The sequence below is a fragment of the Leopardus geoffroyi genome, chromosome A2 (assembly GCF_018350155.1).
Source record: "Leopardus geoffroyi isolate Oge1 chromosome A2, O.geoffroyi_Oge1_pat1.0, whole genome shotgun sequence".
In the NCBI taxonomy this organism is placed as follows: Eukaryota; Metazoa; Chordata; class Mammalia; order Carnivora; family Felidae; genus Leopardus; species Leopardus geoffroyi.
Window position 1 is genome coordinate 90,606,801 of NC_059331.1, and position 72,089 is coordinate 90,678,889.

At 37.1% G+C, this 72,089-nt stretch overlaps 1 protein-coding gene across 1 annotated transcript; it reads right to left on the bottom strand.

Annotated features, from left to right (window-relative positions):
* Positions 1-14,906: 14,906 nt before the first annotated feature.
* On the bottom strand, positions 14,907-41,230 carry LOC123607253 (ras-related protein R-Ras2-like). The gene is made up of 2 exons (XM_045496392.1): positions 41,060-41,230; positions 14,907-16,204 (listed from the first exon to the last, which is right to left on the bottom strand). Exons 1-2 carry the CDS (start codon positions 41,228-41,230, stop codon positions 15,695-15,697), a joined length of 681 nt encoding a protein of 226 aa, XP_045352348.1. The 3' UTR covers positions 14,907-15,694.
* Between the last annotated feature and the right edge of the window lie 30,859 nt (positions 41,231-72,089).

The window sequence follows — 72,089 nt, forward strand, 5'->3', positions numbered from 1 at the left end:
CTTTAAGATCTTTTCACTGTCACTAGCACAAATATGAGAATATTTGCAACTAGAACTATAATCTATGTTAAATAACTTGAATTTAAGTTAAAAAAATAATATTGGTACCTTAATTTGTGTTTCTTTTGTAATTTTAAGAAAAAATATGCCAGTATGCATTAACTAGCTGTATTTCTTCTATCATGATTTTCTGGATGTGTCTACTAACAGGTTATCTAGAAATCTTAGTTTTCCAAGTTTGGATGTTTGTAATTAATTTTCTGTAAAAGGGAAAATGAGAGGGACTAGTTCAAGAGATGCTAGGAAACACAAGTTTTAAAATTCAATTACTTTTTTTTAATTGGAAATAAAGGTGAATATTCTTGATGTCAATATTAAGTATTATAAGGATATGTTATAATCACTTTTATGTAGTGTTTTCCAAGTTTATTTTCATTTTTAGAGAGCAAGGATGAGTAGGGGAGAGGGGCAGAGGGAGAGAGAGAATATCTTAAGCATGTAGTTCAGCATGGGGCTCAATCCCATGACTCTGTGATCAGGACATGAGCCAAAATCGAGTCCAGTGTTCAACCAACTGAGCCACTCAGGCGATTCTGTTAACTGTTGTTTAAGTAAAGGTATTCTTGGGAGCCTTTTAAATATATGTACTATTTACCTCTATAGTATATGACCTTAAACTAATGTCCACTAATTTACTTTTTATTTTCTACTTTCTTCCCGTCAGAATGTCACTATTGCCGATGGATGTATATTTACCATTTCTAATCCCACAGATCCCTATCCTCTCCCATTTTTTGTTTGTTTGTTTGTTTGTTTCTCATCACCTAATGATCATATTCTGGGAACTTGAGAATACTAAAACTATAATATGTGAATAACAGGATGTATATTAAATGTAAATTCAAAATATGCTACTTTTCTCCCTGACTTCAAATGTACCTAGTAGAGATATTTCTCAAACCTTAATTAATCGGATGGTCTTCTGGGGAAAGTGGTCATTATTCTAGAGGAAATTTAATCTCTATAACCCTGGTTTTCTTAGTGTAGGATCCTCAAATTGAATTCATGGCAAATAAATATCTCAAAGGAACTATATGTATATGGAGATAGTTTCCAATATAAGTATTTCTGAAGCATTTCTCATTTAAGCACCATAATCTGTGTTGTAAGCAGTTGTTGACCTTCTCAGATTGAGTAGCACGTTTCACCTGGTGCAATTCTTTACATAAAATTAGGAAGCCAAACTGAGCTGTATTGAGTAACATATTTCAGCAACACACAGTTTATTAAAAGGCTTTAAAGAAATAGATCTGAGACCACTTTGTTTTATTTTTTAAACTATTTCCTATATAAATTTGCGATCAGACAGGCAACATGAATGAATAACACAGTGAACGTCATAAACCATACATAGAACAAGAATAATATTTTGCTGTTTTCCTTACCTCTCCCTCTCTGCACGCGCTCACACGCGCACGCGCACACACACACACACGGATGTAATTGTAATGTCACATAAAGGGCCTCTTCTTCGTTCTGTTTGGTTGTTAATAATTGGACATGGAACTGGGATTGATTTTCTCAGTGCTATTCAATTTTAGATGTGAGAAAATTATTGCCAAATTTTTTGAATGTGTAAAATATTCTCTTAGTCTTTAAAAGTCAAAATTATGTAAGAGTATACTTAGAAAAGTTTTGCTTGTAACTCTACACTCAGGTTGACTCCCACTCAGATGTGAGAAACCCAACATTCTCCTCCATTTTTTGTACAGTTCCATGGTACTCCTTCATGTTGATGTACCATTTAAAGAAATTAAATAGGCCCTTAATTTGAACATTTGTACTGTTTTAAATTTTTGGTGTAACCAGTGCTGCAGTGGACAACACTAGTGTCTTCCCTCCTCCCCCCCCCCCACCCCCCCATTTACAGAGAGCTACATTTAGGTTGGATGCCTAGCAGTGGATTTCCTAAGCCAAAATGAAAATGTTGTCCAGCGTTTTGTGGTGGTGTCAGTTTCCCCCAATAAATTTTGTAACATTTTGCGCATATATACCAGTGAACTATGAGAATAGCTTTTTCCACCAGGCACTAGAGTGTTTTGTCAAAATTTGGCGGGATTTTTATGAACTACAAAGTGAGAAAATATTTTAAATATGGGTCTTCATTAATTTGGAATTCTTTTATTATGGGTGTGTGCGAGCATTTTTCCTAAATTTAAAGGCATTTACTCTATTTTTTCTGTCAACTGTATTTTTAAGTTATTTGTCATTTTTTTCTGCTAGAATTTACTTAAAGAAGTAGATAAAACATAAATAAAGACAAATGATAGGAAGGACAGGAAGGGAGGGAAGGGAGAGGAAGAGAAGGATTGGACACAGGTATTAAACTTCATCTATGATTAAAATCTGCACATATATTCTGATTTTAGCTTGAAGTGTGTTTGTGTTTCTATGTCTAGGTTTTTTTTAATTGTGAAATTCATTGATCTTTCATTACTTCTGAATTTTGAGACATAATATGTAGCTTTCCAACTCCAACTTATGATAGTAGATATTTTCTTTTTGTAGTTGGAGAATTTATTTTTAAGCATTTATATTTCCGACTGATTTGGAATTTATCCTAGGGAAAGTAATGATACACAGGTTCAATTTTGGTGGGTTTTTTTAGTGACTATTGGGTTACTTTTTAAACTTTTTTTTTTTTTAATGTTTATTTACTTTTGAGAGAGAGACACAGCATGAATGGGGGGAGAGCAGAGAGAGACACAATCTGAAGCAGGCTCCAGGCTCTGAGCTGTCAGCACAGAGCCCCATGCACGGCTCCAACTCATGAACCGTGAGATCATGACCTGAGCCAAAGTCAGACGCCCAACCGACTGAGCCACCCAGGCGCCCCTAGGGTTACTTTTTAAAACATTGATTGAAAACTCTATTTTTCCCCTGTGACTTAATTTATCATATACTATACTTTCATATGCACTTGGGTCCAATTTTACTCTTTGGTGCCAGGATCTTTCTGAGTATTCATGTACAAATAGCATTGTTTTTATGAGAAAGTTTTGTTTTCTTTATTTTAATATCTGGTAGGGCCAAAATCCGACTTTGCCTTGTTGATCTTTTTTATGGTTTCCTAGTCTAGTCATGTTTGTTTGTTTTCCATATGACCTTCATAATGAATCCAAGTCCTGGCTATTTTATTGGGACCATGGTAAATTTATTTTACCAAGTGTGGAAAATGTCTTCATAAAGTTTGATTGTTATAGTCAAAAACTGGTGTTTCCTTTCATCTTTTCAAGGAAAAGATTATATTATCTATTATCTATTATATTATATTATATTATATTATATTATATTATATTATAATCTATTTTTTTTGAGACAGAGACAGACACAGAATGTGAGTGGTTCAGGGGCAAGAGAGGGGGAGACACAGAATCTGAAGCAGGTTCCAGGCTCTCAGTTGTCAGCACAGAGCCCGATTAGGGGCTCGAATTCAGGAGCTGTGAGATCATGAGCTGAGCTGAAGTCCAATGTCCACTGACTGAGCCACCCAGGCACCTTGGAAAGTCACCATATTTTTTATTTTATCGGTGCTTTGTTAATAAACACTGGACTTTTAAAAAGCTTCAGGTCTATGGTATGAATTAAATTAATGGAGACCCTGTATTAAATCATCCAGTTTTTGGAATAAATCCTACTTGAACATGATGTATTTTTTTTGTTTTGTTTTTTTTGTTTTGTTTTTTAATATATGAAATTTATTGTCAAATTGGTTTCCATACAACACCCAGTGCTCATCCCAAAAGGTGCCCTCCTCAATACCCATCACCCACCCTCCCCTCCCTCCCACCCCCCATCAACCCTCAGTTTGTTCTCAGTTTTTAACAGACTCTTATGCTTTGGCTCTTTCCCACTCTAACCTCTTTTTTTTTTTTTTTTCCTTCCCCTCCCCCATTGGTTTCTGTTAAGTTTCTCAGGATCCACATAAGAGTGAAACCATATGGTATCTGTCTTTCTCTGTATGGCTTATTTCGCTTAGCATCACACTCTCCAGTTCCATCCACGTTGCTACAAAAGGCCATATTTCATTTTTTCTCATTGCCACGTAGTATTCCATTGTGTATATAAACCACAATTTCTTTATCCATTCATCAGTTGATGGACATTTAGGCTCTTTCCATAATTTGGCTATTGTTGAGAGTGCTGCTATAAACATTGGGGTACAAGTGCCCCTATGCATCAGTACTCCTGTATCCCTTGGGTAAATTCCTAGCAGTGCTATTGCTGGGTCATAGGGTAGGTCTATTTTTAATTTTCTGAGGAACCTCCACACTGCTTTCCAGAGCAGCTGCACCAATTTGCATTCCCACCAACAGTGCAAGAGGGTTCCCGTTTCTCCACATCCTCTCCAGCATCTAGAGTCTCCTGATTTGTTCATTTTGGCCACTCTGACTGGCATGAGGTGATATCTGAGTGTGGTTTTGATTTGTATTTCCCTGATAAGGAGCGACGTTGAACATCTTTTCATGTGCCTGTTGGCCATCCGGATGTCTTCTTTAGAGAAGTGTCTATTCATGTTTTCTGCCCATTTCTTCACTGGGTTATTTGTTTTTTGGGTGTGGAGTTTGGTGAGCTCTTTATAGATTTTGGATACTAGCCCTTTGTCCGAGATGTCATTTGCAAATATCTTTTCCCATTCCGTTGGTTGCCTTTTAGTTTTGTTGGTTGTTTCCTTTGCTGTGCAGAAGCTTTTTATCTTCATAAGGTCCCAGTAATTCACTTTTGCTTTTAATTCCCTTGCCTTTGGGGATGTGTCGAGTAAGAGATTGCTACGGCTGAGGTCAGAGAGGTCTTTTCCTGCTTTCTCCTCTAAGGTTTCGATGGTTTCCTGTCTCACATTCAGGTCCTTTATCCATTTTGAGTTTATTTTTGTGAATGGTGTGAGAAAGTGGTCTAGTTTCAACCTTATGCATGTTGCTGTCCAGTTCTCCCAGCACCATTTGTTAAAGAGACTGTCTTTTTTCCATTGGATGTTCTTTCCTGCTTTGTCAAAGATGAGTTGGCCATACGTTTGTGGGTCTAGTTCTGGGGTTTCTATTCTATTCCATTGGTCTATGTGTCTGTTTTTGTGCCAATACCATGCTGTCTTGATGATGACAGCTTTGTAGTAGAGGCTAAAGTCTGGGATTGTGATGCCTCCTGCTTTGGTCTTCTTCTTCAAAATAACTTTGGCTATTCGGGGCCTTTTGTGGTTCCATATGAATTTTAGGATTGCTTGTTCTAGTTTCGAGAAGAATGCTGGTGCAATTTTGATTGGGATTGCATTGAATGTGTAGATAGCTTTGGGTAGTATTGACATTTTGACAATATTTGTTCTTCCAATCCATGAGCATGGAATTTTTTTTTCCATTTCTTTATACTTTCTTCAATTTCCTTCATAAGCTTTCTATAGTTTTCAGCATACAGATCTTTTACATCTTTGGTTAGATTTATTCCTAGGTATTTTATGCTTCTTGGTGCAGTTGTGAATGGGATCAGTTTCTTTATTTGTCTTTCTGTTGCTTCATTGTTAGTGTATAAAAATGCAACAGATTTCTGTACATTGATTTTGTATCCTGCAACTTTGCCGAATTCATGTATCAGTTCTAGCAGACTTTTGGTGGAGTCTATCGGATTTTCCATGTATAATATCATGTCATCTGCAAAAAGCGAAAGCTTGACTTCATCTTTGCCAATTTTGATGCCTTTGATTTCCTTTTGTTGTCTGATTGCTGATGCTAGAACTTCCAGCACTATGATAAACAACAGCGGTGAGAGTGGGCATCCCTGTCGTGTTCCTGATCTCAGGGAAAAAGCTCTCAGTTTTTCCCCGTTGAGGATGATGTTAGCTGTGGGCTTTTCATAAATGGCTTTTATGATCTTTAAGTATGTTCCTTCTACCCGACTTTCTCAAGGGTTTTAATTAAGAAAGGGTGCTGGATTTTGTCAAAGGCCTTTTCTGCATAGATTGACAGGATCATATGGTTCTTCTCCTTTTTTTTGTTAATGTGATGTATCACGTTGATTGATTTGCGAATGTTGAACCAGCCCTGCATCCCAGGAATGAATCCCACTTGATCATGGTGAATAATTCTTTTTATATGCCGTTGAATTCGATTTGCTGGTATCTTATTCAGAATTTTTGCATCCATATTCATCAGGGATATTGGCCTGTAGTTCTCTTTTTTTACTGGGTCTCTGTCTGGTTTAGGAATCAAAGTAATACTGGCTTCATAGAATGAGTCTGGAAGTTTTCCTTCCCTTTCTATTTCTTGGAATAGCTTGAGAAGGATAGGTATTATCTCTGCTTTAAACGTCTGGTAGAACTCCCCTGGGAAGCCATCTGGTCCTGGACTCTTACTTGTTGGGAGATTTTTGATAACCGATTCAATTTCTTCCCTGGTTATGGGTCTGTTCAAGCTTTCTATTTCCTCCTGATTGAGTTTTGGAAGAGTGTGGGTGTTTAGGAATTTGTCCATTTCTTCCAGGTTGTCCAATTTGTTGGCATATAATTTTCCATAGTATTCCCTGATAATTGTTTGTATCAGGGAATTGGGGATTGGTTGTAATAATTCCATTTTCATTCATGATTTTATCTATTTGGGTCATCTCCCTTTTCTTTTTGAGAAGCCTGGCTAGAGGTTTGTAATTTTGTTTATTTTTTCAAAAAACCAACTCTTGGTTTCGTTGATCTGCTCTACAGTTTTTTTAGATTCTATATTGTTTATTTCTGCTCCGATCTTTATTATTTCTCTTCTTCTGCTGGGTTTAGGCTGCCTTTGCTGTTCTGCTTCTATTTCCTTTAGGTGTGCTGTTAGATTTTGTATTTGGGATTTTTCTTGTTTCTTGAGATAGGCCTGGATTGCAATGTATTTTCCTCTCAGGACTGCCTTCGCTACATCCCAAAGTGTTTGGATTGTTGTATTTTCATTTTCGTTTGTTTCCATATATTTTTTAATTTCTTCTCTAATTGCCTGGTTGACCCACTCATTCATTAGTAGGGTGTTCTTTAACCTCCATGCTTTTGGAGGTTTTCCAGACTTTTTCCTGTGGTTGATTTCAAGCTTCATAGCATTGTGGTCTGAAAGTATGCATGGTATAATTTCAATTCTTGTAAACTTATGAAGGGCTGTTTTGTGACCCAGTATATGATCTATCTTGGAGAATGTTCCATGTGCACTCGAGAAGAAAGTATATTCTGTTGCTTTGGGATGCAGAGTTCTAAATATATCTGTCAAGTCCATCTGATCCAATGTCTCACTCAGGGCCCTTGTTTCTCTATTGAACGTGTGTCTAGATGATCTATCCATTTCTGTAACTGGGGTGTTAAAGTCCCCTGCAATTACCACATTCTTCTCAATAAAGTTGCTTATGTTTATGAGTAGTTGTTTTATATATTTGGGGGCTCCAGTATTCGGCGCATAGACATTTATAATTGTTAGCTCTTCCTGATGGATAGACCCTGTAACTATTATATAATGTCCTTCTTCATCTCTTGTTACAGCCTTTAATTTAAAGTCTAGTTTGTCTGATATAAGTATGGCTACTCCAGCTTTCTTTTGGCTTCCAGTAGCATGATAAATAGTTCTCCATCCCCTCACTCTCAATCTAAAGGTGTCCTCAGGTCTAAAATGAGTCTCTTGTAGACAGCAAATAGATGGGTCTTGTTTTTGTATCCATTCTGATACCCTATGTCTTTTGGTTGGCGCATTTAATCCATTTACATTCAGTGTTATTATAGAAAGATACGGGTTTTGAGTCATTGTGATGTCTGTATGTTTTATGCTTGTAGTGATGTCTCTGGTGCTTTGTCTCACAGGGTCCCCCTTAGGATCTCTTGTAGGGCTGGTTTAGTGGTGACAAATTCCTTCAGTTTTTGTTTGTTTGGGAAGACCTTTATCTCTCCTTCTATTCTAAATGACAGACTTGCTGGATAAAGGATTCTCGGCTGCATATTTTTTCTGTCTAGCACACTGAAAATCTCGTGCCAATTCTTTCTGGCCTGCCAAGTTTCAAAAGAGAGATCAGTCACGAGTCTTATAGGTCTCCCTTTATATGTGAGGGCACGTTTACCCCTTGCTGCTTTCAGAATTTTCTCTTTATCCTTGTATTTTGCCAGTTTCACTATGATATGTCGTGCAGAAGATGGATTCAAGTTACGTCTGAAGGGAGTTCTCTGTGCCTCTTGGATTTCAATGCCTTTTTCCTTCCCCAGTTCAGGGAAGTTCTCAGCTATTATTTCTTCAAGTACCCCTTCAGCACTTTTCCCTCTCTCTTCCTCCTCTGGGATACCAATTATGCATATATTATTTCTTTTTAGTGTATCACTTAGTTCTCTAATTTTCCCCTCATACTCTTGGATTTTTTATCTCTCTTTCTCTCAGCTTCCTCTTTTTCCATAACTTTATCTTCTAGTTCACCTATTCTCTCCTCTGCCTCTTCAATCCGAGCTGCCGTCATTTCCATTTTGTTTTGCATTTCGTTTAAAGTGCTTTTCAGCTCCTCGTGACTGTTCCTTAGTCCCTTGATCTCTGTAGCAAGAGATTCTCTACTGTCCTCTATACTGTTTTCAAGCCCAGTGATTAATTTTATGACTATTATTCTAAATTCAATTTCTGTTATATTATTTAAATCCTTTTTGATCAGTTCATTAGCTGTTGTTATTTCCTGGAGATTCTTCTGAGGGGAATTCTTCCGCTTGGTCATTTTGGATAGTCCCTGGAGTGGTGAGGACCTGCAGGGCACTTCCCCTGTGCTGTGGTGTATAACTGGAGTTGGTGGGCGGGGTCGCAGTCCTACCTGATGTCTGCCCCCAGCCCACTGCTGGGGCCACAGTCAGACTGGTGTGTGCCTTCTCTTCCCCTCTCTAGGGGCGGGATTCACTGTGGGGTGGCGTGGCCCGTCTGGGCTACTTGCACACTGCCAGGCTTGTGATGCTGGGGATCTGGCGTATTAGCTGGGGTGGGTAGGCAAGGTGCACAGGGGCAGGAGGGGCAGGCTTAGCTCGCTTCTCCTTAGGTGATCCACTTCAGGAGGGGCCCTGTGGCAGCGGGAGGGAGTCAGATGCGCTGCTCGAGGTTTGGCTCCGCAGAAGCACAGAGCTGGGTGTTTGCGCAGAGGGAGCAAGTTCCCTGGCAGGAACTGGTTCCCTTTGGGATTTTGGCTGGGGGATGGGCGGGGGAGATGGCGCTGGCGAGCGCCTTTGTTCCCCACCAAACTGAGCTCTGTCGTCCGGGGGCTCAGCAGCTCTCCCTCCCTTTGTCCTCCAGCCTTCCCGCTTTCCGAGCAGAGCTGTTAACTTAGGACCTCCCAGACGCTAAGTCGCGCTTGCTGTCAGAACACAGTCCGTCAGGCCCCTCTGCTTTAGCCCGCCAGACTCGGGGGCTGTGCTTGGCCGGCGAGCCGCCCCTCCGCCCCGGCTCCCTCCCGCCAGTCCGTGGAGCGCGCACCGCCTCGCTGCCCTTCCTATCCTCTTCCGTGGGCCTCTCGTCTGCGCTTGGCTCCGGAGATTCCGTTCTGCTAGTCTTCTGGCGGTTTTCTGGGTTATTTAGGCAGGTGTAGGTGGAATCTAAGTGATCAGCAGGACGCATTCTGCTGGCGATCAGCAGGCGTCCTCCTACGCCGCCATCTTCCCTCCGTGTTCCGAACATGATGTATTTTTTAATGTGACTTTAGATTCTTCTGTAATTATTTTATTCATGATTAAACAGGACTAATCTGTACTTTTTTATTGTGTATCTCTTATGCCATTATATCTTTAACGTCCTTCTAAACTGAAATGGCAATCTTGATTGGGTTTAATATCAACGTCTTTTTTCGTAAAAAGAGTGCGGAATGTTTTCCAGTACTTCTTAATCTTCGTAACGATTTAACTGGCATGAGAATTAACTGCTTTGGAATGTTTGATAGAATTTTCCAGTGAAATTCAATCTGATTCTTTTTGGAAGGTAGCACTTTGAAACTGTTTTTTTATTTGCTTTTTCTGACATGCATTTTTAAAATATGAAAGGCAGTAGGTATACACATGTTTCGTTGATTCATTTTTTATTACAGAAGTTAAAAAATAACATTTTTGAAATGGACATTATTCATTCTGCCACTGCTTTTTGTTTAGAAGGCATCTCTTTAATTCTCTTACCCAGAAATCAGCTGATGATGAACGGATATATGATTTTGCTGATTGCTTATAGAACTTAAAACAGAAGAGTGAAAAAAATAAAAAGAGTGAAAAACAGGTTAACTCAGATTTGTTAAATGTCATTAATTTTCTTCTGCTTTTGATATCTGAAGGAAAAGTGATGACTAATGCCCAACTTGATAGCTATTTATTTTCTCTATTAATTCATAAGAACAAACTCAGTGACAGAATTGTCATATCTACATTCATGTATTTGAACGTTGATATTTTAATTTTGAAAGAATTTTTGTTAGGAACTTTGTCTCCCACCTAACACAATAGCAAAGTGATCTTCCCTGTGACAACCACAGATGTGATGTGCCCATGGAATTCTAAGTGTTTTTTCTGAAGTATTTTTGTACAAAGCAACCAAAAGCTTTCAGTGCATTTTCCTTTGCTCACGGCCTACTTCTGATTGTCATATACCACCTACTTAAAGCAAACATTCTTTGTAATTTCTATTTGTCAAGGTCAAAGGGTATCTCAAAATCAGAGAATGTAGTATTTCCAATTTATGAACAATGCTCAGTACCCTAACAGATTATAAAAATTGTGTGTTATTAACTATAAAGTGGATAGAGAAATTAATTTTTTTCTTTTATTGATATCAGGGTAGGAATATTCACAGGTCTGAGCAATTAAAATATCTGAGGGCTCTTTCTTTTAGAATTGCTGAATGTCTTACATATAATTCAAAAATTAAATTACAGAAAAAATGAGTGCTGTTTGAGCCCAACACTTGTGTTCTCCTCTCTTTTCTTCAAGTTTTATTTAAATTCCAGTTAGTTAACATACAGTGTAGTACAGTTTCAGGTGGGGGTACCTGGGTGGCTCAGTTGGTTAAGCATCTGACTTCAGCTAAAGTCATGATCTCATGGTTTGTGAGTTCCCGCCCCGGGTTGAGCTCTGTGCTGACAGCTGTCTCTCTGCCCGTCCTCCACTCACTCCCTCTCACTCTCAAAAAAAAAAAAAAAAAAAACCAAAGTTAAAAAAAATAGTTTCAGGTGTACAATATTGCAATTCAACATTTCCGTACAGCACCCAGTGCTCATCTCAGCAAGTGTGCTGGTTAATCCTCATCACCTATTTCACCCATCCTCCCACCTTATCTCTCCTCCGGTAACCGTCAGTTTGTTCTCTATAGGCAAGAGTCTGTTTCTTGGTTTGCCTTCATCTCTCTTGTTTAATGCCTTTGTTTGTTTTGTTTCTTAAATTCCACCTAAGAATTTAAGAGTGAAATCATATGGTCCTTGTCTTTCTCTGACTTATTTCACTTAGCATAATACTCCCTAGCTCCATCTATGTCATTGCAAATGGCAAGATTTCATTCTTTTCATGGCTGAATAATATTCCATTGTATATATATACACACCACTTCTTTATCCATTCACAACTTTCTGGGCGACCGGGCTGTTTACATAATTTGGGTGTTGTCGATGATGCTTCTGTAAACACGGAGGAACATGTATGTTTGTATTCTTTGGGTAGGTACCTAGTGCAGTTGCTGGATCCTAGGGTAGGTAGTTCTATTTTTAACATTTTTAGGAACCTCCATACTGTTTTCCAGAGTGGCTACCCAGTTTGCATTCCCACCAATAGTGCAAAAGGGTTGCTTTTTCTCCACTTGGTTGCCAACACATGTTGTTTCTTGTGTTTTTTATTTTAGCCATTCTGATAGGTGTCAGGTGATATCTCACTGTGTTTTTGATTTGCATTACCCTGAAGGTGAGAGATAGCAAGCATATTTTCATGTGTCTGTTGGCCATCTGGATGTCCTCTTTGGAAAAATGTCTATTCATGTCTTCTGCCCATTTTAATTGGATTATTATTTGGGTATTGAGTTTTGTAAGGTCTTTATATATTTTTGATATAACCCTTTATCAGGTATGTCATTTGCAAATATCTTTTCCCATTCCATAGGCTGCCTTTTAGTTTTGTTCGTTGTCTCCTTCACTGTGCAGAAGCTTTTAAAAAGCAAAAATAAACTATTGGGGCTTCATTTCCCCTTTTCGTTTTAAAAAAATATTTCCATTCATTCAGTAAATATTTCATAAGCACATGTGAAATTTTACTTGGAAATATGCATACTTACATCCATGTAATTCATGATGTTTTTAGACTGTTGTGGATTTAATAGCTGTGACACAGTGAATTCTGGCTCAATTTTGTTACCTACTAACAAAGTAGCCTACTAACCGTAATGAAACGCTCCCAGGTTCAGTGAGTTGAGTTCTTTCCACCTTTCTATTGGAAGTGTAAGTGACACAAGGAATAATTTAAAAATAATTTTTGAGATCTTCAAAATTTTATAATCTTTGACTTAGTAATTCTCATCCTAGAACTCTGAGTTAAGAAAGCAGAAACTCAGGTAATGATTTAAGTATAAAGAAGTTCAACATTATTTAATTTGAAATTGTGAGTAACAAATCTATCAAGAAATAGGTACTAAATTAATGCTCTATATCTGAATTCCTGTACCATATATTCAGTTGTGCAAAGATCAGCCCAACTGTTTCCACTTGAGAGTCAAACTTTTCAAATCAGAAGCAAAAGCTTACAAGCTCAAAGAATGTGACAACAAAATGCATTTGCCACAACCCTGATAACCAAGTTCCAACCAAACTTTTTACTACCTAAGAACCATTACATTCCAATTACTATCATATTACCCATTTTCATTATGGCCATTATTTTATCATTACCCATTTTTTCACTGTTCTTTATGACTGACATCACACTTGAAATTACCTGATATTTTGTATTATTATTTGTCTCCTTGTAATGAAATACAAACCGCGTGAGAGTTTGGCCTATTGTCTTCAGGATTCCCTATTAACAAAAACATATTTCCTGTTTATTGTAGGCACTCAAATATATTTAATAAATAGGTGAAAAAATTAGTAATAGGATATCATGGAACTGTTAAAACACTTGTAATATTTCAGGCATATATTTATAAAAATGAGTGTTCAGCAAAATTGTACTTACTTCTTACACGTATATTTATAAGCAGAAGGAAATGGAAATGTTAATATGTTAAGAGTGATAACTCACAAGAGTATTAAAAGTAGAAATTTTTATTTCCACTCTTTCCTTGCTAAATTCTCTGAAATGGGCATTACTAATTTTCTAATCAGAAAAGTAAACACAGTATCTCAAGCTAATGATACATAATAGCAAATTCTATAGACACTTTTCTCTTTTAACTCCTTAATATATATCCCCTTGAATATACTACTAGAACAATTAAAAACCTTAGGAGAAAAAAATAACATGTACCTAACATGAAAAAAAGATGTATACAGATACTAAAAGAAATCTCTCTTGATAAAATCAAAGATTATCGGGGCGCCTGGGTGGCGCAGTCGGTTGAGCGTCCGACTTCAGCCAGGTCACGATCTCGCGGTCCGTGAGTTCGAGCCCCGCGTCAGGCTCTGGGCTGATGGCTCAGAGCCTGGAGCCTGTTTCCGATTCTGTGTCTCCCTCTCTCTGCCCCTCCCCCGTTCATGCTCTGTCTCTCTCTGTCCCAAAAATAAATAAACGTTGAAAAAAAAATTAAAAAAAAAATCAAAGATTATCAAATGTTTGGTAGTTGATAAATGTTCAAATATGTTAAAACTGATGATTTTCTAAAGAATCTTGTATGAGCATAAAAAGTTGATTTTCTTTTAATATTTATAAAGGAGAAGTTTTTCATACCACTTTCTGAGTGAGAGAAAAATTACAAAAAATTACTTAATACCCTTTTGGAAAGTATCTTTATTACAAAATATCAACTATCATTATATACCTAATATGCCATTATATTTCTAATATCCTTATAAAATGAAGTAATCATTGACTGTAATTTTCTTTACATGATTGTTTATGAAATACCATTAAGGTAGTCAGGGATCTATGAATAAGTCAAAATATTTTTCTCTCCCAGAGATCTAGCCACTTAAATATTTGTTATTTTAAAAATCGTATTGAATACATAATTGTTAAAAATACTAAATGTTTTTATTTTTTTATTTTTCATTTTTAAAAATTTTTGTTGTGATAACAGATCAGTTTTAATTCTAGCACCTGAAACTATACAAGGGTATGCTTTATCAACTTCACGGGGCTGTTGTACACATTCAATAAAGTGACATGCGTGCAATACCACTTAGTATCTCACCATCAGGAACATACTTGTGAATTGTTCAAACACATCCACAAAATTAAAAACAAAAAATCAGAAGCCATCCACAGTTATACTAATCATCAAAGAGAAGTGTTACACTTACTACTTGATAGAACAGTCAATACCTAGTACAGCACATCACAAGTGACTTCAGATTCTCACCCTGTTGTTGTCTACGGAGGAGGTTTCTCAAGCAGGTGTGTGACTGGCCAAAGGTGGGAGCCACCAGGACCGGGACCGGGATGGCAAGGACACCTCTACCACAGTTTCTATAGTTTTCACTGTTTTTTTTTTCTCTGTCAGTTAAAAGTGAACAGTGAGAATTAAATTATCTTTACATATGCACAAGGTATGCTGTGAAAGCATATTTGCTTACAAACATATAAAAATACTTGTTAACTAGTTTGATAAAAAAATAATGTATAAAACTATATAGCAAAAACATTAATCATCTCTGACCCTAGAAAGATCAATTCCATATTCTATATTACAAACAAAAAAAAACAGTTTTAGTTTTTTTTCATCCCGTATCCAGAAATACTTGAAAAGGCAGACAGACAGAAATTAATTATTTTTACTCTCAACATGGCTATGAGAAGAGTTAACTTAAAAAGCCAAGAACATTGAAATGCCTAAATCCAGAATGAGTCCAAATATTTGGCCACAAAGAACATTATTATCATCTTTAGGAATGGAGGTGTAATAAAGGCTTTATACACAGTTTTTAATCTATAAACATAGCAGGCATTTTGGTATTTTGGCCACTGGAAAACAAAGGCTGTAGCATCAGTAAAGGTCTGAGATGTATCACTTTTGTGGATTCAATTCAGTGTACTTAAGGTTAACTAAAGTTGAAATCAAATTTTTTAGAGATAGGCAAAAAATTCACATTTAAAAACAACTCATGTTTCTATTTAGAGTAACAATAGGCAATATGATTCCAGAAGTTACAAGTTAATTTCACAACCTATGACTTCAGCTTGGCAAACAGCTTAGGTTCCAAAACTGATTCATCCCTATTAAAACGTAAGCCCTTAAAAAAGAATGTGTCTATGTATATAGATCATTATTTTTAAGAAATCAGATAATCTTTGAGGCAGCCTTAGTGTTTCCTTTAAACGTGTCTCAAAATGACCATAGGATTAGCTTCATGGAAAGGATTAGCCAGCTTCTTGGTCTAAGGCTACTAGCCACGGCGATCGTTTGTCCAAGGCTAGAAAGGTACCAACACGATGTGATGTAAACCATAAGGAGAAGAGGAGACGATGAGGGCTTTTCCTGGCAGTTGGTAGCTAAAATTCAAGGGATTCTTAGAAAATGACACAATGGCAGCCTTTCTTGTCTTCTTCTTTCCGTGTTGGTTCTGGTGAAGGAGGACATTCCTGCTCTTGAAATTTCCTTACAACCCGGACACGTTCATGGAAAGCTTGATCTACATTCATCCCAATCTTTGCTGACGCCTCCATGTATGTTACCTTAAGCTGTCGTGTTAACTGTTGTCCTTCTTCCTGTGTTACCTGTCTTTGATGATCCAGATCTGCTTTATTACCAGTTAAAATCATTGGAAACTCATCACGATCCTTCACTCTGAGAATCTGTCTTTGAAACTTACAGATTTCTTCGAAACTGCCTCGATCTGTGACTGAAAAGACCAACAGGAGACCCTCGCCAGCTCTCATATACTGTTCTCTCAGAGCTCCAAACTCTTCTTGTCCTGCCGTATCCAGAATATCTAGCTGGGCTGCTCTCTCATCTATCACACACTGCTTTGTGTAGGAATCCTCGATGGTTGGGTCATAATCCGTGACAAAATAGGACTGTTATAACGGGATCCCTTCCTTCTCTCGCACCGTATGCCACACCTTTTAGGTTGACCAAAGCGGAGAGACATCTGGGTTTCTCATTTTTAAAATCCCGAAAAAGATCTTTCAACCTTCTCAACCAGAGCAAATAATAAGAATGAAGAATTCCATCGCTCTTGTCTTTACCACAAGCCCTGACTTTTCCAATACTAAATGTTTTTAAAACAATTCTTGCTGAAACTTCAACAGTAGCATTTTCGAATGACCTATATATATAGTTAATAGTTTTCCTGAGTGATATAATCCACGAATTCATTCAAATTAAATTATTCAACACTTTTAATATTCCATCAGCCAAGCTATTATGAGCTTATTAAATGATTAATCCCAGTGTGATTTTCGGAAAAAATAATGAGTGCACTCTATGTCAGCTTAGAAATATAATTGCACCATTATTGTGCTAAACTATTATCAAAGAGAATACAGTATTAGGTACATTAGCAATGACATTACTTTGCCTGCTGAATTTTTGCTTATAGAATTATTTGAAATAGAGGATTTGTACAGTCAATTAAAACCTAAGTATTTAAGGAATAATACGTTTAATTATTTGCAAGTTACCAGGTTATTTGTATAGTTCTTTGACACAACAAATGTAGAAAATGTTTCATTGAAGAATGTCAAATTATTTAATACCATAAAATTCCAAGGTCTGTTTTAATAAAAATTAAAATCTCCTAAATGTTATAGGAGTAAAATAGAGGAATGATTTCTAAGGCTGTCGCTAATTACCTTAGTTTTCCTTAGTAATGAACTCTAGTTTTGTTCAAATCAGCAACATGCTCAAATAAAGTAATTGGCAATTTCCTTGGAAAGATGGATGCATTCATTCCCAATGATTCCTAACTGAGAATTAAGACACAATTGAGGTTAACTAAATAAGGAGGAAAGTTTTCTGCTGTAAATAAATGATACACAATGTAGTCAGCAGGACATGAGTATTCACTGGTGAATATTTTCCACTGCATACAGTTCATCTTTATCCTGCCCTTGCTTGAAATAACTTCTTTTAGATTTAATTACATTCCTTTTTCGTAAATTTTTTAAGTTCATTTTTCTTCAGTTTCGTTGAAATATTAACACGTAATATATGTAAAGTTTAAGGTGTATAGTCTGATGACTAGATACAAGCATATATTGTAAATAGCACAATAATCTTCATCCTCTCACCTTTAATATGGGGGAGGGATGGTAATATTTCAGATTTATTCTCTTAACAACTTATAAGTATCTAATACAGTATTGCTAATTATTGTCATGATGTTATACACTACATCCCCAGACTTAGTGATACTATAGCTGGGAGTTTGCATGCACTTTGAGCACATTCTCATTTTTGCCACCCACAGCCCCTGGCAACCACCATTTTACTCTGTGTGTATGAGGTTGGCTTTTTTAGATTCTGCACATAAATGACAACATAAGGAACCTACCCAGTATTATGTTAACTGAAATAGTCATAGACAAATGCCATATGATTTTACTCAGATGTGGAATTTAGGAAATAAAACAAATGAAGAAAGAAAGACATCAACAATGACAAAAAAAGATTCTTAAGTATAAAGAAATGGTGGCTGCCGGAGGGGAGGTGGGTATGGTCAAAGGGGAAATAGAAAAAGGGGATAAAAAGCGTACTTTTCTTGATAAGCACTGAGAAATATATAGACTTACTGAATCATTATATCATACGCCTGAAATTAAACTGTCAATTATGTTTGATGGTAAAAAAAAAAAAAAGTATCTGTCCTTCCCTGACTTTTTCCCCTTAGTATAATGTCCATCCATGTTGTCGTAAAGGGCAGAATTTCCTTCTTTCACAGGGTTAAATAATATTCCATTGTTTCTTTTTTTTTTAAATGTTTTCAACGTTTATTTATTTTTGGGACAGAGAGAGACAGAGCATGAACGGGGGAGGGGCAGAGAGAGAGGGAGACACAGAATCGGAAACAGGCTCCAGGCTCTGAGCCATCAGCCCAGAGCCCGACGCGGGGCTCGCACTCACGGACCGCGAGATCGTGACCTGACTGAAGTCGGATGCTCAACCGACAGCGCCATCCAGGCGCCCCAATATTCCATTGTTTTGTATCTACACTACCTTTTCTTTATCCAGTCATCTTTTGATACACATATAGGTAAATTCGATATCTTGGCTGTTGTGCATGATACTGCAAAGAACATGAAACTACAAATACCTCTTCAAGATTCTGTTTTCATTTTCTTTATCTATTACCTAGTAGTGCAGTTGCTAAATCATATGGTAAAATTGTTTTTTATTTTTTTGAGGAAACTCCATACTGTTTTCCATGGTGGCCATACCAATTTATATTCCCAAAGTAGTGCACAAGCGTTCCCCTTTTCCCCCATCCCCACCAACACTTGTTGTCTCTTGTCTGTTTGATAATAGCTATTCTAACAGGTGTGGAATATCTTAATATGGCTTTTATTGGCATTTCTCTGATGATTATTAGCAATGTTGAACACCTTTTCATGTACCTCTTAGCCATCTGTATGTATTACTTGGAAGAATGTCTATCATCCTCTGCCCACTTTTTAATTAAGTTGTTTGGTTGTTTGCTGTTGAGTTGTGTGTATCATTTCTATATTTTTTATATTAACTCCTTATCTGATCGATGGTTTTGAAAATATTTTCTACTATGTTGTCGATTGCCTTTTTTGTCTGATTCTTTGTTTTGCAAAAGCTTTGTAATTCAACATAGTTCTACTTGTTCATTTTTGCTTTTGTTGCTTGTGATTTTGTTGTCACATCCAAAATAATCATTGCCGAGACCCATGTTAAGAAACATTTTCCCTGTGCTTCCTTCAGTGGTTTTACAGTTTGGGATCTTGAGTATAATAATTTAAGCCATTTCAAGTTAATTTGGGGGAGTGGTATAAGATAGGAGTCAAGTTCATTCTTCTGCATGTTATAGTCTAGTTTTCCCAACACCATTTATCAAAGAAACTATCTTTCCTACATTGATTCTACTTGATTCCCTTGTCAAATATTAGTTAACCATATATTCAAGGGCTTACTTCTGTGCTCTAGATTCTGTTCTACTCTTCTATGTGTCTATATTTATGTCAGTACTGTACTGTTTTGATCACAAGAGCTTTGTAATAAAGTTTGAAATCAGGACGTATAATGACTCCAGCTTTGTTCTTACTCAAGATTCCTTTGGTGATTCAGAGTCTTTTGTTATTACAAATTTTAGGATCATTTTTCTCTTATTACGAAAAATGTCATTGGAATTTTGATAGGGCTTGCATTGAGTCTTTAGATGGCTCTGTGTAGTATGGACATTATAACAACATTAATTTTTCTGATGCAGAAACAGGATATCTTTTCATTTATTTGTGTCTTCAGTTTTTTTCATTAGTGTCTTAAATTTTGTAAATGATATATATTTGACATACTATAAATTTAAGTTTATAAAATGTTAACTTGATACATTCATATATTGTGATATAAATGCCATAGCAGCAATCATTACCTTACATTATTACCTCTATCACCTTACATTATTATACTTCTTTTTAGTGATTAGAATAATCAAGTTCTAGTCTCTTAGCAAGTTTGTTATAATACCATTGAATAATGGTTATAATATCATCATTAGTAGTTATAATACCATTGTTTTCTGTATTTACTACACTTCCCTTGAGATCTAAGAGCTTTTTTTACTACTCATATGTTTGTGACCTCAAACAATATTTGTCCTTCCCCTCCACGCTCCCATCCCTTGGTAACCATTTTACTCCTTTTCTATGAATTTGGCTTTTTTAGATTCCACATATGACTGATACCATACATTTTGTCTCTCTCAGACAAATTTCCTCAAATTCCATTCATGTCTTCACAAATGGCAGGATGTTGTACATATCTTTCACTCCTGGATTAAAGATATTCCTATATATTTTGATGCTATTGTAAATGGAATTGTGTTTCTTTTTCAGATAGTTTTTTTTTGTTAGTGTATAGACACAACTAATCTTTTTACATGAATTTCATATCCTGCAACTTTACTTACTTTGTTGATTAGTTCCAGCGGTCTTTTGGTAGAGTCTTCAGGGATTTTCTCTGTATGAGATCTTATCTTGCATAAACAGAGATAGTTTGACTTCTCTCTTTCCAATCTGGATGTCTTGTACTTAGTTTTCTTGCCTGATTGCTCTGGTAGGACTTCCAGTGCTATACTGAATAGGAGTGGAGAGTGAGTACTTTCGTCTTGTTCCTGATCTTAGGAGGAAAGTTTTCAATCTTACACCATTGAGTTCTTTATATATGGCCTTTGTTATGTTGACATGCATTCCTTTTTTACCCAATTTCTTGAGTGTTTTTAACATGCATGGATGTTGAATCTTTTGAAATGCTTCTTTCCCATCTCTTGAGATGGTCACAAGATTTTTACCATTTTATTTACTACATTTAGTATTTTGCATCAATATATTGATCTACTCTGGTATCCCACTTGATCAGGGTGTATGATCCTTTTATGTACTGTAGAATTTGGTTTGCTAGTATTTTGTTGAGAATTTTTGCGTATATATTTATCTGTAGGGATATTCACCTGTAATTTTCTTACAGTGTCCTAATGTGGCTTTGGTATGAGGGTAATGCTGGCCTCACAAAGTAAAGTTTAGTTTTGGAGTATTACCTCCTATTTTTAAGAAGAGTTTGAGAAGGACTGGTATTAATTTTTTTTTTTTTAATGTTTGGTAAATTCACCTATGAAGTCATCTGCTCCTGGTGTATTCTATGTTGGAAAGCTTTCCATTACTGTTTCAATCCTGTCATTCATCGTTGGTCTGTTCAGATTTTCTGTTTCTTGATGATTCAGTCTTGGTAGATTCTATGTTTCTAAGAATTTTAAGTTAAAATTGTTTATAGTAGTATATTGTCCTTGTATTTGTGTTACTAGGAGTAATGTCTACTTTTTGACTTCTAAATTTTTTTAATGTTTATTTTTTTAGAGACAGAGACTGCACACATGGGAGGGGCAGAGAGAGGGAGACACAGAATCTGAAGCAGGCTGCAGTCTCTGAACAAGCCATGAGCACTGAGCCTAATGTGGGGCTCCATGACCTGAGCTGAAGTAGGTCACTTAACTGACTGAGCCCCCCAGGCACCCCTTTCACTTCTGATTCTTCTTTTTCTTAGTCTAGTTAAGGATTTGTCAACCTTTTTATATATATTTTTTTAAAAATACCTTTTACTTGTAATGATCTTTTCTATTAACTTTTTAATCTCTATTTACTTTTGCTCTGATTTTTTCATGTTTTTTTCTTCTACTAACCTCGGACTTAAGTTCTTCTTTTTCTTACTCCTTGAGGTGTAAATGTAGGGTGTTTATTCAAGAGTTTTCTTTTCTTTTAAGGTAGGGATTAATTTCTCTTTTAGAACTGTTAGTCTACACCACAGTAATTTTGATATATTCCGTTCCATTTTCACTTGTTTCAAGTATTTTTTATTTCTGTTTTTATTTCTTGGATTCATTGCTCAGGAGCTTCTTGTTTAATTTCCATACATTTGTGAATTTTCCTTTTTTTTTCTATTATTGATTTCACTTTTCATAACATTGTGGTCAGAAAAGGCAACTGGTATAATTTCAGTCTTCTTACATTTGCCAAGATGTGTTTTATGATTTAACATATGGTATATCATGGAAAATGTTCTGTGCATGCTTGAAAAGGATATGTATTTTGCTACCGTTGGGTACAATTATCTGAATGTGTTTAGGTCCATTTGGTATAGTTCAAGTCCTGTGTATCCATACTGATTTTCTGTCTGGATGATATAACCTTTGTTTAAAGTGGGGTATTCAAGTCCCTTACTATTAATGTATTATGTTTCTCCCTAGAGATATATTAGTATTTGCTTAGTGTATTTACATGCTCCAGTATGGATGAATATTTATGATTATTGTAGCCTATTGATAAATTGGCCTGTTTATTGAAAAATTATTTGTTTTTTGTTACAATTTTCAACTTAATATCTATTTTTCTTATAAGTATACCTACCTCTGTTTTCTTTTCATTTCCAGTTGCATAGAATGTCTTTCTCCCCTATATTCACTTTGAGCCTAGGTGTGTCCTTAAAGCTAAGGCAAGTCACTTGTAGGCAGCATATAACTAAGTTATTTTTTAATCCATTTAGCCACAGTGTCTCTTGATTGGAGAATTTAGTCCTTTTACATTTAAAGGAATTTTTAATAGGTAAAGACTTATTAATGCCATGTTAATTTTTTTCTGGCTGGAGCCCTACCAAGGAAGCTACTTTGGACCATGGGATGGATATGCCTGGGTCCCCCAGAGCCTACAGGGAGTGACCCAGAGAGATATGTGTAAGCCTGGTATTGGGAAAGGCAGATTCTGGAGTCTTCCCTCCGATGAGTCACTTTACCATCCATTTCTCATGAGGGAATGTCTCTTTCATTCTTTTTGTCTGTGATAGGCTACTTAGACTTGTAGGATGTGTAATGGGGGATATGTGAATCTATTCTTCCTACTGTTACCAAACCCAAGTTTGGCTGTCCCTTGCTTGAGAGGCCAATACTCAAGAGATGAGTTTTGATTGGAAAGGAACTTGAGCTTTATTCAGGAGGCTGGCAACCTGGGGAGAAGGTGGATTCTTGTTCAAAAGCCCACTCCAACGTTTCTAAGCATGGCCCAAGGGTTTTTAAAGGGTTTTAGGGTAATCAGCAAAGAGAGTGCAGTGGCCTGCAACATTTCTTAATGATGTGTAGACCTGATGTTGCCAGCTACAAACATTATCTCAGTGGGAGGAGGTTGTGGAGGGGGTCTGGTTCTTGTTTTTTGGTGTGCAGGAGTACTCTGTTATTTCTGCCAAAAAGGGCAAGGTCTACCGATCCCCAAAACCATTTGTGTAACCTAAAAAATAAACACATTTTGCTAAAAAAATTGTGAAGCTAATCCAAAATCTGAGGCAGCTTCAAAGAAACTTGCTGAATTCTGTGGCCAGGAAAATTCCAGTCTTCCAGTACTCAAGGTCAGTGGTCTGCAAATCTCAAAGAAAGTAATTTCATTCTGTTACAGATCGAGGGTCTTAGGTCAGCAGGTGAGGAGTGTGTTATCTTGAAGCAACTTTACCCTTAAGACCAACTGGCGTGCTCTTCTACTACCCTCCTGAATGTATCTTTTTTTTTTTATTTCTGTACTTCCTGCATATGCTTCACCCATATAAGCCCTGATCTGGATCTTTGGTTCTGTGTGCAGAATAGTTGTTCAGATTGATGATTATGTGTGTGGTGGTATGGAGGCATATTATTATGCCACCACTTTTTCTATTGGTTCATTTTAAGTTTAACATAAGATTTACATGTTCTATAGTCAGTTAGACATCGTTTATGTGTTGCTGGACCATATTATACAGTATTCATTTAAACTTTTCTCAAATAATTGTATAAACGGCTCAGCACCTGGTATTGGCATTTAACTCACTAATCCATACATTCATTTCTTAAGTTTATTTAGGTGTTTTTTTTTTTTTTTACTTTTGTGATTTTGGTATACATTTGAAGATATTCTAAGGACTTTCTGAATTTTACAAGGACTATTTTTTATTCTAAACCATCTGATGAAATAGAATATCTGTAATTTGGCTGCAAGTATTGTGAATTGGCAGTAATATGTGATGTTCCAAGTCAGTCAAATAATTGCAAACACTCAGTTTGTTCATATATTACTATAATTTGAATCAATAATATTCCCAATTATTAACAATGATAATTAAACCAAAATGTAATTTGCTTTATATGTGTCCATGAGAGATGTTATATGAATATACTAAATACACATCCCTTCTTTAAAGATATTCCTATATACATATAGTTCATGGTTCTTCAGGATTTCCACTGAACAAAAAAATCTAACTGTATTAAAATGCAAATAAGCATAATGATAGCCAATAAGTGAGTCATAAAACTAAATTTCAAAAAAATATTTAATGGTTTCTAAACATTTTCCATTAGAAGTAACCATATTGTGGTAGTTCTTAAAAGTAAACTCACTTTTAAAGCCTGATTGTCAGTTGCTAAATTATGTTTTTGTGATTGCACCTTGTAAACCTTTGTCAGGTTTTTTGCAAGAAACCCGGTTATCCAGTAGAGTAGCTACTGGATAGTTACCATTATCAGTAATGTAATAAATACTACTGGACTTGGAATGCAATTTAGGTTGAAAACAGAAATACTATTTCCACCAGCACTTATACTCTTGCATTCCAAGGTCAGTGAATTTGCAAAGTGTAAACACATAAGAATATTGATATAGATACAGATATATATAAATAGATACCCAGAAATGGCAGGGAACTGAAAACATTGGTGAGTAGCAGTAAAATCAATGATTCAATCCACTAAACCAACTTAATGAACAGTCTAAGTTGTGTGACAAATTACCAATTTAAATTTTTTGCATTATAGTGTGAATACATGGGTAGTATTTGGCAAAAAATATATTTAGCACTTAGAAAACTGTTTTGTTTTCTTGGACAATATATGCTTATTTTCTGAACATTTTAAAAAAATATTCTAAGACTTGAGGAACCTGGGTGGCTCTTTCGGTTAAGCGTCTGACTCTTGATTTCGGCTCAGGTCATTTCACAGTTTGTGGAATCAAGCTCTGTATCAAGCTCTGTACTAACAGTACAGAACCTGCTTAGGATCTCTGTCTCTGCATCTCTATTGAAATAAATAAATAAACTTAATGATAAGACTAAATTATTAAGTCTCTCTCTCTCTCTCTCTCTCTCTCTCTCTCTATATATATATATATATATGTGATATACATATATACACACACATATATATGTACATATATATGATACACACACACATATATATATATATATATATATATATATATATATATATATAATACCAAACAGATGAACAAATCTCTCTCTGTATGGAGAGAGAGGAGAGGGGTAGAGGGAGAGAGAATGAGAGAATCTTAATCATGCCCTAGGCTCAGCATGGAGCCTGACATGGGGCTTGATCCCATGACCCTGGGACCATGACCTGAGCCAAAATCAAGAGTCTGACGCTCAACCAGCTGAACCCCCCAGCACCCCTAAGTCTGTATTTGATGAAGTTATTCTAATACTCTAAGCTCAGTAATATTTATCTATTTGAATGGTAACACACATGGTCATGGTCAAGTTTTATCTATTTCATTATTTTTATGAAAAATATGTATGAAAATATAAGGCAAATATTCTGTAAGCAATATTTCATGTAAATGCATTTGGTTATTAATCTTCAGGACTTTCAGTTGTAACTTGGCAATCATAATTGTCTCATGTCAATTTATTTCAGTGACAACAGCCTTTTCCACTCTTTTTTAAAATTATTTTTTTAATTTAAATCCAAGTTAGTTAACATATAGTATAAACATATAGTGTAATAATAATTTCAGGAACAGAATTCACTGGTTCATCACTTACATATAATACCCAGTGTTTATCACAACAAGTGTCCTCCTCCATGTCGGTCACCCCTTCAGCCCCTCCCCCCACCCAACGTCCAACAAGCAACCCTCAGTTTGTTCTCTTTCAGAGTCTCTTATGGTCTGTCTCCCTGTTTTTATATTATTTTTGCTTCCCTTCCTTTTTGGTCATCTATTTTGTATCTTAAATTCCACGTGTGAGTGAAGTCATATGATATTTGTCTTTCTCTGACTAATTTCACTTAGCATAATACACTCTAGTTCCATCCACGTTGTTGCAAATGGCAAGATTTCATTCTTTTGATAGCTGAGTAATATTCCATTGTGTGTGTGTGTGTGTGTGTGAGTATATATATGTATGTGTATGTATGTGTGTGTGTATGTATGTATATATATATATATATATATATATATATATATATATATATATATATAAAACATCTTCTTTAACCATTCATCAACCAGTGGCCATTTGGCTGTTTCCATAACTTGACTATTGTCAATAGTGCTGCTATCAACATTGGGGTGCCTGTGTCCCTTTGAATCAGCACTCCTGTATCCTTTGAATAAATACCGAGTAGTGCACTTGCTGGGTTGTAGGGTAGTTCTATTTTTAATTTTTGAGGAACCTCCATACTGTTTTGCAGAGTGGCTTCACCAGCTTGCATTCCCACCAACAATGCAAAAGAGATCTTTCTCTGCATCCTTGCCAACATCTGTTGTTGCCTGAGTTGTTCATGTTAGCTATTCTGACAGGTGTGAGGTGGTATCTCATTGTGGTTTTGATTTGTATTTCCCTGACGATGAGTGATGTTGAGCATCTTTTCGTATGTCTGTTAGCCATCTGGATGTCTTTGGAAAAGTGTCTATTCCTGTCTTTTGCCTCTTTCTTCACTGGATTACTTTTTTTGGGGGGTGGGGTTATTGAGCTTGATAAATTCTTTATAGACTTTGGATACTAACCCTTTATCAGGTTTGTCATTTGCAAGTATCTTCTCCCATTCCGTCACTTGCCTTTTAGTTTTGCTAATTGTTTCCTTCACTGTGCAGAAGCTTTTTATTTTGATGAGGTCCCAATAGTTCATTTTTCCTTTTGTTTCCCTTGCCTCTGGTGATATGTCAAGTAAGAACTTGCTATGGCCGAGGTCAAAGAGATTTTTGCCTGCTTTCTCTTCTAGGATTTTGATGGCTTCCTGTCTTATGTTTAGGGCTTTCATCCATTTTGAGTTTCTTTTTGTGTATCATGTAAGAAAGTGGTCCAGGTTCATTCTTCTGCATGTCACTGTCCAGTTATCCCAATGCCAATTTGTTGAAGACATTGTCTTTTTCCATTGAATACTCTTTCCTACTTTGTCAAAGATTAGTTGGCCATATGTTTGTGGGTCCATTTCTGGGTTCTCTAGTCTGTTCCATTGATCTCAGATGAGGTTGTGTTTCAAAACCCCATGCTTCAGCGGCACCTGAGTGGCTCAGTCAGTTAAGCGTTCCACTTAGGCTCAGGTAGTAATCTCGCAGTTCCTGAGTTCAAGCCTCACGTGGGGCTCTGTGCTGACAGCTCGGAGCCCGGAGCCTGCTTCAGATTCTGTGTCTCCCTCTCTCTCTGCACCCCCCCCCCCCACTCACACTCTGTCTCTCTGAAGAAATAAATAAAAATAAAACCCCCATGCTTCAGTAATACCCCTGTGACTAGGACCTGCACCAACTCTACGGGGAAGGGTCTCGCTGAGCAATGGCCAGTTTCTGGCTTGCCCCAGAAAACATTTTGTGTGATCGCCCAGCAGCAGAGGTTCAGAGATTCTGGCAAACCACAACACATAGCTGGCACAAGGTTTCATTATGGCGTGTTTGTCCCATTACCAGAAAACATGGCTGCTCTTTAGGGTCTGCTGGACCTTTGCATGTGGGGAGGCCATACGGCCTCTACCCAATGCCCTCCTGCCAGGGGAACCACTTCTCCCTGCCTGGCACACAGTGTCTGCCTCTGGGGATTCTCCCCACTTCCCCACAGGGCAACGCCAGGCACTGAGCTCCAGAACTTCAGGCTCTGGGCTCCACTGATTAGTATTGAAACCCTCTCCTCTCTTCCTGTCCATGGTTTTGGGGAACAGACTTCTCACACTCTCCTGTGGGGGTTTTCACTCTTCCTCTCCAGCCTCTTTCAGGGGAGCACTTTTCTTGCACAGTCCTCTTACATGCATTCTCCTTCTTTCCCTTTTGCTGCCGTCTCTCTGCAAAAACAGCTCCTTACTCTCTGTGGCTTTTCTCTCCCCACCCCCCCCCCCCCGCACCAGTTCCCCTCTCCCCACCGATTGCCTGCGAGTTCTGTGGCTCATGTTATTCAGATTGTTGTGTTCATCCTCAGGTCAGTTTCCTAGGTGTTCAAAATGGTTTGGTGCTGATCTAGCAGCGGTTCAGGGACGAGATGAGCTCAGGGTCTCCGTGCTGCTCCAAAATCTTAACTCCTCTCTGCAGCTTTTTCCACTCCGAAATGTCCTAGTATGATGCTTGATTTCCACACCAATATCTGCTCTGTTTTCTCGATATAAGTGACAAACCCATCCTTTCAGGTGCTCTCATTTATTGTTTATTTTTTTTTCAGTAGACTTTAATTTTAGAGCAGTTTTAGGTTGCTCTTCAGGTTTGCTCAGCAAACCTGAGTTGAAGGGACAGAGATTTTTCTGTGTACTTGCCGCCCTCATTTTACGAATCTCTCCTATTATCAAAATCCTATGCCAAAGTGCTTTGATATAACTGATGAACCTACATTGACACATCATTGTACCCAAGGTCTATAGTTTACCATAAAATCACTCTTGGTGTTGTGCCGTCTGTGGGTTTGGATAAATGTATACTGACATGTATTTACCATTATATCATCATATGGAGTGATTTCACTGCCTTAAAATTTCACCATGCTTGACCTATTCGCTCTCCCACCTCCCCAATCACAGGCAACCAATGATTTTTTTTTTCCTGTCTCCAAAGTTTTGCCTTTTTCAGAATGCCATACACTGATAATCATGTAGAGCCTTTTTGGGTTGGCCTTTCATTTAGTAACTTGTATTTAAGTTTCCTCCCTCTTTTTGTGCCTTGATCGCTCTGTTTTATTTACCACTGAATTCTATTCCATTGTTGAGAGATACCACAGTTTGTTTATAAATTGAATTACTGAAAGATATCTGGGATGCTCCCAAGTTTTTGCAATTATGAGTAAAGCTATTAAAAACATCCCTGTACAGGTTATTGTATGGACATACGTGTTCATTGCCCGTGGATAAATAGGCAGCAACATGATTGCTGCATCACATGGTAAGAATGTGTTTTGTATTTTAACAAACTACCAAAATGTTTTCTAAAGTATCCGTATCATTGTGCATTTTAACCAGTGACAAATGACAGTTCCTGTTGTTTCTCATCACCCCTGCACTTGGTGTTATTTGTGTTCTAGATTTTGACCAGTCTAATAGGTGGCTGGTGGTACCTCACTGGGGTTTTGTTTTTGTTTTTGTTTTTTTAAGGTTTATTTAATTTTTTGAGAGAGACAGAGACAGAGAGAGACAGCATGAGCAGGGGAGGGGCAGAGAAAGAGACACACACAGAATCTGAAGCGGGCTCCAGGCTCTGGTCTGCCAGCATAGAGCCCGATGTGGGGCTTGAACTCAAGAATCGCTAGATCATGAGCTGAGCTGAAGTCAGACGCTTAACTCCCTAAACCACCCAGGTGCCCCCCTCACTGCTGTTTTAATTTGCCTTTCCCCAATGATGTAAGATGTGGACCATCTTGATATGTGCTTATTTGCCATCTGTATATCTTCTTTGGTCAAGCATCCGTTTAAGTCTTTGGCTCGTTTTCTGATTAGGTTTTCTTACTCTTGAGTTTTAAGGTTTCTTTTTATAATTGAAGAACACTCCCGTATCAGATGTGTCATTTGCAAGTATCTTTTTTCTCATTCAGTGGAATGTCTTGTCATTCTTTTCACATTGTCTTTCATGGAGTAGATGCTTTTAACTTTAATGATATCCAGCTTATCAGTTACTTCTTTCATGGCTAGTGCCTTTGATGTATCCAAACACGTCATCACCATACACAAGGCCTTCCAGGTTTTTTTCCCTGTTGCCTTCTAGGAGTTTTATGTTTTATGTCTTCTTCAATTTCTTTCGTCATTGTCTTAGAGTTTTCAGTGTTCAGTTCTTTTACCACCTTTGTTCAATTTATTTCTAGATATTTTATTCTTTCTGATGCAACGATAAATGCGATTGCTTCCTTAATTTCTCTTTATACTCGTTCATTATTAGTGTACAGAAATCCAACAGATTTTTATATATTCATTTCTTATCCTGCAACTTTATTGAATTCATCTATTAGCTCTCACAGTGTTGTTGGCAGAGTCTTTAGGGTTTTTTATATATGTCACCTCCAAATAGTGACAGTTTTATACTTCTCCGTTTCTGATTCGCTAGTTGCTCCAGCTAGGGTTACCAATACTATGTTGAATAAAAGTGGGTAGCATGGGATCCTTGTCTTCTTCCTAATCTTAGAGCAAATGCTTTTAGCTTTTCACCATCAAGTACGGTATTAGCTGTGGGTTTGTGATATACGACCTTTAACATGTAGAAGTATGTTCTTTCCAAATCCACTTTGTTGAGAGTTTTTATCATAAATCAGTGTTAAACTTTCAAAATGGCTTTAGTACATTTACTGGGACGAACATAAGATTTTAGCCTTTCATTTTGTTAATGTGGCATTTCACACAGATAGACTTACAGATGTGGAACCATTCTTACACCCATGGAATGAATCCTACTTGTTCATACTGTGTGTTCTAATGTATTACTGAATTCTAAATTTATCGTGTTAACATTTTGTTGAGGATTTTTGCATCTGTGTTCATCAGGGTTATTGGTCTCTACGTTTGTTTTCTTGTACTGTCCTTTTCCTGGTTTTAATAGAACATTTTATGATTCCACGTTCTTTCCTTTTTTGAGCATATTGTCACAATTGTTTTGGGGTTTTTGTTCTTAATTTTTTTAGTGATTGCTTAGCGTTTGCAGTATGTGTGACTAATCCATGTCTGCTTTTAAATTTTTTTTATTTTATTTTTTTTTTCAACGTTTATTTATTTTTGGGACAGAGAGAGACAGAGCATGAACGGGGGAGGGGCAGAGAGAGAGGGAGACACAGAATCGGAAACAGGCTCCAGGCTCTGAGCCATCAGCCCAGAGCCTGACGCGGGGCTCGAACTCCCGGACCGCGAGATCGTGACCTGGCTGAAGTCGGACGCTTAACCGACTGCGCCACCCAGGCGCCCCCCATGTCTGCTTTTAAATAATACTCTAACACTTCACAGGTAAGGCAAGTATCTTATAATTACAAGTAATCATAGTTCCTCCCATTCATTCCTTGTATTATATCTGTCATTCATTTCATATTTGTATCAGCAAACATAAAATTTGAGAATGTTTATATTTGTGTGCGTAACACTGTCTTTTGAAGAGGGGAAGTTTTTAATTTTGATGATATCCAGTTTATAGATTTTTTCATTTATGAATCATACTTTTCATATAATGATTAGAAAATGTTTTCTTCTAGAAGTTTTATAATTTTAACTTTATATCAGGTCTATAATCCATTATAATTTAATTTTTAATATGATGTGAGGTATGAAAGGTTTTTTTTTTTTTTTTGCAGGGGGGGAGAACTAGGGATACAGAATTGTTATAGTATATGTATGTTAATATCTACAAACTGCCTAAGCTAAGATTTTGTTGTATCTATTCATAAATTTTTACAAAATTCCTACCAACAACATCGAGTCTTCTAAATCATAGACATATACTCTGAGGACTACAAAATAGCTAAGGAAATTAAGATAAAATATGTGAAAAGTTAACTCATGTTTATCACATTTTTTGTTGGGTGTACCCTTAGAGATTTCTTAATTGTATATAATTTTAAATGGTATTGTAAAATTTCATTTTCCATTGCTTTTGTGTAGAAATACAATGATTTTATATCATAATTCATAATACACAATGTTGATAGACTAGCTTATTAACTTCTAGTAGTAATTTTGTAGATTCATCAAATTTTCTGCATAGATCTTCACATCATCGATGAATAAAGACATTTTTACTTCTTCCTTTCCCATGTGGGTGCCTTTTAATTCTTACTCTTTTATTTCCATGCCTAAATCTTCCTTGTAATGTGGAAATAAAAGTGCTAAGAGCCAACACCTTGACATTTTTCCTGATTTTTTTTAGGGAGAGCATACATCTCTTTGGCATTAAGAATATTATTAGCTGTTTGTTTTGTAGAGGTAGTTCCCTTCTGTTCATAGTTTCATAAGAAGAATGTATTTTGGATTATGTAAAACACATTTTGTCATGCATCAACTGAGATAATAGGATTTTTTAGCTTATTAATATTGTGAATTACTTCACTGACATTACAAAGTTAAACCAACTTTGCAATCTTGGGGTAAACCTCATGTAGTCATGATGTATTACTATTTTTTAATATTGTTGAATTAGCTTTGTTAATTTCCATTTAGAATTTTTGCATCTATATTTATGAAGAATATGGTCCTGATGTTGTTTTATATTCTCCTATTGTCATTCTTTAGTATTGGTATCACTAAAATGTTAATTTCACAAAATTATTTTGAAAACATTCACCTTGTTCAGTTTTCTGAGGAAGTTTCTATACGTATGGCATCAGTGTAATTCCTCAGTGAAGCCATTTAGCTCTAGGGTTTAATTTGTTGGCAGTTTTCAAACTACAAATTATTTTTTTTTAAGAATAGGTCTATTCAAGTTATCTACTTCTTTTTGAGAATACTTTGATAGTTCATGTTTTTTGATGTTTTTTCCCATTTCAGTTTATTCATTTCTTCATGAATATATTTCGATACTCTGTGTCTTTCATGAAGTATGTCCATGTCAGCTAACTTCTTGACAAAATGACATAAACTGGTTCATAATATTCTGATTTTCCTTGAAATAGTTATAGATTGGGGAGCATCTGACTTTGGCTCAGGTCATGATCTCACAGTTCGTGGGTTTGAGCCCTGCATCAGGCGCTGTGCTGACAGCTCAGAGCCTGGAGCCTGCTTCAGATTCTGTGTCTCCCTCTCTCTCTGCCCCTCCCCTGCTCATGCTCTCTCTCTCTCTCTCTCTCAAAAATGAATAAATGTTAAAAACTTTTGTTTAAGTAAATAAATGTTTATAGATTATGTCATGTGACATCATGTGTCTCATCCTGATACTGCTTAATTTGTGACTTTTCTTTTTTATCCTGAACAGTTTAGAGTGTTATGAATTTTATTCATCTCAAACAACTAGGTTTTGAGTTACTCATTAAGTACTTTCTATCAAGTGCAAAAATATTTAGCATTTTTATGTACTTTTTAAATTAATTAGCCAACATATCATTATGAAATCACCTTATTTAGCCCTGTCAATATCTTTTGCTTTGAAACCAACTTTGTCTGTTACCAGCTTTGGTTTGATTAGTGTTAATATCATATGTATTTTACTACCCTTTTACTTTACCCCGTTTCTTTATGTTTACAGTACATTTCTTGTAGGCATCATATGGTTCTCACTTTTGATACAGTCCTGTAATGGTTTCTCTTTAATGGTGGTGTTTAGACCATTTCCACATAATGTCACAAAATTATTAAGGTTAAGTTTAACCATACAATTTTCTGTTTGTGTTCTACTGGTTCAATCTGTTCTTTGCTACCTTTTTTTGTCTCTTTTCTCCTTTGTTCAGATCTAATATAATTTTTTAAGTTTATTTATTTTTTGAAAGAGAGAGAACATGGACACAAGTCAGGGAGGGGCAAAGAGGGGGAGAGAATCCCAAACAGGCTCTGTGCTGTCAGCTCAGAGCCCGATGTGGGGCTCCATCTCACGAACTGTGACATCATGACCTGAACTGAAATAGAGAGTCGTATACCTAACCAGTTGAGCCACCTAGGTGTCCCAAGATCTAGTATAAATTTTTAATGATCCACTTTATGAGTTTTGTTGACATATGGACAGCAATTTTTGTTGTTGAAATTTTAGGGTTATTTTAGTTACAGTAAAAATATTTAATATATCACAATATAACTTAAAATGGATATTATACCAACTTAGAAATTTTGTTTCATTTTTGTTATACAACTTCTAAATAATATATAAACACCAGGTTGTATCACTCTTGTTATTTAAGAGTCAGTAACGTGTTAACAATTTTTTTAACATTTTTTTAATGTTTATTTTTGAGACACAGCATGGGGGGGTGGTGGGGAGCAGAGATTGAGAGGGAGACACAGAATCTGAAGCAGGCTCCAGACTCCAAGCTGTCAGCACAGAGCCCTGACACAGGACTCGAACTCACGGACTGTAATATCATGACCTGAGCCGAAGTCAGATGCTTAGCCGAATGAGCCACCCAGGCACCCCTGTCTTAACAAATTTTAAATGATGCCAAAAAATGTCATTTTTACCCATGTATTTACCCTGTCTAGTGCTATTCCTTCCTTTGTGTGGATTCATGTTTATATTGAATATCATTTTTTCCAACTTAGAAAGTACTTTTTTATTGAAGTATAGTGAATACACAATTTTACATTAGTTTTAAGTATACAGCATGTTTTGATAACTCTGTAATTTATGCTGTGTTCACCTAGGTATAGCTAACCTGTCACCATGCAGTGCCATTACAATACCATTGACTGTATTCCCTATGCTGTAGCTTTTATCCCCATGACTTAACATTCCCATAACTGGAAAGCTGTACCTTACATTGCCCTTCACTCATTTTGCATTTTGCCCATCTCCCAACCTTACTCCTTTCTGGCAACCCTAAGTTTGTTCTCTGTATTTATGGGTCTGTTTCTGCTTTTGGTTTGTTCATTTATTCCTTTGCTTTGTTTTCTAGAGTCTATATAAAAGTGAAATCATATGACATTTGCCTTTTTCAGTCTTATTTAATTTGGTGGTCACAAATGCCCAGACCTCATTATTTTTAATTGCTGAGTAATATTCCTGTGTGTGTGTGTGTATGAGAGAGAGAGAATGTGTGAGTATGTTCCACATCTTTATTCATCTATTAATGAATACTTGGATTGCTTCCCTGTCATGGCTATTGTAGATAATTGCAGCAAAAAAAAAAAAAAAAAATAGGGATGCACAGATCTTTTCAAATCAGTATTTTCCTCTTCTCTGAGTAACTACTCAGTAGTGGATCATATTTCTATTTTTAATTTTTTAAGGACTCTCCATCCTGTTTTCACTAATGGCTGCACCAGTTTGCATTCCCCCCAGCAGTGCAGGAAGGTTCCTTTTTCTCCACATCCTTGCCAGGACTTGTTATTTCTTGTCTTTTTTACTCTAGCCATTCTGGTAAGTGTAATATCTCCTTGTGGTTTTGATTTACATTTCTGTGATGATGTGGTAACACATCATTTCATGTGTCTGTTTGCCATATATATTTCTTCTTTGGAAAAATGTCTATCAGGTCATTTTTTATCAGATTATTTCTCTTTTTTTAGGGCTTTTTGGTATAAGTTCTTTATTTCAGACATTAACTCCTAATCAGATGGATTATGTGAAAATACCCTCTCCTACTCACAGGGTTGCCTTTTCATTTTGTTGCTGGTTTTTTCACTGTGCAAAAATTTTTATATTGCTGTACTCCCAGTATTTATTTTTACTTTTGTTTCTGTTGCCTGAGGAAACCTATCTGGAGAAATATTGCTAAGACTGATGTCAAATACATTCCTGCCTATGTTTTCTCCTAGAATTTGTAAGGTTTTAGGCCTCAAATTTAGGTCTTTAGCCCATTTTGAGTTTACTTTGCATGTAATTGTCCAGTTTTTTCAGTGAAATTTATCTTTTCCTCATTATTTTTTTTGTTCGCCTCCTTTGTCATAGATTAATTGACCATATAAGCATGTTTGTTTTTTTTCCTGGCCTCCCTAGTCTGTCCTTTTTCTCTGTGTATCTGCTTTTGTGCCAAGATCAGACTGATTTGATTACTACAGTCTCCTAGTACCTTTTGAAATCTGGGATTGAGACATCTCTAGCTTTGCTCCTATTTCTCAGGATTGCCTTGACTATTAAGGTTCTGTGTGTGTGCGTGTGTGTGACTTCATACAAATTTTCATATTACTTGTTCTACTTCTGTGAAAAATTCTGTTGGTATTTTGGTAGAGATTGCATCGAATCTGTCGATTTTCTGGACAGTATGAACATATTAACAAACATTGATTCTTCCCATCCACAAACATGAAATCATTTTACGTTTATGTCATATTCACTTTCTTTATTCTTTGGCATTTAATCTTTTTGGTGCAGTTGTAAATGGAATTGTTTTCTGAATTTCTCTTTCTGCTGCTTCATTATTAGTGTAAAGAAACTCAGTTTCTATGTATTAATTGTGTATCTTGCAACTTTAGTGAATTCATTTTTTACTTCTAATTGACACTTTAGAGTTTTTTTAAATTTTTTTTTTCAACGTTTATTTATTTTTGGGACAGAGAGAGACAGAGCATGAACGGGGGAGGGGCAGAGGGAGACACAGAATCGGAAACAGGCTCCAGGCTCTGAGCCATCAGCCCAGAGCCTGACGCGGGGCTCCAACTCACGGACCGCGAGATCGTGACCTGGCTGAAGTCGGACACTTAACCGACTGCGCCACCCAGGCGCCCCTAGAGTTTTTTAATGTAATATGTCATCTGCAAACAGTGATGGTTTAAATTCTTCCTTACCAATTTGGATGTCTTCTATTTGTTTCTGGGGTTGCTGCAGCTAGGACATACAGTACCAAATTGAATGGAAGTGGTAAAAGTAAACCTCTTTTCCTTGTTTGGGATTTTGGAGGAAAAACTCTCAGTTTTAACCATTGAGTATGATGTTCACTGTGGGTTTTTCATCTGTGGTCTTTATTATGATGAGATATACAACCTCTACACCTGCTTCTTTGAGAGTTTTTATCATACGTGGAGCAAATTTTACCATAAATGGATCAAACTGATAAAGTATTTCATCAAATGCTTTATCTCCATCTATTAAGGTAATCAAGTAAGTTTTCTCCTTCATTTTGTTAATAGAGTTTATCAGGTTGATGGACTTGTAAATTACAAAACCATCCTTGTAATTTTGTATTTCCAGAGTAAATCCCACATGATTGTGAGAGACCCTTCTAATGTATTGTTGAATGTTTTTTGGTAATATGTTGTCGAGGATTTTTGTATCTATGTTCATCATGTGTATTTTCTTTCTGTAGAATTTTTGGGTTTGGTATCAGGGTAATGCTGACCTCATAGAATGAATTTGGAAGCTTTCCTTCCTCTTATATTTTTTGGAATAGTTTGAGGAGAATAAGTATTAACTCTTCTATAAGTGTTTGGTAGAATTCACCTGTGACTCCATCTGGTTCTAAAATTTTGTATTATGGGAGCTTTTGGTTGCTGAATGAATTAGATTACTAGTAATTGGTTTATTCAAATTTTCTATTTCTGATTTAGTTTTGAAATATTGTGTATTTCTAGGACTTTATCCACTTCTCCTAGGTGATCTAATTTGTTGGCATAAATTTTTTCATATGATCCTTATAAGGGCTTTTATAATCCTTTGTATTTCTGTGGTATTGGTTGTTATTTCCCTTTCAGTTCTGATTTTGTGTCTTGTCTCTCTCTTGATGAGTTTGGCTAAATGTTTATAAATGAATCAGTTGTTGGTTTCATTGCTCTTTTTCTATTTTTGTCTCTATTTCATTTATCTTTTCTCTGAACTTTATTGTTTCCTTCCTTCTATCAACTTGGCCTTTGTTTTACTTTTCCTAGTTCCCTTATATGTAACGTTAGATATTTATTTTTTGAGGTTTCTCTTGTTTCTTGAAGTAGGCCCATATCTATTTACATTTCCCTCTTAGAACTTCTTTCACTGAGTCCCTGTTTCGGACTGTTGTATTTTCATTTTTCATCTGTATCCATGTGTTTTGCAATTTCCTCTTTGAGTTCTTTGTTGAATAACCCATTGGTTATTCAGAACTCTGAAGGACCATTTTTAACGGTTCTTATCGTACAGATCTCGTACATCAATTCTCTCAGGTTGCATTTGGGGAAAAAAAGTGTTTATATTTTGCCTTCATTTCTAGAAGACCCTTTCTCTACTCATCAAATTCGTGGTTGACAACTTTTTGCTCAGTACTTTCAAGATGTTGATCAACCATCTTCTTACGTGCTTTGATCTGACAAAAAAATCTGCTTTCATCCTTATCTCTTTACATATGTATATTTTTCCTCGGGATGCCTTTAATGTTTTATATTTATAACTGATTTAGAGCTATGTAATTAAGATACTCCTTGGTACAGCTTTCCTCATGTTATTAGGGCTTGTTGTTCCTTGAGTATCTTGAATACCTGGGTTTAGTTTTTATCAGATTGCCAAACTGCTGGCTAATTATTTCTTCAAATATTTTTCCCTTTCTCTTTCAGGACTCTAATTATATGTAAAGTAGACTGCTTAAATTTGTGCCACACATCATATTGGTTTTTTTTCCCCCCATTCTTGTGCTTTGTGTTTTGAACAGTTACTATTGTTAAGCACCCATGTTTATTGATTTTTTCCTGCAGTCTCTGAAAGTAATTATATCCAATGTATTTATTTTATGCGAAACATACTTTTCTGCTTCAAGAAGATCACATGGATTCTTGGGGCACCTGGGTGGCTCATTCTGTGGGGCATCTGACTCTTGATTTCAGCTCAGGTCATGATCTGTTTGGTTTGTGAGGTTGAGCCCCAGTGGGCGCTGCACTGAGAGGACAGAACTTGCCTGAGATTCTCTTTCCCTCTCTGCCCTCCTCACATTTGCTTTCTCTCTCTCTCAGGATAAATAAATTTATTTAATTTACTATTAAGGAATCAGATTCTCTCCATATCTTTATGCTTAAAAGGATCAAATTCTGTTTAGCTTTATGAACATGTAAACTATAGCTTTAGTAACTTCTCAGGAGCTACTTTGAGCATCTCTGTCACTACTGAGTCAGGTTTGTTTCATTTTGTTTCCTCATTTCGAGGATGTTTTCTGCTCCTTTGCATCCTTGGTAATGTTTGGAGAAAACAGACTGTGAGTTTTACTTTTTTAGAAGTTAGATCATTTTCTATCCCTTCAGTTTTCTAAGTTTTTTGAGCTTTATGCGAGGCCATATTTAAGTTACTTGCAAACAGTTTGGTTTATTGTTGGAGTATGTGTTTTAAGAGTTTTTTAGGCAACATCTGAATGATGTTTAGTCTAAGGAGAACTACTCCAAACACTAAAGCAAGACCTTTTGACGTTCCCTACCAATGGCTTTTCCACTCTGGCTGGTGCCAACAGGCAATATCATGGCCCTGTGGGAACCTTGGACACTGTTTCTCCAAACCCTTTGGTTTGTGCTTTTTTTCTCCCCACCCTTGGGTAGTTTCTTCATGTGTGTGCACCAGTTCATATGCTACGATTTTTCTAGGACAGACGTCAATGAGTTTTCTCTCTGTTCTGCAAACCCTATCTTCTAATTTTTAAAAATTTTAATTCCAGTGTAGTTAATACAGTGTTATGTTTCCAGTGTACCTTACAGATATTCAACAATTCTATACATTACTTAGTGCTTTTCATGGTAAGTGTACCCTTAATCCTCCCTCATCTATTTTACCCATCCCCCTCTCACTCCTCCTCTGCTGTTTTTTATAGTTAAGAGTCTGGTTTTTGGTTTTCCTCTTTTTCTCACCTGTGTGCATTTTGTGTGTGTTTGTTTCTTAAGTAAGTTCCACACAGGAGTGAAATCATATGGTATTCACCTTGCCCTACCTTATTTCACTCAGGATTATATGCTACATTCTCTAGATTCAACCATGCTGTGGCAAATGGGAAGATTTCATTCTTTTTAATGGCTGATTGAGATTTCACTATATATGTATAGACAGACACACATCACGTCTTCTTTACCCATTCAGTTATCAGTGGACACTTGGACTCCTTCCATAATTTGTCGATTTTAAGTAATGCAGCACTAACCCTAGGTGTGTGTGTATCTTTTCAAATTAGTGTTTTTGCATTCTTTGGGTAAAGAAAGATATTCCATGCTCATGGATTGGAAAGGTAAATATTGTTAAAGTGTGCATACTACACAAAGCAAACGACAGATTAAATGCAATCCCTATCAAAATACCAACAGCATTTTTTCTTTTTTACTGAACTAGAACAAATGATCCTAAAATTTGTACGGAACCGGAAATGAACCTGAATAGCCAAAACAATCTTGAAACAGAAGAGCATAGCAGGAGGTATTACAATTCTGGACTTTAAGTTATATTACAAAGCTGTAGTAATCAAAACAGTTTGGACCTGGCAAAAATTACACACAAAGATATCTGGAAGAGAATAGAAAGCCCAGAAATAAACCTACAATTATATGGTCAATTAACCTTTGACAAAGGGGGTGAGAATATATAATGGGAAAAAAACAATCTCTTCAACAAATGATGTTGGGCAAACAGGAGAAACTGGAGCACTTTCTTACATCATACACAAAAAAATAGCTCAAAATGGATTAAGAACCTAAATGTAAGACCTGAAACCATAAAAATACAAGATGAGAGCACAGGTAATAATTTCTCTTACATCAGTTGTGGTAACATTTTTCTAGATATGTCTTCTAGGACAAGGGGAATAAAAGCAAGACTAAAGTATTGGAACTACCACAAAATAAAAAGCTTCTGCACAGCAGAAGAAACAACAAAACTAAAAGATAACCTACCGAATGAGATACTTGCAGATGACTTATCTGATCGTGGGTTAGTACCAAAATATACAGAGAATTTACACAACACCCCCCCCCAAAAAAAAAAAAAACAAATAATCCAATTAACAAATGGACAGAATACACGAACAGACATTTCTCCAAAGAAGATCTACAAATGGTCACAGGACACATGAAAAGATGCTCAACAGCCCTCATCACCAGGGAAATAAAAATCAAAACCATAAGAGACAAGTGTTGGTGAGGATGTGGAGAAAAAGGAACCCCCGTGCATTGTTGGTGGGAATGTACTGGTGCAGCCACTGTGGAAATAGTATGAAGGGTCCTCAAAAAATTGACAATAGAAGTACCAAGATGGGGGCGCCTAGGTGGCGCAGTCGGTTAAGCGTCCGACTTCAGCCAGGTCACAATCTCGTGGTCCAGGAGTTCGAGCCCCGCGTCGGGCTCTGGGCTGATGGCTCGGAGCCTGGAGCCTGTTTCCGATTCTGTGTCTCCCTCTCTCTGCCCCAAAAATAAATAAAACGTTGAAAAAAAAAATTTAAAAAAGAAGTACCAAGATGTCCAGTAATTTGACCACCAGCTTTCTAGATCTACGTAGACTTTCAGCTACATCTGCTCCACTCTGGGAGTCCACACCCTCTGCCTGAGTTACTCTTTCTGCATTGGGCCTGGAAAGTTTCATTGCAGTAAGCTGGGTGATTGCGGGGCTCACTTTGTTTTCCATCTCTCAAGGATTATTTTCCTTCTTTGTAGGATTTCCAATTTCTTGAAATTCATGGTTTTAAGTGGAACATAAATCCACTCCCTGTTATTCCATTGTTAGAAGCAGAAGTCCCTTTTTTTTAATCATCATTAAACATTAACAAAATGTTCTCATCATCTTTTCACTAGTGTTTCTGGTGGTTTTTTTTTTTTAACCAAATACAAATGTTTTACTATAGTTTCAGTAACATTTTCTACTTATTATTCTAAAAACATATTCCCCCTCATTTAATTCTCCTTCATTGTGTTAAACTATGCTATCTCCTTCACCCATTAGTGCTTTTAAACTCTACAGTTAGCCTTTCTCCTCTCAATTCTCCCTTAATTTCCTGACTTACTGTCCAACACCTTTTCTCAACGTTGTTTTGAAGTCACATCATTTTTTTCTGTACATGAAATGACATCTGCAGGTATTTTTTTTATCGCATTCCTATATTCTTAAGTTGGCAAATACCCAATACTTCTGGGGCATATTTGGATGAAACATTGGCTTTTTGTTCCACCCACGCTCATGGGTGCAGAGAATCAATTGAATTATTCAACATGCAAATCAGATATTTTAGATAGGTTACTATGCCTCTAGCACTAAAAAAAAAAAAAAATGAAATCCTAGTACAGGAAAGAAAAAAGAAAACAACATTCACGTCAGGGTAAGTAGGACACTAAAGCTGATAATTCTCTGTGGGGATGGGAGAAAAAAGAATGAGCAATTGTCAGGATTTGGGAGTATTGATAGCCATGCCTTATTTTTGGAAAAAGTCCACAGTTATCCCTCCAAGACCCAATAGACTTTGCTGTGGCTCAAAATCTGTCTAAGAATGTATTAGTGCTTTGTTAGCTGAAATAGCTTTGCAGTGATAAATGTTTGTTTTTCACTTTGTACCCATAGAAGAAACATTAAATGTCTGTCAGTGATACATAAACACACTCTCCTGAACCTTGCAGAATATTTCATTGATCTGAGCTATTTCTACTCATTGTTCCTCTCTTCTCTAAAGCATGAACAAATGGCTTTACTTACACTCCATTTATAAAACTGCTACAGACAAAAAATTAAAAATGACAGCCCTAGATACCACTGATGGCATCTGTATTCCAACAAAGTGGTCTTAGGATGCTAGTGAAAATCTAGTAAGTATATTTAACTGGTCTAAGCACTATTCACAATGGATTAGTAAAGTATGAAACTATATACATTGTGCAATGCAATTTTAAAACATATTATCAAATAAGTGAATATATTTAAAGAGCTGAAATAATTTTTTTTACCCTGAGATCATCTCCTTTACTTATTTTTTTTCTCTCTTTCCTCCTCTCCCTATCATTTTCTGCATTTCCTTCCGTGCTATTTTCTTCTTCTTCAATTCCTACAAATAGTATTATATGGCTTTGAAATTCAAGGATTAAAATTTAAAATGTTTTGTCTAGTTGTTCATAACTTTCTTGAACTCCAGGCTCCCTTTGTAATTAATCTGAATATCAGTTAAAGTTGGAGTTGTCTTTCATATTGTTCATTCACACTTGTAAGATTCCATGAAAAATGTCTAATAAACTTTCCTGAATTCCTTAAAGTAGCATTTTCACATTAAGACAATCAACATTTAGTAGATGCACAAAGTAAACCTCGCCAACTGCTAACTCATTTTATTTTCAGAGACCATAGAGAAGAAAAATCATTATCCTACGATACTGTGTAAAAAAGAAAAAAAATAGATTCCAGTAAAGTTAAATAAATATGTATATATCTAAACTGCTCCAGGAAAGAGATTCTAGACATCTTTCCCACCCTATGTACGTGTCTTTCTTTACACAGTATATGTTTCATGCATTATTTATCTGATTCTAAAGGTAGAGTATAAATTTAGGGGTCTGGGGACAAGTGAGGCAAGGAAGAAAGAATCCAGATGTCTAGTTAACACAAAACGATGTAAGAAAAGTACATAGCAGAAAGTAAGGCACAGATCGATTGATGATAAAAATAATACATAAACTGACAAAAATAACAGACTCCATTAAGTGGCAAGTACCCAAGACCTTATATGACTGACAGAATATGAATACTTGCTTTGGAAGCCAATTGAGGTCTGAAACAAGATTTTAATTTGAGTGCCAAACTCAGTAAGACTAAGAATCCCAAGGAACTCAATATGCCTGAAGGGAATTGAGACTCAAACACCCATCATTTGGCACCTCGTAGGATATTGCATGTATCAGTGAAGTTAGAGACGGCAGAAGAGCAAAGAATATTAATGGCGCCTAAATGCAAGAGAGTGAGGGCCCTAGAATTCCTGGAGGCCAAGATTAGAGCCGAAACAGGGGTGGACGTAATAGGATTTTTAAAAATCTGTTACACACTACTGCCTCATTTTCTGAAGACAAGAGTTGAAATGTTAATACTTCAGACAATTGAAAATAAATAGTAGGCTATAATTAATTTGCTGAGAGAGGTGAGAAGTACAATTTAGATGATTTGTGAACTCACAAGTTGATATACAAACGTTTCAAGTCATTTTGACTATTTTGTTTCCAAGTATGGATAAAACCTTTGGATATTCATTAAACGACAACATCGTATTTGGTGAATTTGTTGTATGCAATATGATGCTATTTGTAGTTAGTAAATTGACCCTTGAAATAATTTTAAAGCTAACTTATAATTTAAAAAAACTAAGCTTTTGCCTTCAAGTCCAACTTGTAAAGGTGTCATGAGTTGGCACTCTTTCCCTACAATAAAAAAAGCTCAGCAATCTTCAAACAAACTTTCTTAGAACCATCAGAAAACTAGGGTTACAGGGCATTTGGTTGTCCCCACATCTAGAGAGGCAGGAACAACAACAGCTGGAAGACAGAAGTGGTATTAAGACTCACTTTACTGAAAAATCAGATATTGCTGCCAGCTGAGTATGGACCGGAGTGAGAAACGTTTGAGGGTCACTATTCCTTCCAGAAACTACACCAGGCTTGCACAGAGAAAATCTAAGAAAAACATCCTCATGACTCTTTCAGGAATAAAGGAAGAGAAACAAACCACGGTAATGCCTTTCATAAACCCTCATCGTAAAGCCCAACTCTCAGGGAAACCCTGAGCCCAGGTTTATTTTCCATGGCGGAAAAGAATTACACAGCACTGTACCCTCTCCAAACTTCCTATCTCCTAAAGAGAAGGAAAAACTAACTGATAACAAGGGACAAGGCTTCAAAAAAATGAGGGGACAAAGAAAATAAAAGTTGTATCACTGGAAAAGAACCAAAAAACTGGAGAAATGCAAACCCCATGAGAGGGGAGAACTATTAGCCTGAGATTTATTCCAAAGGATATGGCGTGCTTCCCTTCTGTCACACCCAACTTGCATCCCAATAAACCCCAAGTAACATAACAGTGGAATACAGTTGAAAGTGGTCCCAAGATGAGGTCTTTCTGAGGAACAGTGTAAAGACAACCCCAATGCCAAGAGAAAATGTAAAAACAAGAACAGTAGAGGTGTTTGAAGCCGATCACTGAAGAACGCCCAAATCCTGAGCAAAATGGAATAAATTCTCACATTACAACAGGGATAACTCAGCACCTGTTACAGATACAATGTCCAACTTTGTACAAAAATTGTACAGTCTACAGAGACAAAACAATCATCAGAAACAAATTCAGATGTGACTTAAAATATCCTGTCAGTCCGGAGATGACAACAATGGAAAAGAATCAAAAGCAAATTCTAGAAATCAAGAAGCAAATAACAGAAATGAAGACTGCCTTTGATCACCTCATCACATTTAACACACTAAGGAAATAGTCAGTGAACTTCAAGAGAGTCAGTAGAAACTTTCCATACTGAAATGAGAACATGAAAAGAAAATGAAAAAGACATCAGCACATCTAAGAACTGTTGAACGATACTGAAAGTTTCGATGTAAGCATAATCGGAAAACTGAAGAAAGAGAATGGGGCAGAAGAACGATTTAAAATACTAATAGCTGGGAATCTTCAATATTACTGAGACAAAAAAAAATCACAGACTTAAGAATTTCAAAGATCATCAACAACCACTTGTTATTAGGGAAATGAAAATTAAAACAACAAAATACTACATGCCTTTTAGTAGAGGTACAAAATAAAAAAATCGAATCCTAAGAATAGCAATTTTGGCAAGGACTTGGAGAAACAGGAAATAAAAATGGAACAGCTCCTTTGGAAGATTCGTTGACAGTTTCTTACAAAGCTAAACAGAGGTTTATCTTTGATCTGGCAATCACATTCTTAATATCTGTCCACCTCTTATGAAAACTCAGGTCCACACATCCATGTGAACTTTTATAGCAGCGCTATTTATAATCGCCCAAAACTGGAAGCACTTGAGATATCCTTCAATATTTTAAAGGACACACTGTGACACATGCCTACTATTTACTATTAAGGGGTAACAGAAAATGAGCTATTAATACAGATGAATGGTAATTGCATACTGTTAAGTGAAAGCCATCCTGAACAGGTTACATATTGAATTATTAAATTTATATGACATTCACCAGAAGTAAAAACTGTAGGACAGAAGGCAGAGGAGTACTAACCTTGGGTTCTAGGGGAGATGAAAGTTTAATAGGTGAAATACAGAGGATTTTTTAGGGGAGAAACATTCTCTAAAATAGAGTAGTGGTGAGTACATTGGATCATGAACTTGTCAAAACCGTTACAACTTTACAGCACAAACACTGAAGCTGAATGTAAAAAAAAAAAAATGTTTAATCAATTAGGAGGTTAGGGGTTCCAAGGACATAGAAGCAAACTAGAAGAAAAGAATCTAATTGTATTAAAATGTAGGACAGAACCTCACTAAAGGGAAAAGTACAAGGTACTCATCTAACGAACTTTGGAAATGAGTGAAGAGTCTAAGGCAATAGATAAAAGAAACTGTATAAAACACTGAATTAGTTGGCAAAGCTATTTTTGATGAGAGTACATTAACAATCATGAAAGCAGTATACTTGTATACTAGAATTGAACTATTATGTAAATGGATCAAAGATGGTGGAATTCAGGTTCTCGCTGTAGGAGTGGGAGATTAGAGGTAAGCAAATAGGGAAAGAACTAAAATGAACATGCGATAGTACATGAGAGGTGGGGGCATGAGGGTGAACTTCTGTTTAGCTTAGAAAAGATGCCGATGGATAAATAGAGAAATAATTTTAGGAGCTACATCATCATAATGGCGAATTAAGTGTTTTATACCATCTCTTCCCTAGAGAACACGGAGACAACCATCCGTGGATAAGGAACCCTTTCTAGAAGTCCAGGGATCCAGTGGAGAAGTGCCAGCACATTGTTAGACCAAATAAAATCCAAGATGGAAGCATGGAAATGGGTAACAGCTCACTTTACCCACAGCACCCGTTTTCTAAGCCCACACAGCTCAGTGTGAAGAGAAATGTTTTTGGCCCATGATTTCTCCCCTGGGGAAAAGTAAGAGTATATGAGTAAGTGCGGAGCTTCTCCATGAGGGCAGGACATTGCCAAAGAGTCTCATTTCTCTTTAGCCCTATCCAGAACACTGAGTACTGAACTTCATGACTTGGGAGGGGTGAGCGATGAAGAGGACGACAGCCAAGGTATGGGCGATGTACCAGAGGGATGGAGGTTCTACTCACCATGTCACAGACACCATCAGGAAGCCTGAGTGAGCCACAGGGGACACCTAGAATGCAAATCCCCAAGCGGCCCATGGGCACTCCCAACAGCAGCAAAAGGGTTTCACAGAGGGCTACTGAGCATCTTCATGAAACCAGCCCAAATCTGTGGACCTGGAAGAGTACCACAAACTTGAGTACCAGCACATTGTAGGGAAAGCAAAATGAAAGCTGTCAGCCCCAGGGCTGGCTTTACAGTATTGAGAAATATCTTTACAAGAAGATTGAGGGAAGACACATGTAAGAATTCTGTCACAGGAGTGGCCGGGTGGCTCAGATGGTTAAGTGTTCAACCCTTGGTCTCAGCTCAGGTTATGATCTCACGCTTCCTGAGTCCGAACCCTGCATCAGGCTCTGGCCTGATGGTGCAACACCTGCTTGGGATTCTGTCTCTCTGCCCCTCCCCCACTTGTGTGCACTCTCTCTCTCTCTCTCAAAATAAATAAACATAAAAAAATTTTTTTTAAAGAATTCTGTCACAAAAGTTACCAAGATGTATTCAGCAGATGTATGCATAGAAAGGCATCCCTAGCAGGGCTTCCAAGGTCCTTCTCTTAGCTGGTTAGTGAGGAACAGAGGAGGTGACTTCTTCAGCTGTGAAGACAGAAATTCAAGACTACAAGGAAAATTACAAATTAAAGAAACATGATGACTCCAGAAGAACACAATTTTTCAGGAATCAACCACAAAGATATGAAAATCAGTGATTGACCTAATAAAGAATTCAAAATAGCTGTTTTAAGGAATCTCAATGAGCTACAAGAAAACATTAAAGATACCTCAGTGAAATCAGGAAAACAATACACAAAATGCAAAGTTTAACAGAAATAATTTCAAAACAACCAGTCAGAAATTCTGGGACTAAAGAAAATAGTGAATGAAATGAAAAATACAATAGAGAGTATCAAAAACATAATGGAGCAAGGGGGAAAAAAAAAGATTCTGTGAAGTAGGAGACAAAGCCTTCGTAATTATTCAGAGGAGATCAAAAAAAAGAATGAAAAAGAGTGAAGAAAAGCAGCATGAACAACCATGGAATATCATTAAAGAAAAGTTGGAATCTCAGAAGGAAGAGTGGGAGAAAGGAGCAGAAGGCTTAATTAATGGCTGAGGACTTCTCAAATGGGGGGAGAGACTTGGACATCCAAATTCATTACGATAACAGATCTCCCCCAAATTTCAGTCTAAAATGACTGTCTCCAAAACACATTCTAGTACACCTGTCTAAAATCAAAGACAGAGAGAGTACTTTAAAAGCATCAAGGAAAAAAAATCTCTCCTAGAAAGGAATCCCCATAAGGCTACCAGTGGCCTCCTTAGTAGGAACCTTGCAGGTCAAGAGAGAGTGGGATGATATATTCAAAGTACTGGGGCAGGGCATGCGGGGGACCCTGCCAACCAGAATACTTGACCCTGCAAAGTTGTCCTTCAGGAATGAAGGGAAGGTAAAGATATTCCCAAACAATAGCTGAGGGAGATAATCACCACTGGACCTACCTTACAAGAAATGCTGAAAGAAATGTGTCAAGTTAAAATGAGAGGACATGAATCAGAAATACGAAGACATATGAACGTATAAAACACACTGGTCAAGTATACAATCAATTCAGAATGCCCTAATAATGCCATGTGTTGACTTGTGATGTGTCTATCAGGTAACCCTAGTATAAAAGTTAAAGGAAAAAAATGGGACAAATTATAGCTACAATAATTTTAATAGATAAACAATATAAAGATATATAAATTACAACATTAAAAACATAAAACACATGAGGAGGAGTAAACGACTAGAATTTTTAAATGTAACTGAGGTTGTTAGCCTAACATAAACTATTAAATCTATGTTTTCTAGTAACCACAAAGCTAAAACTTAGATTTTTTCAAAGATTAAGAGAAGTGAATCAAAGCATATCCCTATGGAAAATCCTAAATTCTCAAAGGAGGACAATAAGAGAGGAAGAAAGGAAAAAGAGAGTTACACAACCACTAGAAAATGATTAATAACATAGTGCTAGAAGTCCTTACCTACTAATAATTACTTGAATATAAATGGATTAAATTCTCCAATCAAAAGACAAAGAGTGATTGAATGCTTTAAAAAACAAGGCCAAAATACGTGCTGCCTAAAAGAAATGCACTTCAGCTTTCAGGAGCCATAGAGGCTCAAAGTGAAGTTATGGAGAAAGATATTCCTTGCAGACGGAAACCAAAAGAGAGCAGGAATAGCTGTACTTTTTGAGAAAAAAAAAAAAAAAGACTTTAAGTCAAAACCTGTAACAGGAGAAAAAAAAAACTTTAACAAGAGATAAGGAAGAGCATATTTTAAATAAAGAGATCAGTGATAAAGGGTATATGCCAATCATAAATTTACCTGAACTCAACATCAGAGTACCAAAATATATTTAAAAACTACTAATGGTTATTAAGACAGAAATAGACAATACAATCATGGTAGAAGACTTGATGGCCTCACTTTCAAAATGGATAGATTAGCCTAAAAAATAAGGAAGGAAATTTGTTTGCACTATGCTTTCCAACAAATGGACCTAACAGATCTATAGAAAACATTTCTACGGAGAGTTGATACGTAATCTTCTCAAGTGAACAGAACATTATCCAGGCTAATGGATACAATGTATGTTTTCTGACCACAGTGCTATGAAACTAGAAATCAATTGCAAGAGAAAAGCTGGAAAATTCACAAATGTGTGGAAATTAAACACACTACTGAACATCCAGTGAGTCCAAGAAAAAAACCAAGACTAATCAAAAAATATCTTGAGACAAAAGAAAAGAGAAACTAAACAAACCATAACTTAGGGGAGGCAGCAAAACAATTTTTATAAGGGAAGTTTATAGAGATAAATAAAGATCTCCAAGACACAACCTGTATGCTTCAAAGAGCTCGACAAAGAACAAGATAAGCCCAAAGTTAATAGAAGGAAGGAAATAATAAAATCAGAGCAGAAATAAATAAGGACCAAAAAACCAGTAGAATACAGAGTTGTGAAAAGATAAAATTGATAAACATTTACTCTAGACTTATTTATTAAAAAAAAAGGGAAACTCAAATTCAGAAATAAAAGAGGAGATATTAGAACTGACACGCCACAAATACAAAAGATCATGAGAGCTTGCCATCAGCAATTATAGGCTAACCAATATACAACCTATGAAGATTAAGTCATTAAGAAATAGAAAATCTGAACAGACCAGTAAGGAGACTAAAGCAGTCATCAAAAACCTGTCAACAATGAAAGCCCAGGGCCAGATGGTTTCTTTGGTGAATTCATCTAACAATTGAAGAATTACCACCAACCGTTTAAATTCTTATAAAATGAGTTTGGGAGTGTTCCCTAGTTCTTGGTTTTTTTCAGGCCAGCATTATTACCCTGATACCAAAGCCAAATAAGGACACTACGAGTAACTAGAGATCAGTATCCTTGCTAAATATAAATGCAAAATGTTAACAAAATACTGGGAAATAAAACTTAACAGCACACTAAAAGGATTATACCCCACAATAGAGTAGGATTTACCCTTGGGAGGCAAAGGTGACTCAGCACATGCAAATCAATAAATATAATAGGGGCACCTGGGTGGTTCAGTCGGTTAAGCATCCAACTTTGGCTCAGGTCATGATCTCACGGTTCGTGGGTTCGAGCCCCGCATCAGTCTCTGTGCTGACAACTCAGAGCCTGGAGCCTGCTTCGGATTCTGTGTCTCCCTCTCTTTCTGCCCCTCCCCTGCTCACGCTGTCTCTCTCTGTCTCTCAAAAATAAATAAATGCAAAAAAAAAATTTTTTTAATAAAATACATATGATAAACCATTTGACAAAATTCAACATCCTTTCATAATAACAATGCTAAACATATTGAGTGTAGAAGGAACATATCATCATAAAGACCATAAAAGACAAGGCCACAGCTAACATAGACCTACATGAAAATTTGAAAGCTTGTCTTCTGAGATCATGAACAAGACAAGGCTACTCATTCTCATCATTCCTATTCAGCACAGTACTGAAAGTTCTAGCAAGAATATCCAGGCAAGAAAAAGAAATCAGAATGGGTGAAGTAAAAGTGTTTCTATCTGCAGATGACGTTATCTTATATACCGGAAATTCTGAAGACTCCACTGAAAATTGTTAGAATAATGTATTCAGTAAAGTTCCAGGGTATAAAACACATAGAAATGACCTACCTTTCTATATTCTAACAACAAAATATCTGAAGAAAAAAAAGAGAATGGTCTCTTTCATAATTGCATCAAAAACAGAAAAAAAAAAAAATACACAACCAAGGGGATGAGAGATCTGTATACCGAGGGGAAAAAAAAGAAAACACTTTGGTGAAAGAAATTGACAAAGATACAAATGAATGGAAAGATATCCTGGGTTCCTGGATAGAAAGAACTCATGCTAAAACGTGCACTCCCCAAAGCCATTTATAGATTTCATAGAATTCCTAACTAAATTCTAATGACATTTTCACAGACATAAAGTTCTAAAATTTGTATGGAACCATAAATGACCCTGAATAGCCAAAGAAATCCTAAGAAAAAACAAAGCGGGAGGCATCATACTTCCTGTTTTCAAGCTGTATTCGAGTCATATAAATAAACACATAGATCCAGAAAACAGAATTTTCTCAATAAATAAAACATAAATCAACCCTTGTATATATAGCCAACTCATATTTAACAGGAAACTCACGAATATCCACTGGGGCAAGAATAGTCTCTTCCATAAATGGTGTTTGGAAAATTAATCACATTCTTACACCACTCACAAAAAATAACTTGAAATGGATTCAAGATTTAAGTCTAAGACCTGAAAGTGTGAAACTCCTAGAAGAAAGCAAAAGAAAAATTCCTTGAGACTGATCTTAGCAATGATTTTTTTAGTGTGACATCAAAAGCACAAGCAAGAAAGACTTAGTTTAGTTTGACAAATGGAAAAAGTTTCTGTACAGCCAAAAATAAAAATAATTAAAGACACAATAATAAGGGGTGCGTGGGTGGCTCAGTCAGTTAAACATGACTTCGGTTCAGGTCATGACCTCCTGGGTCATGGGTTTGAGCCCTGTGTCGGGCTCTGTATTAACAGCTGGGATCCTGGAGCCTGCTTCGGATTCCGTGTCTCCCCCTCTCTGCCCCTCCCCCACTCACATGCTGTCTCTCTCTCTCAAAAATAAACATTAAAACATAATAAAAAGGCAACCAATGGATGGAATGGGAGAAAATATTTGCAATCATCTATTGGATAAGGGGTAAATATCCAAAATATATAAACAACTCCTACAACTCAAGAGCCAAAAAACAAAAAACCAAAAAAGCTGATTTAAAAATGACCAGAAGGGCTGAGTAGACATTTTGCCAAAGAAGACACACCCATGGCCAACGAGTACATGAAACGTGATGCTCAACATCACTAATCATCAGGGAAGGGCAAGTCAAAACCACAGTGAGAAATCATATCCCACCTGTTGGAAAGCCTTTTATCAAAAACACATTAGTGAAGATGTGTTGGCAAGAAATGTGAAAGAAAGGGAATTCTGTGTACTATTAGAATGCAAATTGATACAGCGACTATGGAAACTAGTATGGGTTTGTCAAAAAAAATTTAAAAATAGAACTACTCTATAATCCAGCAGTCTCACTTCTGGGTATACATCATAAGGAAATGAAATCAGTACGTGAAGAAGATACCTGTATCCCCATGTTCATCAAAATATTATTCACAAGAGTTAAGACATGGTAAGGACCTAAGTCTCTGCTGATGGATAGTCATTGATGAATAAAGAAAATGTGGTATGTCTATATCTCTAATCTCTCTATTGTTTCTTCCATAAATAGATAATATGAATATGATTCAGCTATGGGAAGTATGAGGACATAATGCTAAGTGAAGTCAGTCAGACAAAGACAAATACTATGTGATCTATTTTAAATGTGGAATTTTAAATATGTTAAATATTTTATTTAAGTAAAAAAAATGTAAATATCCAAACTCTAGAAACAGAGATTGGACTAGTGGTAGCCAGGGGCTGGATATGTTGGGGAGAGTAAGGACAAGTTCGTTACAGGTGTGAACTTCCAGTTACGAGGAAGTTCCTTGAATTGAATGTATAGGATGGCGACTGTAGTGAACAATACTGTATTATGTGTTTGAATGTTGCTTAGAGAATAGAACTTAAATAGTCTCACCACAAAAAGAAATGCTAATTACATAAGGGAATAAAAGTGTTAACGAACGCTATTGTGGTAATCGTTTTGCAATGTATACACGTATCAAATCATCACATTGTACAAATTTGATTTAGACAATTTTATATGTCAATTATGTGTTAATAAACTTGGAAAAAAGAATTATAGTTAAGTTTCATACACTTTTTTACTGTAAATACATCTTTGTTTATTCTGTTAACTAAGTCCCTAGCAACAATACCTCCCCTTAACAACAAACCCTGTATTCTAATTTTTCCATCAAAAGGAACCTGGGATCCTTAGAGAAATGATAATGCAGGGAATATGCACGATGAGCCTGAAATACCTGTCAGTGTCAGAAATTAATGAAGTGTTTAAAAAAATAAAAACAACTGAAATATGCTAAAAGGGACATCGGAGCCAACTGATAGAACTCTCTATGGTCAAAAATGAAAAGCAACACAAAATAATATGTGATCGTAACCCAAGTTAGAAAATTAATATCCTTTAGCCCATAATGATTAAGTAAATAGATTATAGATAGGTAAGAACAGACAAATATCCTAAACAAGAGAATTCCAATTAATGCAGGTAGTGTAGCATAATTCCCCAACACTTAAAACTGTGTTATACATAGTGACCTCCTTCAAAACAATACAATATGGAAAGGGGGAAAAAAATAAATATCTAAAAACCTGACAAACATCATCAAACTACATGATCAAACTTAACATCCACTATGACAAGTTGTGTTGACAATATGCATCTTTTAATATGGTGTGATGAGAACTCTATCTTACCTCTATGTTCTTCCTTCCAAAAACCCTCCATCCAAGTCTAAGCATAGTAACATCATTAGAAAATTCTCAGTTGAGGGAAACTACATAAAATACCTGACAAGTGGGGTTCCCAGGTGGCTCCAGTGGTTAAGCATCCAACTCTTGGTTTGGGCTCAGGTCGTGTTCTCATACAGTTTCTGAGATCGAGCCCTATGTCAGGCTCTGTGCTCACAGCATGGAGCCCGCTTGGGATTCTCTCTCCCTCCCTCTTTCTCTGCCCCTCCCCTGCTCATGCTCTCTCTCTCTCTCAAAATAAACTTTTAAAAATTATGTAAGAAAACAGTAAAATAAAAGACCTGACCAGTACTCCTAAGAACTAACACAGTAGGTAAGAACTAAAGCAATCAAGGCCTGAATTTCGTTACTGACAGTGTTTACATACTGGTTCATCAGATGTGTCAGGTGTCCATAGTAGTGTCAGATCTTAACATCAAGGAAAACTAGGCATGGAGTATATAAAAACTATTAATTTTACACCCTTCTGTTCCTCTGAAACTATTCTTGAAAAGCTACTTAAGGGGCATCTGGGTGGCTCAGTCAGTTAAGCGGCCGACTTCGGCTCAGGTCATGATCTCGCGGTCCGTGAGTTCGAGCCCCGCGTCGGGTTCTGTGCTGACAGCTCAGAGCCTGGAGCCTGTTTCAGATTCTGTGTCTCCCTCTCTCTCTGACCCTCCCCCATTCATGCTCTGTCTCTCCCTGTCTCAAAAATAAATAAACGTTAAAAAAAAGAAGACACTTTAAAAACAAACAAAAAAAAGAAAAGCTATTTAAAAATAATTATGTAGTGAGAAAACAAATACTATGAATAAAAGTCTAGGACGATGTAATCAAATTCCTGTTTGGGTGTTTCCTTGCAAAAATATACTCTGTGTAATGTGAACATTATTTTCTGTCATTAAGGCATCTATATCTAGACATTCATTCTTATAGGTCTAGAGATAAAGAGGGACACATAATCACACACTGATACTGATAATCTTAGTATGGAAATGGTAGTGATAGAAATATGCAGAGTGTACTATGGATATCCATAGGAGAGTCCATAAAACTCTGGGAGAAGTTAGCCCATGAATTATCTTTTAACTGGTAAATCAGAATTAACCACATGTAGAAAAGAGAAGGAAGTTACGCACTTTAAATAGCATATTCAACTTTAAAATAGTAAGGAACACTAAGTTATGTGTGGGGAACCTACGCACTATAGACTGGATAGGATAATGAGTGAAAGAGGCAATATAGAGCAAGCATAATCAGTGGTCCCCCTGATAGCGTCCCATGTCATCTGGGAATAAATCTTACTCATTTGCTCACTCTTATCCCAGAGAAGCCATGGATACACTCCCATGTGAACAACCCAGATAGTAATCCTCTTCCTCTTACTAGTTCTCGGTTTCAAGACAGCAACCCTTTCCAATTTTTGCGAATGAGATTTGAGATCTGTGGCCGTGAGAATTGAGATTTCCACTCTACGGTTGAAGACTTCCTCACTCTTAAAAGTGACAGTCAAAAAGAACTGATCTCTTCTACTTTTGAACATTGCAAGGGATGCCCATCATTATTGTAACCTTTTTGCAGCCATGAGAAGATAAAACCTGATGTCCATACAAACCCCCGTCGAGTAACAGAGTAAAAACAAGAGAGAATCAGCGTTTTGGTGAGGCCACTAAACCACTAAAGCAATTTAAGTAATGCTTTACAGAGCCCTAGAAGTTCTTGTTAGGGAGACAATAAATTTGTTATTTAATCCAATTAAATTTCTAAATCATGCCCCTCAATTTGTGATTATGTCTTTCCCACCAGAATTGTAAGATCAACAAATTATGCATGTAAATGAAAGAATAACTGAGTGAATGGATGAATATCTTAATACAGGTTACATGCCCTGAGACTTAATGAATACAATTTAATGGAGTAAGATGAAGCCTAAAGTAAAGACAGGTATCAGAGCACGGGAGCTGTAACATGCCTTATGAAGAACCTTAAGCTTTATTATATAAACCAGTATTTCTAAAAATTTATGTCAGTACTAATTCCACTAATTCCATGAAATGATAATAGGTACTGCATAAAAAGAATCTTTAAGTAAACAAGCATTAAGATTTCATCAACGGGGTTTCTTTTTTTCCAGGAACTTAATACAAAATTACACAAGATAGATATACTAAAACGGATGCTATTTAAGATATAGTTTCCTATGTTAAGTTTAGTGATCTTTGAAATGCATTCTGGGAGTTCTGGTCCAATGGCAACAGAGAAAGACCCTGAACTCACCTCCTCCACAGACACAGCAAAAGTACATCTGTATATAGAGAAATTCCTCCGGAAGAACTGAGGTCTTACTAAACAGCTTCTGCACATACAGAAAGGCAAAAAAGATGAAGACATAGTAACAGAGGGAATCGCCACCCCTGGCCCTGTGAATGCAATGGGGAGGAATACTACCTACAGACCATGAGCCGATTCCTCTGCCCTGGGGCACAGACAAAAAGCTAAGGTTTAAAAAGCGCAACTAGTCTATTAAAACCAGCCCTAGAAACCTGCCGACGGTGGGAAAACTGCTGGAACTCTCTGTAGTCCAGGAGGCCGTGAGCACCGGTTTATACCACCCCACCACAGGAGCAGGGTTCCAGGAACCATCACCAACCTGCCACCTCCGTGAGCCCCAGGCCCCTAGCCTACTCCAGCCCCAGACATTCTGGGACACAGAAAAAAAAGAACTCTGGTTTAGAAGGACAACTAGAATGTAAAGAAATGAGCCCTAGAATCCTGACAAATGGCAGGGTTGTTGCTGGAACTCTGAGTCAAAGGGGCCAGTGAGCACCATGGTTGATGTTCTCCTTCCACCTTCATAGCATGTCTGGGGGCGGGGTCCAGGCACTAAGGCAAACCTATGACGTCACTGAGCCTCGGGCCTCTAGCCCACACCTGCCCCAGCCAAACAACCAAGACCTCCATTGTGGTGCACACTGCACACCCCGGTCAGCGCTCATTACAGCTCCAGCCATTGTCCCAAGCTGCCACAGAGACAAAGCATCCTGAAACACTCTAGGTGCACGCAACTTTGACGCAAGATGACTTGCTAAGGTACCCCTGGCTCAGAGCACTTGGGGACCTCTGGGCTTCCATCTGCTTTGTTTCTAACACCCCACCAGGTGCCAGCTGCATAGGCTTTCCCTGGTCCCCTGGCCCACACCCTGCATCGCCTTGAGCCACCCTGCCAGGGTACCCCCTCTGCTGCGTATCCAGGGACCCCCTGGCTTTCTCTTACTAAAACTTCAGTTGTCTTGCCTTCTGTGTGGAGAGAACTAGGACACTCCCACTCCAAGCCTGCACCACGCCTCAGTTCTAGCAGCCCCACCGGGGTGGCCCTGTGTGGAACACCACAAGGATCTGAGGCCCATGCCCTGCCCCAGCTCTGGCCACTGCACCAAAGTGGGACCTGTGTTGAAGGCCCCAGGAAACACTGACTTGCACCCACTTTAGCGTTAGCTGTCCTCCCAGGGTTTTTCCTGTGCTGAGAGCCTTGAGACAACACTACCACCACAATACACACACACACACACACACACACACACACACACACACACACAGCTCTTAGCTACTTGAGCTTTGGCTGCTCTGCCAGAGCACTCACAGCATGCAGAACCCTTAGACCACTCCCACCTATGCCCACTTCAGTTCCAGACATCTCTCCAGGGCAGCCCCAGCACATGTGCCCTGGAATGCCCAGGCAAAACCAGACACAGCTCTGGCCTCCACCCAAAGTCACCAGGCACACAGAGCCTATACAGGGGATGACCATATGCAAGACCATTCCTTCAAGTTTAGGAGAGGTAGGTATTCTGTCAAATTCATAAAAAACAAACACAGAAAAGTCAAGCAAAATGAGGGGCCATTAACTTAATACAGACTGCTATATGCTTAGGATGGGATGTATGAACCTTGTGGTAACCACAAACCCAAAGCCTCTGATACACACACACACACACACACACACACACACACACACACGAAATAGAAAGCCAAGCATAACAAACACTAGAAAGTATTCAATTTCAGGGAAGAGACCAAGAAAAGAAGTAAAAAACAGGTAAGAACTACAAAAGTACCAGAAAACTACCAAAATGGCAATAGTACATACCTCTCAACAATTACTTTAAATATAAATGGTCTAAATGCTCTAATCAAAAGATATAGGGTAGTAAAGTGCATTAAAAAAAAAATGGGGGCGCCTGGGTGGTGCAGTCGGTTGAGCGTCCGACTTCAGTCAGGTCACGATCTCGTGGTCCGTGATTTCGGGCCCGCGTCGGGCTCTGGGCTGATGGCTCAGAGCCTGGAGCCTGTTTCCGATTCTGTGTCTCCCTCTCTCTCTGCCCCTCCCCCGTTCATGCTCTGTCTCTCTCTGTCCCAAAAATAAATAAACGTTGGAAAAAAAATTTTAAAAAAAACAAACAAACAAAAAAAAAAAACAAAAAAACAAGACCTATCCCTATGTGGCCTACAGGAGACTCATTTCAAATCTAAGACCTATATAGGCTTAAAGTGCTCACTCTCTCTCGCGCGCGCTCTCTCTCTCTCTCTAAAATAAACAAACACCTAAGTACATATAACAAAGACTATAAGAAGAGACCAAAAAAGGGCATTACATAATGACAAAAGGATCATAAAACAAAAGGATATAAAATTGTAATTCTTGTGCACCCAACATTGCAGCACCTAAATACATAAAGCAAATATTAACAGATATAAAGGAAGAAACTGACAGTTATATGATAATAGTAGTGGACTTTAACACCTTACTTACATCAATGGACAGATCATGCAGGCAGAAAATCATCAAGAAAACAGTATCCTCTAATGACACATTAGACTAGATAGCTTAACAGCTACATACAGAACATTCTACCCCAAAATAACAGAATACACATTCTTTTCAAATGTGCATGGAATATTCTTTAGGATACATCACATGTTAGATCCCCATATATTTAAAGAGATGAAATCCTATCATGCATCTTTTCTGAAAACAAGGGTATGGAACTAGAGGAAAAAAAGAAAAAAACGGGCGCCTGGGTGGCTCAGTCGGTTAAGCGGCCAACTTCAGCTCAGGTCACGATCTCCCGGTCCGTGAGTTCGAGCCCCACGTCGGGCTCTGGGCTGATGGCTCAGAGCCTGCAGCCTGCTTCCGATTCTGTGTCTCCCTCTCTCTCTGCCCCTCCCCTGTTCATGCTCTGTCTCTCTCTGTCTCAAAAATAAATAAAACGTTAAAAAAAATTTAAAAAAAAAGAAAAAAACAAAAGTAAATGGAAGCTAAACAATATGCTTCTAAGACTCCAATGGATCAATGATAAAAGGGAGGTAATTTAAAAATACATGGAGATGAATGAAAATGAAAACACAATGGTTCAAAATCTGGGATAGCAAAAACAATTCTGAGAGAAACTTAGAGAGATATAAGCCTACCTCAGAAATAAGAAAAATCTCAAATAATCAATTCAAACATATACCTAAAGAAACTAGAAAAAGAACAAAGTTAAATGTTCATAGAAGGAAAGAAATAATAAAGATCAGAGCAGAAATAAATGAAACTGAGACAACAAAACAAAAGCTTAGAATAGCAAAGATCTAACCAAAAGCTGGTTCTTTGAATAGAAAACAAAACTGATAAAACTTTAGCCAGACTCAAAAGAAAAAGAGGACTCAAATAATATCAGAATGGGAACAGAAGTACCAACTGACACCACAGAAATACACAAGAATTATAACAATGCTATGAAAAATTACATCCCAACAAATTTGACAACTTCGAAGAAATCTGGATCATCCCCTAGATACAGACTGAATGTTCCAAACTTAATCAGGAAGAAAGAGAAAATTTGAACAGACCAATTACTAGTAATGAAATCCAATCAAGAATTTCCCAAAAAACAAAGGTAAAGGGCCAGATGTATTCACAGATCAATTATACCAAATATTTAAAGTGTTTATACTGGGGTGCCTATTGGCTCAGTTTGTTAAGCATCCGACATCAAGAACTCACAGTCCATGGGATCGAGCCCTGCGTAAGGCTCTGTGCTGAGAGCTCAGAGCTTGGATCCTGCTTCTGATTTTGTCTCTGTCTCTCTCTCTGCTCCTCCCCTGCTCACACTCTGTCTCTCTCTCAAATAAACATTAAAAAAATAATTTATAAAATAAATAATTTAAACTTATTCTCCTGAAACTGTTTCACAAAATAAAAGAGGAAAGGACTTCCAGGGAAGATAACAGAATAGGAGGATCCTAGACTCACTTGTCCCAAGGATACAACTAGAGAACATTCAAAGCAATGCAAATAACTCAGAAAATATCCTGAAGAATAAATTCCAAAACTAAATGTAGAGAAGAGGCCACATAGGAAAAGGATAGGAAGGACAGAGACATGAAAGACACAGGACTATCCCTGGTGGTGGGGAGGGGATGCCGTGGGTGTGGAAAGGGGAGAGAAACAGATTTCCACACTGGGGGCACTTGCAAAGGAAAGATGGATCCCCATAACATGCGGCTTTGAAAAGAAAAAAAAAAAAAAAACAGAGAGGCCAAATTTTATGAATCCTTACCAACCAGCAGAACTTAAAACCTGAAATTAAAAAAAAAAAAAAAATGGGTTTGACTTTGGGAGAGCCAGGAGGGCTAGAAGACACTAAGCCCACCCCACCCCCTTCCTTAAAGAGACAGCACGACAGCCCATGCAGATAGAGCTTATAAGCAGTAGTTTCCAAGGTCCCTGGGGCATATGGGAGGGAAAATTATTTCCTCATCTCAGAGCCCATCCCAGAAAGACAGACATCTCCGGTGAACTCCTCCAAGAACAAAACAACTCGTTGGCACCATTTCCCTCCCCCACCCCCCAGCACATACACACAGGAACCTGCTGGGATTGGCTACCTAACTTGCTAACACTGCTGCCCAGCCTTCACATGCTGTGCTTCCCCTAATCTAGTCCCTTCAGATGGCCTACCTCAGTCCAGTGCAGCAGGGCCCCTCCTGCAGAGAACCTCAGTGCACAAACGTTGCTAGCATGCCACCTAGCTGCCCTGAACCCCCCACAGGGTACTTGCACAGAGCCAGAAAGGCCCCTTCAGTCATGGCAATGTCGGGTGTCTCCTGTAGAGAAAAAGAGCTAGTTACATACAAGGGAAATCCCGTGAGGTTATAAGCAGATTTTCAACAGAAACTTTGCAGGCCACGGGAATGGCAGGATATATTCTAAGTGCTAAGAGGGAAAAACCTACATCAAAAAATGCACCCAAAAATACTTTATCCAGCAAGGCTATCATACAGGATGGAAGGAGAGAGAAAGCATTTCTCAAACAAAAACTAGCGGGGCCGTGACCACTAAGCTGGCCCTGTAAGAAACATAAAAGGGACTCTTTGAGTGGAAGGGAAAGACCAAAAGTGACAAAGACAAGAAACCATCAGAGAAAAATTCCAGGAACAATGACAAAACAAATAAAAAAATAACAATAAATAAATTCACAGGTGAGTTCTCGCAAACATTTAAAGAAAAGTTAATATCTATTCTTCTCAGACTATTCTAAAAAATAAAAAAAAAAGAAAACTTCCAAATTCATCTATGAGGCCAGCATTATCTTGACTACCAAAACCAGATAAAGATACCACAAAAAAAATAGATAACTACAGGACAGTATCTCTGCTGAACAAACATGGAAAAGTCATCAACAGAATACTAGCAAACCAAATCCAACAATACATTAACAAATAAAATGGAACTTATTCCTGGGGTGTAAGGTTAGCTCAATATTCACAAATCAATCAAAATGAAACATCACATCAATAAGAATAAAAACCGTATCATCATTGCAATAGGTGCAGAAAAAAAATTGACAAAATACATTCATTCACAATAAAAACCTTCAACAAAATAGGTTTAGAGGAAACACACATCAACATAATAAAGGCCTTATGTGAAAACCCCACAGTGAACATCATACTTAATGGGAAAAAACTGAGACCTTTCCCCCGAAGTTCAGGAACAAGACAAGGATGCCCATCTCACCACCTTTATTCAACACACTACTGTAAGTCCTAGACCCAGCAATCAGAAAATAAAAAGAAATAAAAAGTATCCAGGTTGATAAGTGAAACTTCCACTATTTGCAGATGACTTGATACTATATATAGAAAACTCTCAAGATTCCACCACCAAAATTATTAGAACTGATAAATGAATTCACTAAAGTCACAGGATAAAATCAACATCTAGAAGTCTACTGCATATCTATATACTAATAATGAAGCAGCAAAAAGGGAAATTAACAGTCCCATTCACAATTGCACCAAAATAATAAAGTACCTAGGAAGACAGCTAAGAAAGGGGTGAAAGACCTGTACTCTTTCACCACTGATGAAAGATATTGAAGAACACACAAAGAAATAGAAAGACATTCATGCACACGGATTGGAAGAAGAAAAAAAATGTAAATGTTTCTACTATCCATGGCAATCCACAGATTTAATGCAATCCCTATCAAAATACCAACAGAATTTTTAACAGAACTATAACAAACAATCCTAAAATTTGTATGGCACAATAAAAGACCCCTAATATCCAAAGCAATCTTGATAAAGAAAAGCAAAGTTGGAAATACCACAATTCCAGACTTTAAGTTATACTAAAAAACTATAGTAATCAAAACAGTATGGTACCGGCAGATACAAATAAAATAGACACTCAGATCAATAGAACACAATAGAAAACCCAGAAATAAACTCGCAATAATATCAATGAATCTTCCACAAAGGAGGAAAGAATATGCAATGTGAGAAAGAGTCTCTTCAACAAATGGTGTTGGAAAACTGGATAGCTACATACAAGAGAAAAACTGGACCACTTTTTTACACCATACACAAAAACAAACCCAAAGTGAATTAAGACCTCACTGGGAGACTTGAAACCATAAAAATCCTAGAGGAGAACACAAGACGTATTGTCTCCAATATTGGCCATAGCAACATTTTTCTATATAAGTCTCCTGAGGCAAGGGAAGTAAAAGCAAAAATAAACTATCGGGATTACATCAAAATAAAAACTTCTGTACGGCAAAGGAAACAATCAACAAAACTAAAAGATACCCTACTGCATAGGAGAAACTAGTTGCAAATGACACATCTGATAAAGAGTTTAGTATCCAAAATATATAAAGAACTTCTACAACTCCAAACCATCCAAAAAACAAATAATCCAATTAAAAATGGACAGAAGACATGAACAGACATTTCTCCAAAAAAGACATACAAATGGCCAACAGACACGTGAAAATGTACCCAACATCACCAATCATCAGGGTAATACAAACCAAAACTACAATGAGGTATCATCCCATACCTGTTGGAACGGCTAAAAGCAAAACTCAAGGAATGACAAGTGTTGGTGAGGATTTAGAGAAAAAGGAACTCTCTGACATGTTGGTGGGAATACAAAATGGTGCAGCCACTCTGGAAAACAGCATGCAGATTCTTAAAAAAGTCAAAAATAGAACTACCCCACAATCCAGTAATCTTATTACTGGCTATTTAACCAAAAAATACAAAAACACTAACTCAAAGGGATATATGCACCCTTATGTTTGTTGCAGCATTATTTATAGTAGACAAATTATGGATATCAGCCCCGTATTCATCAATAAATGGATGAGTGAAAAAGATGTGGTATATATATAATGGAATATTACTCAGACACAAAAAAGAATGAAAGTTTGCTATTTCCAAGATAATGGACAGAGCTGGAGACTATTATGCTAAGTGAAATAAGTCAGTGAGAAAGACAAATACCATAGGATTTCATTCACATGTGGAATTTAAGAAACAAATAAGCAAAGGAAAGTAGAGAGAGAGACAAACCAAGAAACAGACTCCTAACTATAAAGTACAAACTGATGGTTATCGGAAGGGGGATGGATGGGGGCCATAGGGAAATGGGTGATGGGGATGAAGGACTATGTGTGATGAACACAGGGTGATGTATGAAATTGATAAACTGCTATATTGTACACCTGAAACAAGTATAACACCGTATGTTGATTATATAGGAATTATAATACAAACTTAACAAATAAAAAAATTTTTTTAAATAAAGCAGAAGATGAAGGAAAGTTTTCAAACACTTTCTACAAGGCCAGCATCACCCTGATTCCAAAACTATACAAAGACACTTCAAAAACAAAACCAAAATGAAAAACAAAACAAAAAGACTACAGGCCAATATCCCTGATGGACATACATGCAAAAGTCCTCAATAATATATTAGCAAGTTCCATTCAACAATAGAGTTAAAGGATCTTTCCACATAGTCGGGTAAGATTTATTCCAGGGATGCAAGGATGATTCATAATTTGCAGGTCCATCAACCTGATAAACCGTATTACTAAAACAAAGATTAAAAATAATATGATCATCTCAACAGACACAGAAGAAGCGTGTGACAAAATTCCACATGTGTTAATGATAAAAACTCTCAACAGTGTACATTTAGAGGAATGTATCTCAACAGAATAAAAGCCATGTATGAAAAATCCACAGGAGAAAAAACAGAGCTTTTCCTGTAAGATCAGAAATAAGAATGTCCACTCTCACCACTTTCATTCAACATTGTACTTTAAGTTCTAACTACAGCAATCAGACAAGAAATAAAAGGCATCCAGGCTGTTAAGAAGTTAAACTATCACTTTGCAGATGACATAATACTAAATACAGAAGACCCTAAAGACTCCACAAAAAAGCTTTTAGCAGAGTAACATGAACTCAGTGAAGTTGCACAATACCAAATTATTACACGTCAGTCAGTTGTGTATTTTTACACTAATAATGAAGTAGCAGAAAGACAAATTAAGAAAACAATTTCTTACAATTGCACCAAAAAGAATAAAATGAAAAACATGTACTCTGAAAAATATAAAACATTGATAACCAAATTGAAAGTGGCACAAACAAATGAAAATATTCTTCTTGTTCATGGGTTAGAAGAATTAACATTGTTAGTATGTCCATACTACCTAAACCAATCTACATATTCTACCAATCCCTATGACAATACCATCAGCATTTGTCCTAACACTAGAAAAAATAATACTAAAATTTATGTGGAACTGCAGAAGATCACCTGAGCCAAAGTCATCTTAAGAAATAAGAACAAAACTAGGGACGCCTCAGTGGCTCACTCGGTTGAGCGTCCGACTTTAGCTCAGGTCATGATCTCGTGGTCTGTGAGTTCAAGCCCCGTGTCAGGCTCTGTGCTAACAGCTCAGAGCCCGGAGCCTGCTTCGGATTCTGTGTCTCCCTCTCTCTCTGACCCTCTCCTGGTCATGCTCTGTCTCTCGCTCTGTCAAAAATAAATAAAACATTTAAAAAATTTTTAAGAAATAAGAACAAAACTTGGAGGTATCACAATTCCACATTTCAAAATAAATACAATGCTGTACTAATCAAAACAGTATGGTACTAGCAAAAAAAATAAACACATAACTCAACAGAACAGAATAAAAAGCTCAGAAATAAACCCACGCTCCTATGGTCCATTAATTTATGGCAAAGGAGACTAGAATATACAATGGGGAAAAGAGAGTCTCTTCAACAAATAGTGCTGAAAAACTGGGCAGATATCTAAATGTGAGATCTGAAATCTTAAAACTCCTAGAAGAAAATATAGAAAAATTTGACAAGAGCCTTACCAACATTTTTCTAGATGTTCCCATGGGCAAAGAAAACAAACACAAAAATAAATTAATGGAACTACATGAAAATAAAGGCTTTTGGTCAGCAAAGGAAACCATCAACAAAACACAAAGGCAACCTACTGAAAAGGAAACCATATTTGCCAATTATGTTCAATAAGCAATTAATATCCAAAATCCATAAAGAACTTAAACAATTCAACCCCAAACAAAAACAAAACAAACCAACAAAAATCAATCTATTAAAAAATGAGCAGAGGACGTGGGTAGACATTCAGATACCAACAGACACAATAAAGTTGTTAAACATCACTAATCATCAGGGAAATGCAAATCAAAACCAAATGATATATCACCTTAAACCTGTCAGAATCAAAAAGACAAGATATAACAAATGTTGATGAGGGTATAGAGAAACGAAAGCCTTCCTGAACTGTTTATGTATTCTGTTTTTTTTTTTTTTTTTTTTTTTTTTTTTTGAGGAAGAGGGCATGAAAGCATGAGTGGGGAGGGGCAGAAGGAGAGGGAGAGAGATTCTTAACCGGGGTCCATGCTCAGCATGAAGCCCATAGCAGGGCTTGATCTCATGACTGTGGGCTCATGACCTGAGCAGAAAGCAAGAGTTGGATACATAACTGACTGAGTCACCCACGTGCCCCCTATTTGTGGAAATTTAAATTGGTCCAGCAACTCTGGAAGACAGTGTGGAAGTTCCTCAAAAAATTAAAAATAGAAATACCATAGGATCCTGTAATTCTGCTACTGGATATTTAGCCAGGGAAAATGAAAATATCAATTTGAAAAGACACACGCACCCTTATGTTTACAGTCACATTATTCACAAGAACCAAGATACGGGAGGAATGCAAGTCTCCATTGATAGATCAATGTATAAAGAAGATATTATTATATATATACACATACACACAATGGAATATTACTTAGTCATAAAAGCATAAAATCTCATCTTTTGCAACAACATGGATGGATCCAGAGAGTATTACACTAAGTGAAACAAGTCAGGGAAAGACAAATATGTCTGATTTCACTTATATGTAGAATCTATAACACAAAACAAATAAAGAAATCAAAAGCAGAAAGAGACCCGTAAATACAGAAAACAAACTGATGGTTGCCAGAGGGGAGAGGATGGGGGGACAGGCAAAATGGGTGAAGAGAAATGGGAGATACAGTCCTCTAGTCTCAGGGATAAAAATACAGCATAGGGAATATAGTTAATGACAGTGTAATAGTGTTAGATAGTGACAGATAGGTAGTTACACTTGTGATGAGCATAGCATAACATACAGAGTTGTCAAATTACTATGCTGTACATCTGAAACTAATAAACCATTGGTGTGTCACCTTTAATAAAAATAAATAAAATGAACTTTAGAAAACACTAACTAAACAAAGCAATGCATTGAGGAAGTTTTTTGTTTTGTTTTTGGTTTTTTTGGTAAGATTTTATTTTTAAGTAATCTCTACACCCAATGTAATGCTTAAACTCACAACCTGGAGATAAAGAGTCGCGCGTTCTATGGACTGAGCCAGCCAAGTGTCCCTGTACTGAAAACATAATCATTTTGCATTTCTGATTTTTAACTGTAACAGTAATATTGAAGATGAATTTTGGAGAAACAGGTCCGTGGCAAAAAAATAATTTTGGAGTCTTTTGCAGTGGTCCAAGAGAAAAATTATATAAACCTTAAAATGATACTAGATATGAAGGCTCAGGAACACAGTGGAGACCTACTTACTTATTAATAATCAGTAATTAATAGGATTTGTTCAAGTGTGTACTCTTGGATTCAGTTTAAGAAGAAAATTATTAACTTGGAATGATACTGGTGCTCTCACAGAAGACATGAGAAAGTTGGAGTACCTGTCTCATTAAAAATTAAACACAATAGGGGCGCCTGGGTGGCGCAGTCGGTTAAGCGTCCGACTTCAGCCAGGTCACGATCTCGCGGTCCGTGAGTTCGAGCCCCGCGTCGGGCTCTGGGCTGATGGCTCAGAGCCTGGAGCCTGTTTCCGATTCTGTGTCTCCCTCTCTCTCTGCCCCTCCCCCGTTCATGCTCTGTCTCTCTCTGTCCCAAAAATAAATAAACGTTGGAAAAAAAAAATTAAACACAATAAAAAAAAAAAAGACAGTTGAGAACACAGCCCAAGACTATCACAGGTCAATGTAGCTAGCATGCTGTTGGTGGCACCACACCGTTCCTAGCATCTCATAACTACTACTTTGGGTTCCACTCCACCTGAGTCCTAAGACCTAAGACTTGCTCATTTGTTAGGAGAAGGGAACTAACTCTAAGAGCTTCTTCTGGATCCATCCTATCATAGCAGCCTCTGGGACTGAAGACAGAGATTATGTCAAAATGTGGCACAGATCTCTTTAGTCAGAAACTGGACAGATAACTAACTGGTAGATAAGTCCAAAGTTCCACAGAACCTTCCATTAGGAGCTATGGATAAAGTTTCGCTAATCCTATGACTGCTATGACCATCATAGTGATCTATAGGGACTTTCTAGCTCTCTGGAAATTACTGTTCCCTTGAAGCTTCCAACTCTTGAGGTCTAAGTTTTCTGTCTACCCTTACAAACAGCAGTAATGAATGACCCACTGGTTATTCTCAAAGTTTTAGAAAAAAATATTGCTATCAACTATTTAGGATAATCTTTCTTTTTTTTTTAATTTTTTTAATGTTTATTTACTTTTGAGACAGAGAGAGAGCATGAATGGGAGAGGGTCAGAGAGAGGGAGACACAGAATCCGAAGCAGGCTCCAGGCTCCAAGCTGTCAGCACAGAGGCCGACGCGGGGCTCGAACTCACAGACTGTGAGATCATGACCTGAGCCGAAGTCGGATGCCCGACCAACTGAGCCACCCAGGCGCCCCAGGGGGTAATCTTTCTTAAGAGCACCCACTTTCCTATTCACATAAGGAACATTGGGTCTATGAATGGAATTACATCTGGAAATTGGATGAGAAGCCATGACTTTCTTTCTTTCTGTGGCTTATGTCAGGGTACTATCTACGAAAGAGGATATATATATATATATACATATATATATATATGTGTGTGTATATATATATACACACACATATATGTATATATATATAATTCTTATGGATTCCATGATTATTTATCATCTACAAGCTTTTCTGATGGTCAAAACCTTTCTGATAGCTACTCTGGCCCTGATAGTAACAGGAACCCACTCTACTCCTAAGACTTAAATGAAGCTTCTTGGTTTCTACAATCATTGAAGCCAGCGGGCCATTGAAACTGCAAAATATTCCATTAGTGTATCCTAACTATGGAAACAAACAACAGGAACACGTTTCAAGGAGCTGGCATTCCTCTCCATAGTATATTTCTTAGGGTGTTAGTAAAAGAGTATTCATTTCTTACAGATTGTGGTGAGCAGGTACCATATCATTATGCAGTTTTCATCCTAAATAGTTTTGGGAGTCCTCCTGTTACATTGAATAAGGTAACTAGGGGCATTTACCATGGGCCATATTTGAGTCCAAGTACAGCAAATTCCATCTACACAATTAAGAAAATTCATCTTTAAATACCAAGACCTCTTACAGTGATTATCAGTATTTCTGTCTGAAGACTTTTCTAGCTGCAGGAGGTAGGTAATTAATGTCCCAGAAATAGCACTCAACCAGTAACGGACAATCAGGCCCTGCATACAATATACTAGATTCCTTGCATCTTGGCTAGGATAATTTTGACATGGACTATAGTTTAGATCCCAGTGTTCCTGGAAGAATATAACCACAGTTGTTTATAATGGTGACCTGCTCAATTCTTCATCTATTGCACTGGAAATCAGAGCCAATCCATTATGGGGAAAAAATAGTTTAAGATTATAAAGATTTGAAATTAAAAATTAAGAATAAATGTATTGGGATATAATATAATCCTGTAGGTAGAAAACTCTCTAGGATCTTAAAAAATGACGATAGAATAGAATGGAATGATAATAAAAAATACATTTAGCATGGTTGTATGTTACAAGATAAAATACAAATATTAATTGTGTCAAAAATCAAATGTACTGGGGCGCCTGGGTGGCGCAGTTGGTTAAGCGTCCGACTTCAGCCAGGTCACGATCTCGCGGTCCGTGAGTTCGAGCCCCGCGTCGGGCTCTGGACTGATGGTTCAGAGCCTGGAGCCTGTTTCCGATTCTGTGTCTCCCTCTCTCTCTGCCCCTCCCCCGTTCATGCTCTGTCTCTCTCTGTCCCAAAAATAAATAAACGTTGAAAAAAAAAATTTTTTTTTAAATTAAAAAAAAAAAAATCAAATGTACTGTTGCAAAAATAAAATATGTTGATAAATAAATAGAGTTTCATTCACAGGACACTGAAAAAGAGTAATAAAGTTTATTACACAAAAAATGAAGAGTGAAAACTACAAAAGGTCAGATGGGAGACTTTAAATCTCATAAAGAGAGATACACCATGTTTGTAGATTGGAAGATTCAATAGTGTTAAGATGGCATTTATTTCTGGGGAAGCCTTGAGGATCAACCTCTCAGATCCAACTTTATGAACCATAATTGATCTAGGGCCATAGCTGTGTGCTCTGACATCCATGACTGCATTTGCACTATGGCCATGCATCTTGCAGGTTAGTCACAGCCAGTAACTGAGCACAGCAGAGGAGCTAAGGCTGGATTATTCCTAGTAGACCCAGAATGCTCTTATGAATTAATGGGACTCAAACGCTCAACAAATGTCTTCCAAACTTCCCTCAGAACTGCCCCAAGTCAGGGCGCCTGGGTGGCTCAGCCAGTTAAGCATCTGACTTCAGCTAAGGTCCTGATCTCACAGTTCATGAGTTCGAGCCCTGCATTGGGCTCTGTGCTGACAGCTCCGATCCCGGAGCCTGCTTTTGAGTTCAAGCCCTGCATCGAGATGTATGCTGACATCTTAGAACCCGGGGCCTGCTTGGGATCCTTTGTCCCCCTCTCTCTCTGCCCCTCCCAGGCTCACACTGTTTCTCCCAAAAATAAACATTAAAAAAATTTAAGAAAAAAAGAACCGCTCAAAGTCTAAGATGCCTACATTCGTGTTTTCTTCTTTCTCTACTTCATTTGGCATTATACTTGCATCATGATCTGATGGCTTGCCCAATGTCTCCTGTCTCCGTCTTGACTTTTTCCTCACAGACTTGTTTCTTAGTATATTTCTTACATGTTTAATATTCTTGTGCTGTTTCTCAGAACTTAGACTAACAAACTCCCTAAATTTTTCCATACACTTAATATGATCCCCATTAAAATCTTGAGCTTTATAAATTTAAATGGATAAACTTATTCTACAAGTAAAATGCAAATGCAAAAGCAATGGCAAACTAGAACAATATTTACAAACAACAATTCGAGTGACTTAAACTAGGAGGTATAATAATGCAGTATTAATATAAGGACAGATATTATGGATAGATATAGTAGGTTAGAGAGCCCAAAAATAAACTCACACACATTCAATCAATTTTTAACAAAGGTGCCAAGGCAATTCGATAGGGCAAAGATAGCCTTTTCAACAAATAATGCTATAACATATGTAGGGAGAAAAAAAAAAACTTTAATTCTCATCACACACCATATGTAAAAATTAACTTTAGGGGCACCTGGGTGGCTCAGTCGGTTAAGCACCTGACTTTGCTTCAAGTCATGATCTCATGTTTCCTGAGTTTGAGCCCCAGATTGGCCCTCGCTGTCAGCGCAGAGCACTCTTAGGATCCCCAGTCTCCCTCTCTCTCTGCCCCTCCCACCCTCTCAAAAATAAATAAACTTAAAAAAATAATAAATAAAAATTAACTGTAAATGCATCATAGAACTAAACATAAAAGCAAATACTGGTAAAACTTAGAGTAAATAGGCTCTTTCTATAATTTGGCTATTGTTGAGAGTGCTGCTATAAACATTGGGGTACAAGTGCCCCTATGCATCAGTACTCCTGTATCCCTTGGGTAAATTCCTAGCAGTGCTATTGCTGGGTCATAAGGTAGGTCTATTTTTAATTTTCTGAGGAACCTTGACACTGTTTTCCAGAGTAGCTGCACCAATTTGCATTCCCACCAACAGTGCAAGAGGGTTCCCGTTTCTCAACTGATGAATGGATAAGGAAATTGTGGTTTATATACACAATGGAGTACTACGTGGCAATGAGAAAGAATGAAATATGGCCTTTTGTAGCAACGTGGATGGAACTGGAGAGTGTGATGCTAAGTGAAATAAGCCATACAGAGAAAGACAGATACCATATGGTTTCACTCTTATGTGGATCCTGAGAAACTTAACAGAAACCCATGGGGGAGGGGAAGGGAAAAAAAAAAAGAGGT

Bases quoted from the DNA above. Each gene is read 5' to 3' on its own strand.
- LOC123607253 (XM_045496392.1), bottom strand. From the start codon at position 41,230: ATGGAAAACAAAGTGAGCCCCGCAATCACCCAGCTTACTGCAATGAAA. The intron at 16,205-41,059 runs GTACTTCTTTTT...ATCCCGTTATAA, and splicing joins TCAAATTACTGGACATCTTG to CAGTCCTATTTTGTCACGGA.